The 72,089-nt window shown below is 37.4% G+C and overlaps 2 protein-coding genes across 15 annotated transcripts; both read left to right on the forward strand.

Moving 5' to 3' along the window:
- Positions 1-29,248: 29,248 nt before the first annotated feature.
- On the forward strand, positions 29,249-47,641 carry LOC131149675 (14-3-3-like protein D). Of its 12 annotated transcripts, XM_058100322.1 has the most exons (9): positions 29,270-29,367; positions 29,454-29,619; positions 29,761-30,067; positions 30,162-30,249; positions 31,303-31,412; positions 31,520-31,668; positions 46,962-47,017; positions 47,102-47,149; positions 47,310-47,641. In XM_058100322.1, the coding sequence occupies exons 2-8, from the start codon at positions 29,550-29,552 to the stop codon at positions 47,102-47,104; spliced, it is 783 nt and encodes a 260-aa protein (XP_057956305.1). In that variant the 5' UTR covers positions 29,270-29,367; positions 29,454-29,549; the 3' UTR covers positions 47,105-47,149; positions 47,310-47,641. The 12 variants fall into 12 exon arrangements, with proteins under 12 accessions (XP_057956304.1, XP_057956305.1, XP_057956310.1 ...); XM_058100321.1 differs by having other exon boundaries at positions 29,249-29,367; positions 47,102-47,641; XM_058100327.1 differs by having other exon boundaries at positions 46,965-47,017; positions 47,102-47,641.
- Positions 47,642-50,837: 3,196 nt separating this feature from the next.
- Positions 50,838-69,225, forward strand: LOC131149677 (bifunctional riboflavin kinase/FMN phosphatase-like). Of its 3 annotated transcripts, XR_009135279.1 has the most exons (12): positions 50,878-51,248; positions 51,324-51,510; positions 59,639-59,769; positions 60,508-60,577; positions 62,167-62,232; positions 62,784-62,938; positions 63,027-63,104; positions 63,430-63,566; positions 64,381-64,473; positions 64,584-64,634; positions 64,771-64,862; positions 68,914-69,011. XR_009135279.1 is itself a non-coding variant. In XM_058100331.1 (11 exons), exons 1-11 carry the CDS (start codon positions 51,104-51,106, stop codon positions 69,070-69,072), a joined length of 1,272 nt encoding a protein of 423 aa, XP_057956314.1. In that variant the 5' UTR covers positions 50,849-51,103; the 3' UTR covers positions 69,073-69,225. The 3 variants fall into 3 exon arrangements, 2 of the variants coding, with proteins under 2 accessions (XP_057956316.1, XP_057956314.1); XM_058100331.1 differs by lacking the exon at positions 64,771-64,862 and having other exon boundaries at positions 50,849-51,248; positions 68,914-69,225; XM_058100333.1 differs by lacking the exons at positions 64,584-64,634; positions 64,771-64,862 and having other exon boundaries at positions 50,838-51,248; positions 68,914-69,225.
- Positions 69,226-72,089: the final 2,864 nt, after the last annotated feature.

Raw genomic sequence — 72,089 nt, forward strand, 5'->3', positions numbered from 1 at the left:
GAAATCCAATTTCGTTTCACCAACGATTCGCTCTGGCAGACTTGCAAAGAATTTCGCCAGGAGCATCGTGGTGGCTTCAGATCGTCGATCCAGCAACTGGCGCAGCCAAAATCGAAGAGAGAAGGGAGAGGGACCGTAGGAGAGAGAGAAAGGCACTGAAATATGATAAAAATATGAGTTTTCACTATTTATAGGGTCAGATTCGTTGACGAGACACGTCACCTCGTCAACGAGTCCTTCAGTAAATTCGTCGATGAAATTTAGAGTAGCTCAAATCCCTCTCTCGGTATTTTCTTGTCGATGAAATAGGACCTCGTCGACGAGTTCCTAAAGACATTCGTCGACGAATCCCTGTATTCGTCGACGAACCCTGGCAATTCTTGAAATTATATTCTCCAAAATGCAATGTCATCGACGAACGCTCCGCATTCGTCGACAAAGTCTATGGCCTCCTTCTGTTTCTGTTTCCATTCTCTCCCTCTAATTATTAAAATACTATTATTCTTTAGGTCACTACAACATCCATGCCCCCACAATAAATAAAATGAAAAAATACAGCAACCATTGGATCTCTCCAACAAAACAGACGGTCTGAATTTCTTCAAGCCTTGACACTCCAACAATTCTCCACCTTGGCAAGCTTGTGACCTTTGCACCTCCTTAGCATCTCCTATGACGGTTCCTGCAAAACAAATACTAACAGCTTCTAAGGTTAATCAAGTTCGAACAATGTTCAAACTAGGATTATCCTCCGTTGGAATTTTCCTTACTTCTTTTTCTCCACTAGAAATAATATCCCTCACAAAATGCTGCCTAACATCTATATGTTTGGACCTATCATGATAAACATGATTCGTAACCAAATGAATAGTGCTTTGATTGTCACAATAAATTGTAATGGTTTCACTATACATTCCTAACTCTAGGCACAGTCATTTTATCCATATAGCCTCCTTAAAGGCTTCAGTCATGGCAATATATTTAGCCTCCATGGTAGACAAGGCTACCATTGACTGCATGTGAGATTTCCAACTAATAGGACTACCTAAAAAAGAAAAGACCATACCAGAAAAAGACTTCTTGGTATCTAGATTTCCAGCATAGTCAGAATCTACATATCCTTTTAATCCTATTTCACAATGCATATCCTTTTTACCAAATATTAATCCTTGCTGTTTTGTTCCAGACAAGTACTAAAAAATTTGTTTCAAAGCATGCCAATGTGGTTTTCAAAGTTTGCTCATAAATCTACTCACTTGATTTACAACATAAGATAGATCAGGTCTAGAACATACCATAGCATACATTACACTACCAACCATACTAGCATAAGGTATTCTATTCATAAATAGTGACTCATTTTCAGTTTCAGGACACTGTTTTCTAGAAAATTTAACATGCTGTGCAATAGGAATAGAAGTAAATATAACATGACTCATTCCAAATCTTTTTAATACCTTTGAAATGTAAGACTTTTAAGACAAGTAGAGAAGCTTTTTATTCCTTTCTAAAGTTATTTCCATACCAAGTATTCTTTTAACAGGTCCTAAGTCTTTCATTTCAAATTCAGATTTAAGCATGCACTTAACTTGATGTAACATATCCATGTCCCCACAAGCAACCAACATGTCATCAACATATAATAGCAAATATATATGACATTTATCACATGATTTAAAATAAACACAGCCATCGTAATTGCTTCTACAGAAATCAGTTTGAATCATGTAAGAATCAAATCGTTTATACCGTTGTCTAGGTGATTGTTTCAACCCATATAAAGATTTCTTTAATAAACATACATGATTTTTATTCATTTCCGTATCAAAGCCCTCGAGAGGTTGTGTTAGCTTTACCGTGATCCCAAGAGCGGGGGTGAATTGGTATTTTTAAATTTTACCTCCTAGGTATTCCTTTCTAACAATAGAATGTTCATAAGCCTAGGGTCAATCTAATGCAATTAATGTAAATATACCTGAAATTAAATAAGGCAGTTTAAACAATCATATAAGCACTAGAAAGCAGTAAAGAGAGGATGACACAGAGATATGTTATCGAGGTTCGGCCAACTGCCTACGTCCCCGCCTTGGCTAACCAGCACAAGGATTATCACAATACCTTGCTCACTTAAACGGGTGGAGCGGCACCTATACAAACCAGGTCAAATTAACACAGGGCTGACCTCAACCTTTACACGAATCCTTACCGGGTTGGATTACTGCCCCCTCAGGCCACGCCTGAAATCACTTAGATATACAATCAAAGATACAATACAAGAGTGCTTTCACGTAAAGCAGATTTATACCACAAATGCGCACAAACACAAACACCACAGATGATTTAAAATGTAAGCTCTGTGTGGTCTAAATATGTCAACTCTCAACAATGTTTTCTATCTGTGTAGCAAGTACGTGAGAGAGTGTCAATAATAATCTGTGTACTTCGTAATATTCAGTCAAGAGTGTTCACACAGAATATCAAACAAGCCTCAATATTATCAATCAATAGAATGCGTATATGCTTGGATTGCAAAAAGGATAATCTTTGTTTTCGGCAAATGATATATATACTTGTATAAATAATACCACAAAGATTGATATATCACACACACGAATATCTTTTCACAAATATATCAATATGAGCACCACAAGATATTCGGTAATGTTTGAAAGTATTTTTGCAATCTCCAAACAAAAACGAACTTCCTAAGATATTGCAACGAGAATGCAATACTTGGGATGTCACAACAAGTCTTTCTTAGGGCAGGCTTATTGGCAAAGCCTCCTAAGAAAACTTAGGTTATGCTCTCAAAAATCGATTCAAATATGCAACAATATGGAGAACTAACCTTTAAGTAAAAGTACTCAATACACTTACAAATGATTTAGATGAATGAAGAGTGTAAGCTTGAGTAGGTTTCAAAAGAAGTGTGAGTAATGAGAGGCAAAAATGAGTATTTTGGCTTGAGAGAAATTTTGTTAATCTTTTTGCTAATCTGTGCTTAAATCACCAAATGAAGGAGTATATATAGACATACTAAAAATTTTGACCGTTGGGGACTTATTAGGGATTTTTGGAAAAGATTAATGACATTTAAGATAATTTAACCCTGTTTAAAAAATTATTAACCGCGGTAAAAATAGGAGCAACCCGAGAGGTCCGGTCGACCAAAAGTGTTTCGATCGACCGGGACTCAAGTAGCTCGGTCGACCGGGGGCATTTTGAACTGAGTGGTCGGTCGACCGGGAAAGGGTGATTTTCAAAAATACCGACGTTCGGTCGACCGGGGCCTTTTTGAACTACAGGACTCGGTCGACCAGGTTGTTAGGAATTCTCCCAAGACCCCTTGGTCGACCAGGTAGATGTAGTACAAATATGATCGGTCGACCGGGAGGTCAAAAAGTTGACTCCCAGGAGGTTCGGTCGACCGAGGTTAAATGACCTATAAGGGCTCGGTCGACCGGGCCTGGGTCAAACAGTTGACCCGGACCGGTTTCGATCGACCGGGCCAAATTGAACTGAGTTGGCCGGTCGACCGAAAGTGCACCAAATGTGCATTTCGGTCCCTTCTTCCAACATTCAAACCCTATTCAAGTGCCTATTACATACAAGTGCAAAAGTGAGTGTCCTAAGGTCACTTGGGTCCAATTTGGAAACACCGAAAAACTCCGATGTCGGTCGACCGAACCCTAAGGTCTTTCTATGGTTCGGTTTGAGCTTGCAAATTAAATCATGCATGTGATGTGTGTGAGCTTATTACAAACCGAAAACCCTTATTACAGACAAATTTCATTTAAAAACTATTACAATTAAGAGTATGAAATTGTCTTCAAGTCTTTAAGATTTTCACGTGCCACTGAAGATATGCTAATATGAACCTGCACATGAACTAGATATTTATTAAATACAATTGTATTTGTCATTATCAAAACCAGGGCGTGACCTATAAGATCAACATTCTCCCCCTTTTTGATGATGACAAACCCAATTGGCAAAACTATAGGGGTTAAGCTCTAAGAAGGCTCCCCCTCACAAGATGCATCCAATTTGCCTCTCTTTCCATCTCCCCCTTTTGGCAACAGCAAAAAGGGTCATCGAAATTAAAGGTTTAGGCAGTGGGTTGTTAAGTACATTTATACAAGAGTAATTTTGGAAAGGGATTTTGAAAAATTTCGGCAGAGTGCCGTTTGTAAATAGGACTTTCCAAAAAATAAACCTGTATAAGTGTAACCTATTTGAGTTTATATTTCCTAACGGTTTATCCAAAACTACTCAAACAGTTCAGTATGGTCCAACACAACAAGTAAACTATAAAAATGACCATGAATTTGAATAAATGATGCAATCATAGATAACAGTCAATATGGACATGCAATAACTGAACGTATGACACAAGTATACAATCAACAACCAACTTTCACAATATCTCAAGCAAAAAGATAAGTCAACAATGGAACTAGTTGCTTAGATTTGCAAAATTTTCATAAAGGAGCTCCCCCTAAATTTATGCAAGTTATTAAATATTTTAGTTTATGAAGCTTCTCTACTATGCATTAAGCCTAACTCACGTCTAATTTGTATGAATCTATCCTCAGGTAGTGGCTTAGTGAATATATCGGCCCACTGTTCATTTGTACATACAAATTCAAAAGCCACATCTCCTTTTTGCACATGATCACGAAGAAAATGATGTCTAATCTCAATGTGTTTAGTTCGTGAATGTGAGATAGGATTTTTAGAGATGTTGATTGCACTAGTATTATCACATTTAATAGGTATTATTTCATAGTGCAATCCAAAATCCACAAGTTGTTGTTTCATATAAAGAGTTTGGGCACAACAACTTCCAGCTGCAATATATTCAGTTTCGGCAGTGGATAAGGCAACTGAGTTTTGTTTCTTAGAGAACCAAGAAACAAGAGATTGTCCTAAGTAATGACAAGTGCCGCTAGTGCTTTTTCGATCAACCTTACTACCGGCAAAGTCAGCATCAGTGTAACTAACAATCCCAAAGGTAGTGTGCTTAGGGTACTAGAGACCTAGCTCTATAGTTCCAACTAGATACCTAAGAATTCGTTTAACAACTTTCAAATGGGATTCCTTAGGGTCAGCCTGAAATCTAGCACACATGCACACACTAAACATAATATCAGACCTACTAGCAGTGAGATATAGGAGACTTCCAATCATGCCACGATATAATTTTACATTAACAGGGATTCCTTGCTCATCTTTATCAAGCTTTATGGAAGAGTTCATAGGTGTGCCAAGAATTTTGCAATCTTCCATATTAAATTTCTTTAGCAAGTCCCTAATGTATTTAGATTGGCATATGAAAGTTCCATGATTAGCTTGCTTAATTTGTAGACCTAAGAAGAAACTAAGTTCACCCATCATGCTCATTTCAAACTCACTTTGCATGCATTTGGCAAACTCATTACACAACTCATCATTGGTTGCTCCAAAAATGATGTCATCCACATAAATCTGAACGAGGAGCATATCATCATTTTTGGACTTGATGAAAAGTGTAGTGTCAATCTTGCCACAGGTAAACTCATTTTCTAATAGAAAACCACTAAGCCTCTCATACCAAGCTCTAGGAGCTTGTTTCAATCCATACAGGGCTTTAGACAACCGGTAAACATGATCGGGATATTTATGATTCTCAAAACCGGGTGGTTGTTCTACATATACCTCTTCATTGATGTAGCCATTTAGAAATGCGCTTTTAACATCCATTTGAAACAATTTAAAATTTTTAAAAGTGGCAAAGGCAAGTAGCATACGAATGGCTTCTAATCTAGCAACAGGAGCATATGTTTCATCAAAATCGATCCCTTCCTGTTGGTTATACCCTTGGGCAACTAGTCTGGCTTTATTCCTTGTTACTACCCCATTTTCATCTTTCTTATTTCTATATACCCATTTAGTTCCAATGATGGTGTGCTCATTAGGCCTAGGAACTAAGGTCCACACTTTGCTTCTTTCAAATTGATTAAGTTCTTCTTGCATGGACATTACCCAAGATTCATCTTCTATGGCTTCTTTAATATTTTTAGGTTCTTCTTGGGATAAGAAAGCGGAGTGATTTACTATATTTCTCAATGATGATCTTGTGGCTACTCCATGGGTTGGTTCGCCTATGATTTGATCTTTAGGATGACTTCTAATGTATTTCCAATCTCTAGGCAGCTCTTGATTTCCATTTTCATTATCTTCAAGTGATTTTTCGTTTGCTTCTTGATTTTCACTTGCATTATTTTCAATGGACATTTTGTCTAAGCACTTTCTAACATCAATATCATCTTCATCATCTTTATTAGAAAATGGATTAGATTCATCAAATACAACATGAATAGATTCAATCACAGTAAAAGTTCTTTTATTGAAAACTCTTTATGCTTTACTATTAAGTGCATAACCTAGGAAGATGCCTTCATCAGATTTAGAGTCAAATTTTCCTAGATGCTCATTATCTCTAAGCACAAAGCATTTACAACCAAACACATGAAAATTGGAAATATTAGGCTTATGGTTGTTCCACAATTCGTAAGGGGTTTTATTAATTGATGGTCTAATTAACACCCTATTCATAACATAGCATGCAGTATTAATAGCCTCGGCCCAAAAATATTTAGGTAAGTTATGCTCATTCAACATAGTTCTTCCCATTTCTTGTAGTGACCTATTCTTTCTTTCAACTACACCATTTTGTTGAGGTGTCCTAGGTGCAGAAAAATTATGAGATATACCTTCTAAGTCACAATATTTTTCTATGCTTTCATTTTTGAATTCCGTGCCTCTATCACTTCTTATGTGAGTGATTTTATATCCTTTTTCATTCTGAATTCTCCTGCAAAGTTTGGTGAAATGTTCACATGATTCATTTTTATGTGCAAGAAATAACACCCAGGTGAATCTAGAAAAATCATCCACAATTACAAAAGCATAAGATTTACCACCAAGATTTTGCACAGAATTAGGCCCAAATAAATCTAGGTGAAGCAACTCCAATGGTCTAGTAGTAGATATGAATTTCTTTTTCTTAAAACTAGACTTTGTTTGCTTACCCATTTGACATGCATCACAAATTTTGTCCTTTACAAAAGACATTTTAGGCAAACCTTTAACCAATTCTTTTCTAACAAGTTTAGACAACAAGTTCATGCTAGCATGCCCCAAACGCCTATGCCACAACCAACTAGCTTCATTTATAGCAGAAAAACACGTTACTTGTTGTGAAGCTAAATTATCAAGAGATGTAGTATAAACATTTTCATGTCTCTCAGCAGTAAAAAGTACTTTGTGGTCTGTTTTATTTTCTACTATGCATTTGTCATTTTCAAATGATACTTTATATCCTATATCACACAGTTGACTTATGCTAAGTAGATTATGTTTCAATCCATCAACCAACAGAACATTATCAATAGTAGGAGAGGAATCCTTACCAACCTTACCTACCCCGATGATGCGTCCTTTGGCATTGTCGCCAAATGTCACGTAGCCTCCATCCTTGGGAACAATTGAAGTGAATTTTCCCTTGTCACCGGTCATGTGTCGTGAGCACCCACTATCTAAGTACCACCGGTCTTTGGATGAGGATGATCTTAGGCATACCTCATCCCCGTGTGCCATTAAGCACAGATTAGCGACCTCCGTGTCACTATGATCTGAATCCGAGTCACTGCTGCTGAATTGGTCCCATGACGTCCCAGCCTTCATGGCTCTCTTCTTTTTCTTAGCCTCCTTTTTCAGTAGAGGGCAGTCAGGTTTGATGTGCCCCACTTTGTTGCAGTTGTAGCATGTAGGAGCATTTGATTTTTCCTTTCTTTTACTGGACTCTCCCTTCTCATTAGTGGAGTCTCTATACTTTTTAAAAGGCTTCCTGTTCTTCCTGAAAAATCTACTAAACCTTTTGGTTAGCATTGCCATTTCCTCGTCAGTGTCAGACTCACTATCTTCACTAGATGTGTCATTAGATGCTTTTAGTGCAGTCACCTTCTTAGCCCTGTTATACTCATTAAGTCTTTCATTTATGGACAGTTCATAAGTAATCAAGGAACCTATCAGTTCATCTAGGCTCATGGCCTTAAGTTCTCCACCCTCAGCAATGGCCGTAGCCTTAGCTTCCCAAACAGGAGGTAAGCCTCTAAGGATTTTTCTGATCATCTCATATGTGGGATAGGTCTTTCCTAATGCATGTAGTGAGTTTATGATGTGTGTGAATCTAGTGTACATGCTTTGAATGGACTCACCTACATTCATCCTAAAGGCCTCATACTCACTGGTCAACATATCTATTCTACGGTCTTTCACATCTCTAGTACCCTCATATGTGACCTCTAACTTATCCCATATTTCTTTTGCAGTTGAACATGCCATAATCCTGTTAAATTCATTTACATCAAGACTACAATATAAAATATTCATAGCAGTGGCATTAAGACTAACAGCTTTCATATCATCATCATCATATTCATCCTCAGTCTTAGGAACCCTAGCTGCACCCTCAATTCTTATAGGGACATAGTTTCCCTTAGAGACAATCCTCCACACCTTCCAATCAGTATTCTGAAGGTAGATGCGCATCCTCTGTTTCCAGAAGGTGTAATTAACACCGCTGAAAACAGGAGGTCATGTGGAAGATGGTCCCTCAGGGAAAGGGGTCACGGAGCTATGAGTCATATGTGATCTTTGTGCAAAATAACAATTAGTCTATGCTATGTGGCTCTGATACCAATTGTTAGCTTTACCGTGATCCCAAGAGGGGGGGTGAATTGGTATTTTTAAATTTTACCTCCTTGGTATTCCTTTCTAACAACAGTATGTTCACAAGCCTAGGGTCAATCTAATGCAATTAATGTAAATATACCTGAAATTAAATAAGGCAGTTTAAACAATCATATAAGCACTAGAAAGCAGTAAAGAGAGGATGACACAGAGATATGTTATCGAGGTTCGGCCAACTGCCTACGTCCCCGCCTTGGCTAACCAGCACAAGGATTATCACAATACCTTGCTCACTTAAACGGGTGGAGCGGCACCTATACAAACCAGGTCAAATTAACACAGGGCTGACCTCAACCTTTACACGAATCCTTACCGAATTGGATTACTGCCCCCTCAGGCCACGCCTGAAATCACTCAGATATACAATCAAAGATACAATACAAGAGTGCTTTCACGTAAAGCAGATTTGTACCACAAATGCGCACAAACACAAACACCACAGATGATTTAAAATGTAAGCTCTGTGTGGTCTAAATATGTCAACTCTCAACAATGTTTTCTATCTGTGTAGCAAGTACGTGAGAGAGTGTCAATAATAATCTGTGTACTTCGTAATATTCAGTCAAGAGTGTTCACACAGAATATCAAACAAGCCTTAATATTATCAATCAATAGAATGCGTATATGCTTGGATTGCAAAAAGGATAATCTTTTTTTTCGGCAAATGATATATATACTTGTATAAATAATACCACAAAGATTGATATATCACACACACGAATATCTTTTCACAAATATATCAATATGAGCACCACAAGATATTCGGTAATGTTTGAAAGTATTTTTGCAATCTCCAAACAAAAACGAACTTCCTAAGATATTGCAACGAGAATGCAATACTTGGGATGTCAGAACAAGTCTTTCTTAGGGCAGGCTTATTGGCAAAGCCTCCTAAGAAAACTTAGGTTATGCTCTCAAAAATCGATTCAAATATGCAACAATATGGAGAGCTAACCTTTAAGTAAAAGTACTCAATACACTTACAAATGATTTAGATGAATGAAGAGTGTAAGCTTGAGTAGGTTTCAAAAGAAGTGTGAGTAATGAGAGGCAAAAATGAGTATTTTGGTTTGAGAGAAATTTTGTTAATCTTTTTGCTAATCTGTGCTTAAATCACCAAATGAAGGAGTATATATAGACATACTAAAAATTTTGACCGTTGGGGACTTATTAGGGATTTTTGGAAAAGATTAATGACATTTAAGATAATTTAACCCTGTTTAAAAAATTATTAACCGCGGTAAAAATAGGAGCAACCCGAGAGGTCCGGTCGACCAAAAGTGTTTCGGTCGACCGGGACTCAAGTAGCTCGGTCGACCGGGGGCATTTTGAACTGAGTGGTCGGTCGACCGGGAAAGGGCGATTTTCAAAAATACCGACGTTCGGTCGACCGGGGCCTTTTTGAACTACAGGGCTCGGTCGACCAGGTTGTTAGGAATTCTCCCAAGACCCCTTGGTCGACCAGGTAGATGTAGTACAAATATGGTCGGTCGACCGGGAGGTCCAAAAGTTGACTCTCAGGAGGTTCGGTCGACCGAGGTTAAATGACCTATACGGGCTCGGTCGACCGAGCCAAATTGAACTGAGTTGGCTGGTCGACCGAAAGTGCACCAAATGTGCATTTCGATCCCTTCTTGCAACATTCAAACCCTATTCAAGTGCCTATTACATACAAGTGCAAAAGTGAGTGTCCTAAGGTCACTTGGGTCCAATTTGGAAACACCGAAAAACTCTGGTGTCGGTCGACCGAACCCTAAGGTCTTTTTATGGTTCGGTTTGAGCTTGCAAATTAAATCATGCATGTGATGTGTGTGAGCTTATTACAAACCGAAAACCCTTATTACAGACAAATTTCATTTAAAAACTATTACAATTAAGAGTATGAAATTGTCTTCAAGTCTTTAAGATTTTCACGTGCCACTGAAGATATGCTAATATGAACCTGCACATGAACTAGATATTTATTAAATACAATTGTATTTGTCATTATCAAAACCAGGGTGTGACCTAAAAGGTCAACAAGTTGCATATAAACTGTTTCTTCTAAAGTATCATGCAAGAAAGCAGTTTTAACATCAAGTTGATCCAAATGCAAGTCATGTACAGCAACAAAAGATAATAGAATTCTAATTGAACTATGCCTCACAACAAGGGAAAATATTTCAATATAGTCTACCCCTTCCCTTTGTGTAAATCCCTTAGCCACTAACCTAGCTTTATACCTAGGTGGTTCAACTCCAGGGATTCCTTCTTTCCTCTTAAAGCTCCACTTGGATCCTATGAGTTTCTGTTTTTCCGGTCTAGGTACCATCACCCATGTCTCATTCTTGTTTAGAGACTCCATTTCTTTTTGCATTGCAAGAATCCATTTTTCAGCCTCTTTACTATCCATGGCCTCTCTAAAAGTCCTAGGCTTTTCAGCAATAGAAGGAGCAAAAGTTGTCATATCAGCTTCCCCATACCTTTGAGGAGGTCTTATGACCCTCCTCTCCCTATCTTGTGCTAGAAGGTAAGTTTTACTTAATTCAGAGGTTTCTGTTTCTGAGTTTTACTCCTCAAAATCAGCAGCAACTGTTTCTAAATGGCTATGAGAAGTGGAGGGTTGCTCCACCTCAAGCTGCAGGTCACTAGTATCAGAGTGCCTAATACTTTCATATGAATTTTCTAGTTTTCCCTTCATTTTAGTTTCATTAAAAACTACATCCCTACTAATAATACATTTTTGTTTTTTAGGTTCTACAACCTAGAGCTTATGGCCTTTAACCCCCTCTGGGTATCTCACAAAAATGCATTTAATAGCCCTAGGCTCTAATTTATCAGTTCTAATGTGGGCATAGGCTACGCACCCAAAAACTTTTAAATCCTGATAATCAGCAGGCTTACCTGACCATATTTCTTGAGGGGTTTTATAATTTAGAGCTGTGGAAGGACACCTATTAATAAGGTATACAGTAGTGGTCACCACCTCTGCCTAAAAGGTCTTGGGCAGACCTGAAGTGGCTAACATACATCTTACCCTTTCCAAAATAGTCATATTCATCCTTTCAGCTAATCCATTTTGTTGGGGAGTATCCCTAACAATCCTATGTCTAGCTATGCCCTCAGCTTTACAAAATTCAGAAAATTCATTTGACAAGTATTCTAATCCATTGTCTGTTCTCAGTGTTTTAACTTTTCTGCCAACTTGATTTTCAACTAAGGTTTTCCATTCTTTAAACTTTTCAAAAGTAACACTTTTATGTTTTAGAATATAAACATATACTTTCCTAGAAAAGTCATCTATAATTGACAGAAAATACCTAGAACCACCATGAGAACTAACCATAGCAAGTCCCCATAAGTCTGAATGTATGTAATCAAGAGTTTGTTTTGTGGTGTGAGTGGACTTCTTAAAACTAACCCTAGTAGACTTACCCAAGACACACTCCTCACAGAATGACAATTCCTCAAGTTTCCTATCTCCAAGGAGCCCTTGTTTCTCCAGCTCCTTTAGGCCCTGCTGGCTAACATGTCCTAACCTCTTATGCCACAAGGAAACCTGATTTTCTACCCTGTGATTGATAGGTGAAACCTCACCAATCACTGTCTTTCCTACCAAGGTGTACAACCCATTCTTTAGCACCCCTTTCATCACTACCAGTGAACCTCTACAAACTCTTAAGCTACCTCCTACAGACTTAAACGTGTACCCTTTCTTATCTAAGCTACCAAAAGAAATCAAGTTTCTCTTCAACTCAGGTATGTACCTCACATCTCTTAGCACTATTTCAATCTCATCATGCATTAGAAGTCTCACAGTCCCAATACCCTGTATTTTACATGACTTACTGTTTCCTAGGATAACATGACCTCCTTCTAAGCATGTAAAGGACTCAAACCAGTTTTTCAATGGACACATGTGGAAGGAACATCCTAAATCTAATATCCATTCTTTTCCCGAATCTCTATCAAAGACATTCAACACTTCCGCACTATCACACCCATCTAAAACTACAGTTGTCTTACCCTTTGATTCAGAGGTGATGGCATTTGCACCATTTTTCCTCTCAAGGCAGTCCCTCTTAAAATGTCCTTCCTTGTGACATGCAAAACAATTTAGTGCTTTGCTTTTAGATTTTGATCTAGACCTCTTGTCTTTTCCTTTCTTGTTCCTCTTTTCAGACCTACCTCTCACATTTAACCCTTCCTTTGACCCTGATTTAGACTCAAACTTAGTGTGCAATTCCCTAGAGTGCAAAACGGCTTGCACATCTTCTAAAGTCAGCCTCTCTCTCATATGTGGAGTCAAGAGAACTCAATAAAAGAATTGCCTGGTCTTCTTCATCTATACTAATATCAACATTAGCAAGATCCAAAAGAATTTTATTAAATTCATTTTAATGTTTATGAATCGATGTTCCAGGGGTCATTCTAAAGGTGTAGAGTCTAGTCTTCTTATGGAGTCTATTTGCTAGGGATTTTGTCATGTACAAACTTTCTAGTTTTGATCACACTCCAGCTGCCGTATCCTCATTGGCAACTTCCCTAAGCACTTTGTCTCCTAAGGACAAGATAATGGCACTATATGCCTTTTGGAGGATTTCGGGCTTCACTTTGTCCGCGAAGGGTAAACCTAGTTTCCTATCTTGTGAAGTGGAGGCTCCCTTCTTTTCTCCAAAAAGAGCCTCCTCAAGCCCCTACTGTACCAAGATGGCATGCATCTTAATCCTCCATAAACCAAAGTCATTTTTTCCGGTGAATTTTTCTATTTCAAACCTAGCGTTCCCCATCACATAGCCAGGCTCTGATACCACTTGTTGTGTTTAATTCAGTTGATTGCTAATTCTATTTTCAGATTTTAATTAATTCCAAACAAACCACAATAACAATCTGATTTTGTCCAAGCATCAACCACAATCACACCTAAACTTAGACCTGTTTATTTTGACGTGTGTGTGTTTGTGTTAAGCCTGATCAAGAAAAATATATGTTCACCAATCCAATATTTAGCAAAGCCTCAATAAATCCATCAAAATATAAACATGCCAATCACACAATCACAAGAATACATTTATGTGGTTCGACCCAAAAATTGGCCTACATCCACGGCAGAAACTCACCTCCAGAGACACTATATTAAATCGGTGGAAATAAATTTAAGTACACACATATTTACCCTTTCTTGTCTTACCAATCGACTCTGGAAATCAACCCAAGAATAATCCAAGAAATCCCCCCTTCGTACCTACGAAGAACCCTAGGTTTCTCCCTATATTCCTCCCTGATTTCCTTAAAAGAAACCCTCCCCAAGAAACTAAATCTGAGCTTTTACCTTGCCTTACCCTTGTGCAAACCTCCATTGGAGATACCCAATGCCGCACCCACCTGCTGCCGTCTCCCTCTCCCGTGCGCTATGGCTGAAGGATCTCTTGGCGGTGATGGCTTCCTCATTGCAGGTCTCCTCTCTCGGCTGGGAAGTCTTTTGCGGCTGGTGAAGCAAAAGTCTCGCGACTATATATCTACGCTGCAAATAGAAAGTGAAGAGCCACCCCCCCCGCCCCCTGTTGTTCTGTTTTTTTATTTACAATTGATGATAGCAAATTACATCTATGCCCCCATAATAAATAAAATGAAAAAATACAGCAACCATTGGATCTCTCCAACAAAACAGACGGTCTGGATTTCTTCAAGCCTTAACACTCCAATAGAAATTGTTAGTGATACTTCGGGTCATGAAAGTGTACTCTCTCACCGCAATGGCTGCATGTAAACTCAAGTGAACTTAGGAGTAGGGACAAATTGTCCATTTATTTGAAGATAATTTGATTTAATGTTTGTACACATGGCGTTTCCTTTAAATTTATTTCCAAGTATCATATTATATGAAGGTTGTTTACACCACAACAGATTGGATCCTGACAAGATCTAGCCATGACTTTGAAATATTGTCACTAAAAGGTTACTTTTTTCTTGCAACGAGCATCATTGTGCCTGAGGTCGAGCAAAAAGTGAAAAAATTTTCATGGGCCAATGAAACTTATAAGTGATGCACTTAGTATATTAGGTGACCACCAAGTGTCATTGCCAAAGAATGCATAGAAAATCAAGCCAAAATGTTGTCATTTTGATTTATTTTGTAAAACCAAAATGACATCATTTTTAATTCAAATTTAAGATTTTCAAATATCATGCATAATGAGATTATAGTTAGCTATTCTTACATAATATAATTTTCTACTTTTGTCCGAATATGGTTAAGAAAGAATGACTTTTTCGTAAATGTATTATCGGTACTAAACATCCACTATCGATCTATGTATCCATACAAGTTATATTTATTAGATTCTTTTGAGCATATTATTATGTTGATGTGCATATTGCTTTTGTTAGTATAGTGAAATTAGTTTTATTATTACATACTTTTTTTTTCTTTAATTAAGTTTTGATGTTCATGCATTTATGTTCAAAGATTGGTATATTAATGGTCCTTGTCACTAGAGGAAAAATGATTTTAGGGGACAACCAAAGTCGTCCCCTTAAGACCATCCAGGATGACAAAAGTTGTCCCCGAAGTCATTCTTATAAACACCAACCCCAAATATATAAGAGACCACATCGGATAAGTTGTCCCCATATTAGGGGCGACAGGTTGTCCTTAAAAGTATTAAAATGATACGATAAACTCTGAATTTGGGGACAGAGATCGTCCCTGATAATAATTTATGGGCACAAATAGTCATCTCCTATATTTTATTTTTAAGATGAATGTCGTCCCCTGTACAAGGATTTGTGAACAAAATGTCATCCCTTACTAGTATTTTGGGACCAAAGTTGTCCCCTATGGCAGTTTATGTGGACAAGCAGTTGTCCCCTATATCTGATTTCAAGGACAACCTCCCCCCACCCTAATGTCTGCTTTTCCCCAACAATAACTTAGTAGGAACATCTTTAGTTTTATTATAACAATGCAATCCCTGTGCTTATCATGAATAATATGATTTTATATCAGAAAATCTATCATCAATTCCAAACATCATCTCACAATAATAAAAGAAACTAATGAAAACAAAACCATCTTACTTAAAATGAAAATCTCAATTGCTCCAATTCAAGTTTTTAATATATCATTCAAAGTAGAAACAATATGATTCTCTTATCATTCAAAATATAAACCCATGAGTGCTGAATTTCCTTGTTCATAAGTGGAATTGCTAACAAAAACTGATCACAAAAAATTCCCCAATATTGCTCCATATGCTCCATTCTTTCAAACTATGCACCACTACCATCGTACAAAAATCGAGGGAAAAAAAAAAAAGCATGAGTGCATACAACTTCCAAAGTAGCATATTAGGTGAAGCAAAGAGAGTAAGTGCCAAATATATCTCAAAATACATAATAGAGTATGTGTGAAATTTTAGCTACTTGAAATCCTCAAGGTTGTGACACAAAGCATGGCGTTGGTATCTAGGTCAGCCATTGATGAATTCTAGGTAGAAAGTGGATTAAAAGTTGGCTTTCCGTGGTCACTTTTGAAGTGATATTTAATGATGAGCCAAAATAAGAAAGTACTGCTTTTCAATTCACTTTTGTACTAGATGTTCTTAGTAGGATGATTAGCTATGGTGTAGAGACTGGAGAGGGCGTAGTGCAGGGTTTTAGGATTTGCTAAGAGGATTTGATTGTTTCTCTTTTCCTATTCACCTATGGTGTGAGCTTTGTCAAAGTTTCGCAAGACTGGAGAAATCTGTTGGTTTATTTGAGGATTGTGGTTTTGTTTATTTTCTATTCTTTCTTTTGTTCTTAGATTTTCCTTTTGGTTTGTTCCAAATTAGACAAATAATTGGTGTTGATTTTTTCAAGTATCACTATCCAAATAAAAGCTTCTATTTTTGAGCTTTAGCTGTATAATCAAAGAATACAAGTCATTCCCCAAGTAAACCGAAAAAAAATCAAACAAACTGGTCCAAAGACCCAACAATCTGACTACTTTAGCTTTTAAGAATGTAGGAAAATTAGTAACGACCATTCTAGAGAACGTTAAGATGTGTGAAAAATAGTTTACTACTAGTTTTTATGAATTATGTTCAGATATTTAAGGTGGAAATTCAGAGAAATTTGGCTGAGCTGTTGATAACAATAAAAAAAACTGTGATTTGCCTATGAAAAATACCTTATAATCATTTTTCCATAAGTTGATGACAAACTAATGGAGAGATAAATCAGGGGAAGAAAAGAAAATAAGGATACCCAATGATATTACACGAGCCAATTTGTATGGATACTAAACAAATGAGAACTATTATAATCATTTCAATTGGATAAGAAAAGGAACTATTATAATCATTTCAATTTGAAAGACTGCAGTGATGGATTTATTGGGTACATGCTCATGCCTTTCAACAATTACATGCTCAAGTTCATGCTTTCTTGGAGAATAGTTTATTTTTAGACACACTTTACATGCTAATAACAGTAGCCTATTTCTTAATTAGTAAAATGCCAAGCAATCCCTGAGTAGTACCCACAAGCTACAGAAAATCAAGCTCAATCAATTTTATTAAATGTTGAAACGAACTTTAAATTCTTATGAAGATAACTATCGCAACATTTGGGGTGGCTCCATGCATATAAAAAATTGACCAAAACATACTATAAATTTCGGATGTTACTTTAAAGTCATAATTTTCCTTTAAAAGAAAGAAAACAAAATCAAAAGAGCATGCACATATTGTAAGGGTGGTAAGGGGATGAATCCAGTAACAAACACAAACACACAAAACACACAGAACACAAGGAGATTACGTGGTTCGGCCAAACTCGGCCTAAATCCACGGGAGAGTGGGAGTCACACTATATTATCAAGAAAAATACAGTGGAGGAGGAGAACACACTCGCTCACTCAACTCTAACTCAAACCCCTCTGCCACATGCACACAGCACTCTTTATTCTGTTCTGCTATATATTTTCTTTGCACACTCCCTCATTGCTTTACAAAGAATTTCACATATATATATAGCAGAGAGAAGAGCGTTGTGATGGAGCAGCATTGAAAATGGAATGCATGCTCTAGGCTGCGTTGTGTGCCTTCCCAAGAAACAATAAATGCACCCGCATGGGTGGGTCAACACATATAACAACAATGGATACATAAATTAACCTTTTTGTAGTGGCACTACCCAACCAAAATTATGATTACAATCCTTTACAAAGTGAAAACTAAAAGTGTAATTAATAGATGCATGGCTGGATACAAATCAAGTTGTGTAGAAATAAGGATTTATTTAGCATGCCTAATTAGTTGGGATGAGCACTTAGTTGCGGCAGCTGCTGTTGCTGTTGTACAACAGAATACAAAGAATTTTCTTATTGTAAGGTTTTTATATCAATATATAGGTTCATACAATAGAGGTTGTGCCTTGGTGCGATGGCAAGTGCCTCCGCCTCGGTACGGGTGGTCTTGGGTTCGAGACTTGGGAGCGGCCTCTCCAAAAATGGGGTTAAGGCTTGCCAACATCCACCTCTCCCAAACCCCACTCAAAGTGGGAGCCTTGTGCACTAGGTACACCCTTTTTTTAAGTTCATACAAATTTTAGGTGTACCCTAAGTGCACTCATATATGTTGAGTCCTTGAAATTTAAAACATGCAGTTGGATCAAATTTTATTTCTAGGCAATCGCGCCAAATCAATTAGCCCTAGGAAGCAACCAGTATTATAAAGACCAAAAATAATCTTTGTAACAATATAGAAGCACTTCGCAGGAAAATTAGAACACATGTTTCATTGAAAAAATAATTTCTTTACAATTTATAACCTGTGATAATTGTGCATAAACTTAATAAGAAGTAATAAAAGTGGCTATTCCAGAAGATATTAATGCAGTGCTATTCCATTGTTGGATAGATCTCACACCTCCATTGTCAGATAGAGCTGGGACCCTATAAGCTGAATTTTATATGCATCAACTATGAACCTCATTCTGCTTTAAACCCATGAAATATTTCAATCAGTAGATTCAAAATGTCAATCTAGGTGTTCGAGGAATTGAATACATCCTCTTTGATCCTTTTCTGCTTTTTCTTTCTAAGTTATTTCCCCCCTCTTTCGATTAGGATGAAGGCAAAGGTTTGTCGATCATCATTTTTAATTTTGATCGGTTTTAGGATCTAACTTTTTTTGAGAATAGTTTTTTCTTTTGGCAGTAAAATGTAAATCAAACCTGAAATGGAAAACAAAAACAAAAAACAAAATTTATAAAAAAATGGAGCAACACAAGGCATGTATTTTCCAGCGCCGCCATCTCCGCCGCATCGAAGAACACATCCGACATCAGAACCACGTTGCCCTAGAGATACACGACTGTGCCCTGGCTTGCTCTGTGGCCGGCTGTTGTTGTGGAGATCTTCCTAGTCACGAGGCAAGTGCTGGGAACCACTTTCGCTCGCAACCGCTTTCTAGATAGCTTGGTTTTCTGGTGTCCGACGAGCAAAGGGCAGACCGTCGTCGTTCTTGCTCCGACTTAACGGTGTCGGGGGATTCCTCGTCACGACTTGGGCTGGTCCTAAGGGCCGCTATTGCCGCACCAACGCACTAGTAGTGCCCAGCTGCCTCATCAGCAGGGCAGAAGGGCCAAGAGCAACAGCGATGTTCCGCGTCTCGTCTCCGACTTTCTAGCAGCGGCGTTCGTCTCAGGCGTGGCAACAACGTTCTTCGTCTCCGGTATGGCTTTTTGAGTCTGATCTCCATTTTGATGCTGACAAACACAAGCGGTTCTTATGTGTGCTTTTAAGTGCATGAACATGTATAATTCAGGTCACACATAAGATCAAGAGGACATGGAAGTCATGACACGATTCAAAGCTCATATCTGACGTATTCCATAGAGTTAAAGAGCAAAGAAGAAAGAAGAAGACATTTGAATTTTATTTGTAATTGCATTTAATTCTTTATATATCTATGGCCTGTAATAATGCATGCATCTGCATGATATGTTTCAAATGCTCAGATGACCATAAAATGATCATAGGGATCGAATGACCTTAGGGCTCCCTTTAGTCGACCGATGCTGAATTTTTAGGGTTGTTTTCCAAAGGCTTTAAACTAACCTTAGGTCCCTGAATATTTCATAAAAACATGCTCTATAGGTTTAACATTAATCATTATATGAATAAGGAAAATTTTATAAGAGAAAAAGGACCAAAATGCCCAAGGATAACTGAGCTCGGTCGACCGAACTCCCACTGGATCAACAGGTTGACATCTCGGTCAGCCGACCAGATATATATATATATAGGTAGACCTGGTCGACCGAACCTCCTCCGGTCAACAAGTTGACATCCCGATCGATCGACCAAATTTATACGAGTAACGTCCTAGTCGACCGAACCCACACGTGGGAATTGCCAACCTCCCGGTAGACCGAACTACCTAGTTTAAATTGACCTGATCAATCGAATCGCGTGGGAATTGAAAATCACCCTTAGGACTGGGGGTGTACACAGTTCGGTTCGGTTCGGTTTTTACCAAAACCGCCAACCAAACCGAACTCCTCGATTTTCAAAATGACTGAACCGAAACCGAACCGTATACCGTCAGTTTATAAACAAACCAAACCGTGAACTCTACCGTTCGGTTCGATTATTTTTGGTTTTACCAAACTTTGAACTATCAAAACAAAATATTACTTGAGCTGGTCTGCATCAACAGGCCACAACCCATTGTGAAATTATAAAATTCCTAGGCTAAGGCTTCAATAGCAAAGCCCAAAACGTAAGACATGTTGAAAGGAGGATCCACATAAAATATATAGGGTGGGATACTAGTTCTCTTCCCATTTCCAACCGATGTGGGATGGGCCGATGGCTAGCATGTGGTTCCTAGTTTCCTACATATGCTTTGGCAAATCTGTACTTCCCCAGTTGCCCTCTTTGCAGTTTGCCAGTGGCCTCTCTCTCTCGCAAACACACACACACACACACAAATGGGGCATGTGCACACCAAGACGGTGAAGAAATCTTCTCGGCAGGTGATCGAGAAGTACTACTCTTGCATTCGCATGACCCTGGATTTCCACACCAACAAGAAGATCATCCAAGCTCCAAGAAGGGTTCTGTGACTATCTGAGACTCTAAGGCATCTGTCTGAGGGTTCTGTTTCTATCCGAGACTTCGAGGCATCTCTCTCAAGTCTCAAGCTCCAAGAAAAGGAGTGCGAGCGTCGCAGACTCGCATGGACTTCATCCTAGAAATCTCCGCCATCCAGACCGACTAGAGGTGGATTCGGAGGTGGTTTCTGGCCGGTGGCTGGCGATCCAACACCAAGGCAACAGGTAGCACCGTAGTAGCCATAGGCCCGTAGCACCATAGCATCTCTTGTATAAAATTATACAATTATTATTTATTAATTTGGTTTTGGTTTTTCGGTTCAGTTTTGGTCCAAAACCGAAACCGAAACCGCAAACTGAAAAACCAAATCGAAATGTGTTTCGGTTCGATTTTTAGTTTTTCGATAAATTTTGTACACCCCTACTTAGGACACTAAGTCTGGTTGACCGAACTCTCAGTTCAATTTATGCCCGGTCGACCTAACTCAGCACAACTCGGTCAACCGAACTTCCTTCGATCCACCAATGCTCTCGGGTTGAAATTTTTTAAAAGCTTTAAAACATCATTAAAATTTAATTAATCTTTTCTAAAATACCGAGTGTCTCCCTCAACGGTCAGATTTGTTGAAAATCTATCAATACCCCCTTTATAACTCAGATTAGCAACTTAGATTAGCCAAATTTATCTCTCTAATCTTTTGGACTAATTTTTATCAAAGTTCCCCCAAACTAATTTTTCATTGCAAAAAAAACTTTCTTTGGGGTAAAATATTTTTAATCTCTTATACTCTCTTTCACTCTCTACATTTGAAAAATAATTTTTGAAAGAGAGCACTTATCTTGTTTTAAACTCTTCAACTCTCGTTCCATCCATTCATTTCAAAATCATTTTGTATGAGAGTATATTTATTTTGGGCAAATTATTTTTGTATTCACATGCTATACTCTCATATGCTATTTATTTTTGAAAATCATTTTCGAGAATATTGTTTGGTTTTCTCCTAGATTATCTCTTTGATAAATATCTTTTGGGAGAAAATTATTCATTGCACAAATACTTCCTTGAACATAAACTCTAGATTCTCCAAACACTCTTGTTTGTAAAAATCTTTGTTGGAGAACATATTTCTCATTTATATATATATTCATATATATTATTTGTGCAAAAATTATTGAAAGAGAAAAACCCTAGGTTCTCCTATATTATTATTGAAATATCTTTTTGGAGAAAACTTTTTGTTAGGGTTTAAATATAGTTAAGCACCCTTACTCTACTGAGCATTATTGCATATCATATTAGAGTGCATTTATTTGAGCTTAAACGTGTACATCTCAGCTTGTATTTTCAGAAGTATTTTCATGTACAAAAATAGTTTTCATGTATGGTTGGGTTCAACTCGTTAATTAAACTAGGGAGTCTTGGCCCTGTAAGTGAGACCGGTTCAGTTCAGCCTGGAATTGAACTGGGGAGTCTCAGCCCTGTAAGTGAGGCTAGTTCAGCTCTACCTAGTAATTGAGTTGGGGTTTTCCTCGCCCCGTAAGGAGAGGATGTAAAAGGTTTTTGCTCCGCCCGGTTAAGTGGGCAGGTATAGTAGAATCCTTGGGGGTATGCCCAAGGTGGGGACGTAGGCAGTATTGGCCGAACCTCATTAACAAATCTGTGTGTCATTATCTCTCTATCTTATTTAAATTCCCGCACTTAAATTTCAGCATGTGTATGTTCGTTCATGTTTTGTTATAACCATCTTGCATGCACACAGAACTAATTTAAACGAGATATGCAGCACACGTGTATGTATGCACACACTGATAACTTAATCATTGTACGTACACGTTTTCATTATTGAATGGGATATGGGCTGTGATGAATCGGCGTAATTGTTTAAATTAGAGAAAAAAATTTTAAAACTCAATTCATTCCCCCTCTTGGGATCACACCAATTCCAACATCCGACATTGCAGCGGTTCTCGTCGGAGAGCAACAGCGGCATTTCGTCTCCAGCATTGGCAGCAACATTCATCTCTGTCATTGCAGCAAGGAGGGTTAGGGCTATGAGAAACTGATACGGCGACAACGACGAAGTGGTGACAGCGAACTTGTGATGGCGACATACTGTGATGACAGATATAGGTTTACGGGAAGGGACACCACATGTTGGTTTCTTATTTTTTATTTTTTGGTGTTCAATATGGAAAACAGGTAGCCGCTACCCATGACCGCGTTGTCTACGGTTGTTGTTATCGGAGGGTTGAGGGGAGGTGTTGACGCTAGTTTACAGGTTGCGGGGAGTGGTTTGGGGGATGATAAGGTCGAAAAGAGGTAAGGTTTCACTGAGGGAAAATCGTTTGCGAAAGCCTTGAAGATGCCAATTTCATCTTCAAAATTTAAAATCCTGTTAAGGAAACTGGAACTGATTAATGGGGAATTAGGTTTTGTTTTCTCGAATGTGGAGATGAAAAAGACTGCCGAGGATCTGAAGTTTGCGTTGGTGCTTAAATTTCTTTCTGTAAGGTCGTCTATCAATGTCCTTCAAAGGCATATTATCCAATCCTGGGGTCTCTCTGAAGTTTCAATGATAAGTTTTATGGACAACTATCATGTTCTGTTGCATTTGGTAAATGAAACGGACTACATTCATGCATAGGCACGTGAAGGAATATGGGTGGTAGGGTGCCAATTTCGGCTATTTAACTGGTATGTGAATTTTGATGTCAACAAGGAGCCATCGATTGCACCTCAGTGAATTTTCTTACCAAGTCTGCCTTTACATTTATATAGAATGGACTATTTATAGAGTTTGACCACTAGATTTGGTAGATTTTTTGGGACGGATAATGCCACATTATATAGAACACGAGCCACTGGTGCAAGATTATGTGTTGAAGTGGGTTTGCAAAAGGATCCTGTGGAGGGTTTTTTATTGGTGGTAGGACAAAAGCAGAATTGACAAAGGGTAATATATAAGAAGAGGGGTTTTTATTATAATAAATGTTGTAGGCAATGTTACACTGATGTAGTATGCCGGTTTGGAGTTAAGCCTAGGGATAAAAGGAAGGTAGGTATGAGGAAGGAGGGAGATGGGATGATTTGGAAAGAAGTGGGTAGAAATGAGAATATGATAGTTGAAGAGGAAGGTCCTGTTTTGAAGATTCAGGATCAGAGGGCGGAGGAGAAGAATGATGGAAGCGTGAGTGGTCCTTCGAATGTGATTAAGAAAAATAAAGAAGTTGTGAAAGAGGTTAATAATGTGGGTACTCAAAAAGTGGATGAAGTTAATTTGGTAGAGAAGAATAGTGGAGAGAAAGCTGAACGTTGTCAAGATTAGAAGTCAGGGGTGGTAGGGGTGCAGGTTGAACTGGGAGGTTGTTCTAGGACTGCCTAGGAAATCGGAGTTGTTTATGAAGGGGGGAGGGGAAAAGTTGAAAAGGATAATGATAGGCAGGTGTTTTTGGTGGAGGAGGTGGATAAGAGAGAGGGGGAAGTGGAGGATGTAGTGTGTAGGGATAATTATGATGTGTTATCCAAGGAAGATATGGAGATTTGCATTGATATTAAAAAAGAATATTACTTTGATCTAGGTAATGTGACAGTGGGTGGATCGGAAGGAAGAAATAAAGATGATGGGCAAGTGAGAAAGGTGGGAGGTCGACCTTGCTTGGGTTCATCTATGGCTGAATTCAATGGTTGTATTAATAGTTGTGGATTATTGGACCTTAGATTCGAAGGAAGTCAATTTTTATGGTGTAACGGCCAACAAGGATTAATGAGAAGTTGGGCGAAACTTGACATGGTGCTGATTAATAATGTTTTTTCTATAAAATACGGTGAAGTTAAGACATCTTTGTTGAAAAGAAATACTTCAGATCATTCTCCTATCATATTACAACTATGTGCGAGTATGGAGAGGTATGGGCCAGCGCCTTTTAGATTTTAGAACATGCGGAAGTCGCATGGGGATTTTTTGAAAATGTTTGAATCACCTCGGAGAGAACACATTATGGCGAATTCAGGATTGTGTAAATTGGTGGGTAAATTGAAAAGACTAAAACAAAGGCATAGGGTGTGGAATAAACAGACTTTCGGTTGTGTTGGGGGTTTTATTCAAGAGTTTGAGGAAAAGGTGGAAAAATATGAGAATTTACTATAGACAGAGTACTTAGAATCAGTTGAAGAAGAGTTCCTTGTTTATAATGCTGGATTGGAGGTATGGTATAGAAGGGAAGAGGTTAGGTTGGCGCAGCAAGTAAAGATGAAATGGTTGACTGATGGTGATCAGAATTCAAAGTTTTTCCATGCCGTGATTACGCAAAGAAAGCGTAACTCTTGTGTGAACTCAATGGTGCTTCCTGATGGTTCGGTGTTGGAAAATATGCACATGGTCTATGATGAGGCTGTGAATTATTTTGAGCAATTCTTGAGGCAAAATAGTTCAGTGCAAAGGTCAAATTTGGACAGTATTATCCATTTGGTGGTTTTTAAGGAGTCTATAGGTTAGCTGAAGGAAGAATCGACTGAGGAAGAGGTTTATGTAGCTATTTCTTCTATTTCTGTGAATAGTAGCTCGAGACCGGATGGGTTTGGGTCTTCTTTCTATATTACCCGTTGGAAGATTATTAAAAATGATGTGATGGATGCGGTAAGAGAGTTCTTCAAAGGTAATATGTTGCCTCGGTATTTTTGTTCCTCTTACATAGTGCTTATTCCCAAAGTAAAGGATCCTCAGTCTTTTGATAAATTTCAGCTGATAAGCCTTTGTAACATAATCTATAAAATTTTCTACAAAATCCGTGTTGGTAAGTTTTCGTTGGTGATGAGTGATTTAATATTTTTAGAACAAGGTGTTTTTGTGAAGAGGAGAAGTATTTTTGAAAATATAATGCTTGCTAAAGAGATGACAAAATTATTACATAGGCGAGTGAGAGGAGGTAATATAATGCTAAAGTTTGATATGAGCAAAGTGTATGATCGAGTGGAGTGGTAGGTGGTAGATCAGATTTTCCATGCTATTGGTTTTCCAGATTGGTTTTGTAAGTTGATTCAGAATTGTATTTCTACTCCTTGATTTTCTGTCATGATGCATGAATATAGGTTTTTTCAAGTCAAAAAGGGGCTTGAGGCAAGGGGATTCTTTGTCGCCGTATATTTTCATCATCATGGAAGAAGTTCTTTATAAATTAATCCAAAAAAAGTTGACTAAGAAGTGGATTTTACCGTTTGCGCATCCAAGTGGTGCACCTATTATATCACATTTAATGTACACGGATGATGTTGTTATATTTGCTAATGCTGGAAAAAAAATCTGTTAGACAGTTAATGGAGGTGATTAAGGAGTATGAAAACTGGACTGGCCAAAGGGTGGATAAAGATAAATCAGTTATTTTTTTCTCAAAGAAGTTGGGTGTTTAGAGAAAGGGAGAAATTCTTTAAAAGACTGGTTTTATTGAAGGTATATTTCCTTTTATGTATTTGGGTGTGCCAATAGTGGATGGAAAATTGAAGGGCTGTCATTTTGACCCTTTAATTCAAAAAATTAGTAAAAGAGTTAAGGGCTAGAAAAGTAGACTGTTGTCTCAAGGAGGTCGTCTAGTTTTGTTAAGACATGTGCTTTCGAGCATGTCATTGCATCTATTAGTTGTTTAAAATGTCCCGAAACTGGTGATAAAAAAGATACAGGGTTTGTTTGCTTCTTTTTTCTGGGGATTTTAAGATGGAAAAGAAAAAATGAAATGGAGGGCTTGGAAGAAATTGTGTGTTCCTGTGGAGGAGGGGGGCATAGGAGTAAGAGACATTTCAGAAGTGCAGCGGTCTTTGTTCATAAAGTTTGGTTGGCAGTTATTAACACAAAATTCTTTATGGGCTAGATTTTTTAAAGCTAAATATGTGAAAGGAGGACATATTGCTCTTTGCAGACCACATGGATCAAATTCTTCTTTTTGGAGGAAAGTTCTGCAGGGTATGTCTGAACTGTTAAGTAAATCTAAGTGGAATGTTAGAGAAGGAGATGTAAAATTGTGGTATGATAAGTTTCTAGATTCGGGACCTTTGTTTTTAGAATGTCCAGATGGTGCACATTTACATATCAGATTAAAAGATTTGGTTATCAATAATGCGTGGGATGTGGAAAATTTGCAGAGGATTCGGGGGTTTAATAAAGGGGAAAAAGTGATGGAAAAAGTGGGAAAACTTAGAAACTCTTCGGACATATTGCTATGGCTCCCGGAAAAGGATGGTTTCTTTAATACAAAGTCCGCATGAGATGTTATTAGAGTTAGAGCTCCAAAATTTGATTAGGTAAAGTGGGTTTGGAATAAATAGTTACCAAAGAAAATTGCTATATGTATGTGAAAGACTGCTTTTGAGTGCTTAAGCGTTGATGAAAAGGTGAGAAGGGTGGGGGTATCACTTGATTCGGCATGTAATTGTTGTGAGATGAGGGAACCAGAAGATATGGAGGATGTGTGAAATAAGGGAGACCTTGCTGCTGATGTATGGAGGAAAGTTTCGGTGGAGGTAGGTGTACCTTTCCTTAGGCAACAAAGTTGAAAAAGAAAGAATCTAAATGTGGTTTAATAGGGCTTCTAGATACTCTCAATTAGGATCATTGATGGGTTTGATTCTTTTTTTTAGTAGTTTGGAGGGTGTGGAGAAGGAGATGTGCGGCTAGAATGAAGGGGAAATTCGAGAGTAGTACAGACGTGTGGCTGTCCATTAAGTATTGGGTGGGGATTTTGAGCAAGAACATGACATGAATGACTCAGTTAAAGGATGCTGATGTTCGGATATTGCAGAATCTAAAAATGCAAATTGTGAATAAAAGAAATAAAACAATGCAATGTGTGAGATGGCTAAAACCGAGGTAAGGGAGGTTGAAACTAAATTTGGATGGGAGCAGCTTGGGGAACCGAGGCCCGACGGGTGGTGGTGGCATCCTTAGAGACCATACAGGTTCTTTTATTTTTGGTTTTTCAAAATATTTTGGTTCTTGTTCAAATAATGAAGCTGAATTGAGAACTATGATGGAAGGAATACAAATTTAAAAACATTTGGGCTATACCAGTATTTATATTGAATGTGATTCGAATATTGTAGTAAATTGGATAAGATCCAGTAAGTGCTCCTTGTGGTATTTGTGGGATTTTTGGGAGCTGCTTATTGGTTTATTGGAGGGAGTAGACTTTTCGATAAATCATTAGTATAGAGAAGGGAACAAAGTGGCAGATGCTTTGACTCGACAAGGTACTATGGGGAGGAATAATTTGTTTACAAATAGTAGTCAACTTCCTAGAGTTATCAATGGTTTGTATAAACTGGAAAAGATGGATACGACTTATATGACGTATGTTTAACTGTTTTCTTGTTGGTACTGGTTTATGCTTTTATGAGGTTTTTTTCTTTTGTTTGTTTTGTCGCATGGGGTGTTTTATTGATTTTTTAGGTCCTTATTTTGTTTTATTTGGACTTGTAGTCCTGTTTTGGTTGGATGTTGGTGTTGCTTTTGGGAAGCCTTTAAAGTTTTTTTTTTCTATTATAATCACCCATTGCCTGTCTTGTAACCATGGTATTCCTCCGCTAAAAGTGAGGGTATTATCAATAAATAAATGGAGGTGCCACCTTTCTTTGAAAAAAAAGAAAAAAAGAAAAAAAAAGTATTTGTCAATCAGAGCCGAATAGGAGAACGAAAATTAAAAGACCAAGTATTCAAACCAAAGCAAACCAAAAAACAGACTGCAGCAAGGCTTCTTGCAATAAACCAAAACACAGACAAAAACACCAAAATGCAAAAATAGAAATAGAACGTAGCAAGTTGTATATACTTATCTGCAATAATTGTGGAAAGCCGAGTATCCCTTCTTCAAAATCTCTTTCAAACAGCGTGTTTCCACTAGAGGAAATACTAAACGTATAATTGTTGAAGAAACCCCAACTCTCAATTTAGTAGCCAAGGGTTGAAAAAATCAAGGAGCAGAGTTAATAAAATTAAAGAAAGATCAAAGTTTGCATTATAAGCTTTGATTATGTTTAGTGCATTATTGAATGCTTTGAAACTCTTGTTTGATGTTAATTTTAAACTTTACAAATTTATTTGTCTTTTTATTAAAAAAATAAAATATTAATTTAATTAACGGTTAAAATGGAATAGTTATTTCCTAAAACAAAGAGGAAACAGTTTGCACTACAAGCGAGCGATTTGGTCAAGGTGCGGGGCTGGCGTGCCGTGGCCCATGGACCCTTCCCGGCCATCTGGACCGTCTGGTTCAATAAAACCAACCCAACATATTCCTCCTTAACCGATCATCACGTGGCATTGTTCTATTGGTTGAATAACTGAATAATGCTCAGTCCTTCTGCTTTGGTACGCCGCGGTTTCACATCCTCTACAGTCGTTCTTTGCTTCACTGGATTGTACACATTAGTCAAAATCAAGGTTCTGTTTCACGCAGCGCCCCAAAAGTCAAACGTACAATTCACAAATGCGTCGATTTTAGGTAGTGGTCAAGCACCGCAGCTCTAGATTCCTTGTCACTATCAATTTTCAGCTACTAAAATATATCCTTAAATTACCCTCGAGCAGGAATCCAAGAGATCTTTCCAAGGCGCGCTGTGGGTGGGAGAGAGTGGACGAAACCTCGAAGCACTCTCTGCAAAACCCTAGTCTTTGAGATCTCTCATGGCTTCCAAAGATAGAGAGAGCTTCGTCTACATTGCCAAGCTCGCCGAACAAGCCGAACGCTATGATGGTCTCTCTCTCTCTCTCTCTCTCTCTCTCTCTCTCTCTCTCAGAATGTTAATTTCAATTGTTATGCGTATAGATCTCGTACGTACAACCTAGGGTTTTTTATTCTGGGTGAAAGATTGAGTTGTGCCCTCAATTTTTGCAGAAATGGTGGAGTCGATGAAGAACGTGGCGAAGCTGGACGTGGAGCTGACCGTAGAGGAGCGGAACCTCCTCTCTGTTGGGTATAAGAATGTGATCGGAGCTCGGCGAGCGTCCTGGAGGATCCTCTCGTCTATTGAGCAGAAGGAAGAAGCGAGAGGGAACGAGCATAACGCGAAGCGGATCAAAGAGTACAGACAAAAGGTTGAGTTGGAGCTCTCGACTATTTGTACCGATATCATGACTGTGATCGACGAGCACCTCATTCCTTCATCATCAGCCGGTGAATCAACCGTCTTTTACTATAAAATGTGAGATTTTGATGCTATTGAATGTTATTTCTCTCTGTTTTTATTTTGTTTAGATTTGGGGGTTTTGAGTTTTTATGGTTTTTGTTGGATGCAGGAAAGGGGACTATTATCGGTATCTTGCTGAGTTTAAAAGTGGCAATGAGAAAAAAGAGGCAGCTGATCTTTCACTAAAAGCCTATGAGGTACATTACCATATTGTAAAATGATGTAGAACTTTAACTGTTGTGGCTAGGTTCTAGGATTTTTCTGCTTGTCATTTAGGGTTCATTTAGGTATCCAAGCTTAGTGAACTTCTCAGACAGTGCATGCTTAATTAGATTATCTTTTACACTCCAATAATTAAATTATGTGTCAAGTCAATAGATGCGAAAGAAAATATAGTAGTTGTTATGGTCATTTGGTTTGATGTATTTATTATCGTTGAAAAAATATGGTGGCTGTCTTGATTGAGGCCGTAACCCAGTACTTCAAATCTTTATATAATAAATGTCTCTAGTGCCCGGGTTCTTTGTTGGAATTGTTTAGTTCTGCGTAATGATGTACTGAATTGATTAGTACTGATAATAACTACTAAACTCAATAACAGCTAATTGAAAAGTATTACTTGGTTGTAGCAGAAAATAACTAGAGTGTTTAGATGTGCTTCCAAAATAGGTGGTATTTGGCTACTCACTATTAGAATATGTACTAAAATTTTAAATAATTGTTAATATTTCATCCTTCAATGGCAAGAAGAAGGAACACTGTACATTATTTTTTTTTTTTGGAAAGAAACCCTGTGCATACTTTTTTAGAAGGACACTGTACAAACTTTTATTAGGGGATATCTGCTTTAATCAAAGCAATATAAATTGTTTTAAATTTGTAAAAAACCAGGGGACACGTGCTAGAGGCATTATATGTTGAAAGAGGCCATATCTTTAGCTTTACATAGCAGCAAAAAACAGTATTTAAGCTCTTCTCATAGTTGGCCATTCAGTTTTTATCCACTTATTTCACATTCCATTTCCATTTTTTGTCATTCGCTACTACTACTGACAGAATTGGAGAAGATATTTCCAATTTAAAGAATAATGCAACCTGTATTTTGCCCACGACCTTGACTTTTTCAAAGATAAAAGAGTAAAATGTGCAATTGATTTATTTAGCATATTGGGTTTTGATGTTGATAACCTAAAGAAATCGCAGAGTTCTATGAATCTCTCTCTCTCATTTTTATTTTTTACATGTTGCAGACTGCCACAAGTACAGCGGTGGCTGAATTGGCCCCTACACATCCCATCCGATTGGGTTTGGCTTTGAATTTCTCAGTGTTTTATTATGAGATTATGAATTCACCCGAGAGGTTTGGACTATGCCATTTTTAGCTTTGGCTTATAGAATATAGTGTTCAGCATTATTTAGTTGCAAACTTAGTTATAACCCATCTGATTTGGCACCTGATTCTTTCAGGGCATGTCACCTTGCAAAGCAAGCTTTTGATGAAGCAATCTCAGAGCTTGATTCCTTAAATGAAGATTCATACAAAGATAGCACCTTAATTATGCAACTTCTTAGGGACAACCTCACCTTGTGGACTTCTGATATCCCAGAGGATGGAGGTGATTTCATTAATTCTCATAAACCTGATAATCCATCCTAACTCTTCATGCTTTTATATTTTTATATGTTTGGCTTCTTTGTTGTTTTTGTATGGGTTGCTAAGCAACTACGACCTTATATCCTAGAGGATGGAGGTGTTTTTGTATGTTTGTCACATTGAGCATTTGTTCCTTTTTTTATTGGATTTGCATGCTACTTTATGCAATTTGAAAAGGTCAATTCAGTTGGTTCATGGACTATCATGCAGCATTGTGATGGGGCTTATTTGTTTCACATTACATTATGCATATGGAGACTAGTGATCCTATAGCTCTTATTTTGTTTTGTTTTGTTTTGTTTTTTTTTTTTTGTTTTTTTTCAGTTGTTAACAGTCCTTTCTTGCCAATTATTTCACAAATAGTTGAATGGCATTTATGCAGATTCATTAAAGAGAGCAGTATGTATGATGCATGTACTTATAATTGATATGATTTTTATTTTTAAAGATGGAAAAAATGTTAAGCTTCTGTGCTGAAGCATTTTAGCAATGAAATATGCTTGTGTTGAGTTTTGGTTGTTGCGTTTAAAAAACTCTTTTAACTCGTACAAGGCTCAACATCCCAAATCTATTAACTCTTTGGCTTGTTAAAATTGCTTATATAATGATGGAGACTACTCATGGAAATTTATGGTAGTGAATTAGTCCCATTTCCCCTAGCACTTCAGGGAAATTGAGTCATTATAGAATGCTAGTTAGGGGGAATGTGCAACAGTTTGCTTGTTTATTGGGGCTAGTCATGTAATTTTGATAAATTTGAGAAAAGATTATCTTGCAATAATAGTGAAAAAATTACAAGGTGAAGAAGCCTTGAAGATAACATGATCTCAAGAACAAATTTGTAATCCCTGCATACCTTTAAAATGTGAGTTAGGCTCCTATCAAGAAATGTAGAATGTAACTTAAGTGTTCATCAGTGCTCATTGAGTGGATGCTTAAAACTACTTATTAATAATCTAAGTTCACCCTGGAATGCATTATATCACCATGATCATAAAATTACTGCAAAGAATTTTTGTGAGATGCACTAAAATATACTAAATCTTTGGATTAATATGTTCTCAATGGAGAACCGTGCGTTAAAAGAATTGGAATGAACAACTATAAAATCAGATGTTGTAATATGTAGAATGATTATGTTGTAATATGCGACTCATATATTGAGTGGAACACATGTACAAAGAAAATATGGTGAGAAAAACAGAGAAGTTGATTTGAAGAGGAAACCGTCGACAGTTTTGCAGAGTTGCATCGACAGAGTCAGACTCAAGAAGAAACTGTCGACGTTTTGGTAGAGACCATCGACGGTTTGGTCTTGAGGCTCAGGAAGAAACTGTCAACGGTTTGGTCTCGGGAATGAACCGTTGACGGTATGTCTGAAACCGTCGACGATTTTGCTCGGTTACTCAGTGTTATTTTTCGAATTTTGAATTGGGAAGTTGAATAGGTTGGGATTTCAGGAAGAAAACCTCCGAGAGGTTGAAGAGGGTTAGCATATATACAATGTTGTATGTTGTACCTCTAGTCCTTGACACAAGATAGTGAAAAAATAGCCGTTTGCTCCCGTGGACGTAGGCATTGCCGAACCATATAAATCCTTTGTGTCATTGTTTTATTGCTTTCATATAATTTTTGTGATTGTGTTTCTATATAATTCATCGTTGGTTGCTGCATTGTACGATCGGTTTTCGTATGCAGCGCATTGATTTGCACAACAAATTGGTATAAGAGCAATTGGTTACATTGGCTTTTGAGATTTCTTCTACAAAACTTGACGTTATCAAGTTCGACGGATTGGGAAATTTCGGACTATGACAAAGGAGGGTTAAGGATCTGTTAGTGCATTAGGATATGGTGAAAGCATTATACGGAAGTCAATCGGAAGGCATGGACAAAATAAGTTGGAAGGAATTGGAAGCAAAGACTGTGGTGACTATCAGACTTTGTCTGGCTGATGATGTGTTGTATCATGTCATGGATGAGGAATTTCCGACGGCTGTTTGGCAGAAATTAGAAAGCCGGTATATGTCTAAGTCTTTGACGAACAAGTTGTATCTTAAGCAGAATTTGTATTGGCTTAAGATGATAAAGGGTTTGGATTTGAATCAACACATCAATATATTCAATCATATTATCAGTGATTTGATGCGGGTTGATGTGAAGTTCGAGGAAGAATACAAGACGTTGATGCTACTAAATTCCCCACCTGTGTATCATACGTATGAAAATTTGGTTACAACTCTTACGTGGGGAAAAGATACTCTGAATTTGGAGGGGGTCACAAGCGCTTTGTGAGGTTTTCATTAAAGGAAGAAAGCTAGCGATGAGATTTTACAAGGTGAAGGGTTTGTGGTGAAGGGTAACTGAATGTGGGAGAAGTAAGTTCCAGAGTGGATCGAGTAATAATAAATCTCGGTCGTAGTTCAGGAAGAAGAAGGACATTCGATGTTTTAAGTGCGGAAAAAAGGGGCACATGAAACCAGATTGTCTAGAGAAGAAGGGGAATGCAAAAATTCAAGAGGGTTCATCAAAATTTGCGAATGTAGTGGAAGAAGGAGACTTAGAAAGTGGTGATGGTGGTATCCTTTCTGCGTCATTGGGTTCAGATTGCCTCACGGATTCTTGGATCCTAGATTCGGCGTGTCCTTATCACATGACATCAAATGAAGATTGGTTTAGCACCTATAGGTTAGTAAATTCTAGTTCCATTCTAATGGGAAATGATGCTTTATGCAAAATTGTTGGAATAGGGAATATCAGAATTAAAATGTTTGGTGTTGTGAGAACATAATGTGATGTTAGGCACATACCGGATCTACAAAATAATGTGATTTCATTGGGCACTTTAGATTGTAATGGGTTTAGTTACAAGTCTGAAAGTTGGGTAATGAAGGTGTGTAAAGGCATCTTAATGGTGATGAAGGGACATAAATTAGCAGAAAATATCTACGCACTACTGGGTACCACAGTTGTAGGGGGACTTGCAGTTGTAGAATCAGAGTCAGATAATACTGCCTTGTGGCATATGCGGTTAGGGCATATGGGTGAGCGTGGGATGATGGAGCTTTATAAGAGAAATCTCTTGAAAGGTGTCAAAACATGCAAGCTGAATTTCTGCAGGTATTGTATTCTTGGACAATAGAATAGGGGTGTAGTTCAAAAAACCCACACACAAGGCGGAGAGGATTTTCAACTACATTTATTCAGATGTTTGGGGGTCGGTAAGAGTAGGCGAGGAGGACATATGTACTTTGTGAGCTTTATCAATGATTACTCACGAAAGGTCTGGGTGTAATTCATGCAGCACAAGTTAAAGATGTTTGCCAGGTTAAAATTGTGGAAAGCTGAAGTGGAAAACCAGATCGGGAGGAAGATTAAATGCCTCAGGTCAGAAAGTGGAACTGAGTGCGTTGATTCGAGGTTCATGGAGTTGTGCAAGCAGCATGACATAAGGAGACATTTCATAGTACGCAAGACACCACAACATAATGGTGTGGCGGAAAAAATGAGCCGAACTATAGTTGAAAGAGTTAGATGTCTTAGGTTGAATGTAGCGCTAGTAAAGAATTTCTGGGCAGAGGCAGTAAATCTAGCGTGTTTCTTAATTAACCGATTACCACGGGCATCACTAGATGCGAAAGTTGCAGAGGAGGTGTGGACAGGCAGCGCAGTAGACTACTCTGGTTTGAGAGTGTTTGGATGTCTAACCTTTGAGCACGTTTGTAGTGAGGAGAGATCAAAGCTTGATGTAAAGTCTGGATAGTGCATTTTTTTAGGGTATCATAAGTGTGAAATTGTTCTAGTTGTGGGATCCAAAGGCAACAAGGTGATGATCAGTAGTGACGTGATTTGTGATGAGAAAGCCATGTTACCATGTACTCAGGAGGAAGAAAAAGAGAAACAAGTGCCAGAAAACTGCAGCAGCAATGAGCATGTGGTGTAGGTGGAGTTAGAGACTCAGGACAGAGATGACAATGTTCAGAATGCAATGAGTTCTAGCTCGGGAGACTAGTTGCATCACAGTATAGCTATACATAGATCTAGACGCGCTATCAGGCCACTGCCCAGGTATGGATTTGATGATATGGTGTCTTATGCACTCATTGCTAATAGCAAGGATCCTACTACTTTTGAAGAGGTGGTACACAACCAAGAGAAAAGTAGATGAATGGGTGCTATGGTGGAGGAGATGGAGTCATTGCATAAGAACTAGACGTGGGAGTTGGTGGAGCTTCTAGAAGGGAAGAGAGCGATAGAATGCAAATCAGTGTATAGGAAGAAAGAAGCGGTATCAAAAAGAGAAGGAGAAAAGTTCAAGGCTCGGTTAGTAGTAAAGGGTTACTCATAGAGAAAAGGGGTTATTTATGATTAGATCTTCTCCCCTGTGCTCAAACACACTTCCATCAGGGTAGTGTGGGGATTGGTAACACATTTTTATAAGCATTTGGAGCAGATGGACGTAAAGACGATGTTTTTCCATGGTGATTTGGAGAAGTTGATTTACATGGTATAGTCAGAAGGGTTTAGTTAACCTAGGCAGAAGCACTTATTTTGTAAACTGAGGAAATCACTTTACGGGCTAAAGCAGTCTCTGAGGCAGTGGTACAAACATTTTGACTCCTACATGATCCGGATTGGCTACAGGAGGTGTGAGTATAATTTCTGCGTTTATGTGAAGAGTCTTGATGATGGTTCACGTATTTTTCTTTTGCTTTATGTGGATGACATGCTGATTGCTGCGAAAAGTATGACTGAGGTTAATCAGTTGAAAACTCTGTTGAGCAAAGAGTTTGACGTGAAGGATTTGGGTGCGACCAAGAAGATTCTTGGGATGAAGATTCTCAGGGACAAAGCTGGAGGGAGATTGTGGTTATCTCAGGGTAGCTATGTTGAGAGAGTGTTGGAGAGGTTTAGCATGGATAATGCAAAATCAGTGAGTATACTTGGTGGTGAATCATTTTAAATTATTTACCGCTCAGTGCCCAATGACGGATGATGATGTTCCTGACATGTCAAAGGTCCCATATGCCAATACAGTGGGGTGCTTGATGTATGATGGTATGTACAAGATCATATTTGGCCCAAGTTGTCAGTGTGGTGAGTAAATTTTCTTCAAATTCGGGTGGAGAGCATTGGGATGCAATTAAGTGGATTTTCAAATACTTAAGGGCTACTACAAACTATGACATCATGTTCGGCAGGCAACGGAGTGACCTTTCAGTTGTGGGATGTGGATGTAGACTATGTAGGGGACTTGGATGAAGGGAGGTCTACAACAAGGTATGTGTTCACCTTTGTGGGAGGGCCTATTTGTTGGAGGTCCATGGTACAATCTCTAGTTGCACCATCTACAATTGAGTTGGGAGTATATGACAGTGACCGAATCTGCCAAGGAAGCATTGGGGCTTACAGGATTGGTCAAGGAGCTGGGTATTCAACAAGGTGGAGTTCAGCTGTGTTGTGATAGTCAGAGTGCCATTTATTTGGCGAAGAACCAAGTGTATCATGCGAGGACCTAGCACATAGATGTGAAGTTTCACAGGATTCAGGAACTGGTTTCTTCTGGTGAACTCTTGCTTGAGAAAGTTCACACTTTAGAGAATGCAGTAGATGTGTTGACAAAGCCTGTTACTACGGATAAGTTCAAGCATTGCTTGGACTTGCTTAACGTCTCCAGATGCTAGATGGGAGGCATCCCAAGGTATGCTATGATATGTACAAGACCGGATCTGGCACAAGCTGTCAGTGTGGCGAGCAAGTTTCTTTCAAATTCAGGTCAAGAGCATTGGGATGCAGTCAAGTGGATTTTCAGATACTTAAGGGGTACTACAAACTATGACATCATGTTCAGCAGGCAACATAGTGATCTTTCAATTGTGGGATGTGGATGCTATGCAGGGGACTTGGATGAAGGGAGGTCTACAACAGAATATATGTTCACCCTTGTGGGAGTGCCTATTTGTTGGAGGTCCATGGTACAATCTCTAGTTGCACTATCTACAACTGAGTTGGAGTATGTGGTAGGGGCCGAATCTGCCAAGGAAGCATTGTGGCTTACAGGATTGGTCAAGGAGCTGGGTATTGAGTAAGGTGGAGTTCAGCTGTGTTGTGATAGTCAGAGTGCCATTTATTTGGCGAAGAACCAGGTGTATAATGCGAGGACCAAACACATAGATGTGAGGTTTCACAGGATTTGGGAATTGGTTTCTTCAGGTGAACTCTTGCTTGAGAAAGTTCACACTTTAGAGAATGCAGTAGACGTGTTGACAAAGCCTGTTACTACGGATAAGTTCAAGCATTGCTTGGACTTGCTTAAAGTCTCCAGATGCTAGATGGGAGGCATCCCAAGGTATGCTATGATATGTACAAGACCGGATCTGGCACAAGCTGTCAGTGTGGTGAGCAAGTTTCTTTCAAATTCGGGTCAAGAGCATTGGGATGCAGTCAAGTGGATTTTCAGATACTTAAGGGGTACTACAAACTATGACATCATGTTCAGCAAGCAACATAGTGATCTTTCAATTGTGGGATGTGGATGCAGACTATGCAGGGGACTTGGATGAAGGGAGGTCTACAATAGAATATATGTTCACCCTTGTGAGAGTGCCTATTTGTTGGAGGTCCATGGTACAATCTCTAGTTGCACTATCTACAACTGAGTTGGAGTATGTGGTAGTGGCCGAATCTGCCAAGGAAGCATTGTGGCTTACAGGATTGGTCAAGGAGTTGGGTATTCAGTAAGGTCGAGTTCAGCTGTGTTGTGATAGTTAGAGTGCCATTTATTTGGTGAAGAACCAGGTGTATCATTCGAGGACCAAACACATAGATGTGAGGTTTCACAAGATTCGGGAATTGGTTTCTTCTGGTGAACTCTTGCTTGAGAAAGTTCACACTTCTGAGAATGCAGTAGATGTGTTGACAAAGCCTGTTACTACGGATAAGTTCAAGCATTGCTTGGACTTGCTTAAAGTCTCCAGATGCTAGATGGGAGGCGTCCCAACCTATGCTATGGTATGTACAAGACCGGATTTGGCACAAGTTGTTAGTGTGGTGAACAAGTTTCTTACAAATCCGGGTCGAGAGTATTGGGATGCAGTCAAGTGGATTTTCAGATACTCGAGGGGTACTACAAACTATGGCATCTTGTTCGGCAGGCAACGGAGTGATCTTTCAGTTGTGGGATGTGGATGCATACTATGCATGGGACTTGGATGAAGGGAGGTCTACAATAGAATATGTGTTCACCCTTGTGCGAGGGTCTATTTGTTGGACGTTCTTGGTATAATATCTCTAGTTACACTATCTACAACTGAGTCGGAGTACATTGCAGTGGCTGAATCTGCCAAAGAAGCATTGTGGCTTATAGGATTGGTCAAGGAGCTGGGTATTTAGCAAGGTGGAGTTCAGCTGTGTTGTGATAGTCAGAGTGCCATTTATTTGGCGAATAATCAGTTATATCATGCGAGGACCAAGCACCTAGATGTGAGGTTTCACAGGATCCAGGAATTGGTTTCTTCTAGTGAACTCTTGCTTGAGAAAGTTCACACTTCTGAGAATGCAATAGACGTGTTGACAAAGCCTGTTGCAATGGATAAGTTCAAGAATTGCTTGGACTTGCTTAACGTTTCTAGATGCTAGATGAGAGGCGTCCCAACCTATTGTCCCAGGTGGAGTTTCGGGTTATGTTTTCGGTTTTCTCCTAAGGAGTGTATACTTGCCAAGGTGGAGATTGTTATAATATGTGGCTCATATATTGAGTGGAACGCATGTACAAAGAAAACATGGTGAGAAAAACATAGAAGCTGATTTGAAGAGGAAACCGTCAACGGTTTGGCAGAGAACATCGACGGTTTGGTCTCGGGAATAAACTGTCGATGGTATGTCTGTGAAACCATCGATGGTTTTGCTCGGTTACTCAGCGCTGTTTTTCAAATTTTGAATTGGGAAGTTGAATAGGTTGAGATTTTGGGGGGTCGAAGAGGGTTGGCATATATACAATGTTGTATGTTGTAACACGGTCTTTGACGCAAGATTGTGAAAATTATAGCCGTTTGCTCCCGTGGATGTAGGCATTGCCGAACCATGTGAATCCTTTTTGTTATTATTTTATTTCTTTCATATAATATATGTGATTGTGTTTTTGTATAATTCATCGTTGGTTGTTGCATTGTACGATCGGTTTCCGCACGCAGCACATTGATTTGCACAACAGATTATCATTTCTTGTAGTTTCTAATCATTCAAACTTACAAAATGATCAATAATGTCGGTATTTCGAAATAATAGCTTCTCATAGTACAAGATGCTATTTAATGGCATTACATTTATAGAATATTATTTCATGAATTCAAATATCATTCATAGTCTTGTATTATGTAGACAAACAATGCGATGATATGTATCCAGCTGCCCATATTTGCTCTCTTGGAAAATCTTTTACAGGCAATGGAATTAAGTGTGCAGAAAAGCCCCAAATTTGAATTCCAAAGAAAATGAATGATTGTAAGCACATGAAAGAATGCATCATCTCTGCAAATTTCACTGAAGAATGAGATTGCTCCAGCCTTCAAAAGTGCAGGAAGATGGTGAAACAAGCAGAAGATATCATTAATAAACAGTAAAGGGGAAAAATCAAATAAACAAGCAAAATATGTCTTAAGAAAAAAAATCTAATCTATTTGTTAGTAAATTTACAATGTGGATCAACAAAACGTATGGCCAACCAGAAAATTGTGATGGAAAAGCACTTCTTCAAAAATAAGCAAAGTCAGTCCAACATAAACACTGCTGAATCTGAAAACATAGATCTACTGGAGAAAAAAATAACCAGTAAAATTTGATATATGAGTTTCTGAAGAACACATAGCACAAATTTCTGTTTTGTCTTAACATTTTACTTGGGGGAAGTGGCCAGCCATGATTAGGGTATGTCCACAGATACCCAATCTACCTCTACCCTGCAAATTTATTATGGGAGCCCTGGCATGATGATGTAGGGACAAGTATTAGATTTTATATAGAGAGAATTGAGAGATTAGAAGAAGAAAAAGAAGAATAAGAAGAGAAGCAGCAGCAACAGGAATACAGAACATAGAGAAGAACAGAGAAGGGGAGTGAACAGAACAGAGGTAAGAGACAGAATTAGAAGGGAGATGAGAGAAGAATGAAGAAGAAGAAGAAGATGGAAGGAGGAAGAGGAAAACAGCAGAATCTGCAGGAGAGAGACAGAGAGGGAAACTGCAATCTGATTCAAACCATAACTTACATGGCCAGCACTTATATCACTACTACTACTACTAACACGTATTTACATAAAGCCCCAATGAAACAAGGAATTACAAAATAAACCTATAGTACTTAAATACACAAAATAGACCTAAATTAATCATATTTCTATAATAAAAATAGTTCTTCCAAACTAAAATATGGAAATCAAGATAAAAATGAACTTCTAAATTTCTCCATTGGAGGTTCTCCATCAAGCTTCCCTTGTTAGAGAAAAATCAACCTCGAGTTTTCTAATGGGATAGTAGCTTTAGCTTCATGTGTGGGAACGAAGTCATACATGGAGGCAAATCAAGAGGAGGCATGATCTGCATTGCATCATCAATCGCCAGTGGAAAATATGTAAAAGACTGTCCAACTGCAAGTAGTGTAGAACGCTGCAATGTCCTATGACAAAATAGCAGATCCTCTAAACAAGAAATCAATTTAATATTCAAATCTATTGGCAGCTGAAGCAAATATGCATTCGGCCCATGTTCTAAGATGTTGGACAATGTTTCACTAGATTTGATTAAGGAAAATGTAGAGGGAGAAGATGGAAGGGAGGCGATAGTTTACTGGATTGAGGAGAATGATCACGAGGATTTTCAACGATAGGTTCCATGATTGAAGAATCTTCAACAAACTCTATAGCAGCCAATTGTTCCTTGCTCTTTGGGTGAGGAATGGAAAAATGTAGTTGAAGAGCAAGGTCATTGACAAACATATCTGTGCTAGTAGTTGGCAACTCATCTTGCTGTTCATTGCAAGTCTCAACAACCAAGATTGGTGACAAATCAAGGTTCATCTTTGGCCTAGGGGTTCCACCAGTTCTAAGGGTCACTAAAGACAAGGCTATGACCTCATTAGGACAAGGTTCATGAGTCATGTCCATTGAAGAACAAAAAAATTGTGCACTAGTATTATGTAATCATTTATGTAGTCATGATATTCTATTATGCAGCAATTTTGATGGGCACTTTTAATATCCTCAACAAGTTGAGTTTTCTCTTGAACATCTTGGGTGGGCTAAGGGCTTAGGACTACCTTGTGACCATTGAGAAGATTATGAATCACGTCCACTGAAGAATCAAAAAATTGTGGACTAGTAATATGCAAATCATTTACGTAGTCATGATACTCATGGCACAAGAATTTGCATTGTCACTTTTGATATTTTATTGTTTATCCTAAAAAAATTCAGTTTTTTATTGAACATCATGTGAGGATCTAGGAATACCATGTCACCATGGAGAAATTGATCTTGAATGATGAAATTCTTTAAGATGGGAAGTTGTGTTATGGGTTGGTGGCTGGAGAAATCTCTCAGCTTCCAAAGCCATGTGGTAAGCCTTAAGAGTAGTGGGACTTTTATTGAACGTCCAAATCTCTCAGCTTCCAAATCTCTCAGTGTTTTATTGAACATCATGTGAGGATCTAGGAATACCATGTCACCATGGAGAAATTAATCTTGAATGATGAAATTCTTTAAGATGGGAAGTTGTGTTATGGGTTGGTGGCTGGAGAAATCTCTCAGCTTCCAAAGCCATGTGGTAAGCCTTAGAGTAGTGGGACCTTTTTGAAATTGTACATTCATAGACATTCTGATTTCATCCCTCAACCCTTGAACAAAATTATTATTCTAGGTTCCTTACTAAGAGCATACTAATAAATGAGGTTTCTAAATTTAAGGTAATAATAGAAAAGAATTGTTTAAGGCTGCACAGTTGGTCCAGTAATTGTTGAGAATTGCCAACTATGATGGAACCGCATATAAGGAGGTGATTTTTTTTTTGGAAATGGAGAGTTAATATGGACCTTTGCAAATTCAGACGAGTACCAAATAGTTAAGCAACATTAAATCAATTTCTATAGAGTCCAAGTAGTGCAAGTTCATACAATGTGACCAAAAGGTCCTTGCTCTGAATTTGTAGTCTCAAGATCATCATCAAATATTTCACTTCTATTTCTTGCAGATGCTCCAAGAAAACTCCACTTGTATACTTGGAAAATGATGTTGACACACTGAATTTATCCTACAAAAATATGTACTAAACAATTGAAGAGGAGTTTCTTCAAATTAACACCAAAATCTCGCGGAAGAAAACAATTTTGTTGCAGTAAAATACAGCAGCTAGGCCTCAATCTGGATGCTGACTGACCTTTAAAACACTGAAATTTGCTCCAGCAGCCTAAGATTAGGTTGATTTGACCTTAGGAATGCAAACCAAGCTTGATTCTTCAATATTCACTCAGAAAGCTTACATCAAGGAAAAATCAAAATTCTTGAAGTTAGACGCAATTTTGCGCGAGACTGGGCAAAACAAGGGAAGTCCGGCAACTTCACCATGCGTGTGGCTGGTGCGTGGGGTGCTTGAGATGCCAGTGATGGCCCTCTGGCGATGGGGTTCTGGATGGTAGATCAAGGGGAGGGGATTCCAGTGAGGGTGGAAGTGTAACAAAAAAAATGCAGAAAATGGGGAATTTAGAGGGGCTGCTGGCTGGGGTAGCTTCTGGTCGTGCATGTGGGCCACCCCCTTGTCAAATGGAGATGATTTTGAAGGGGACAGGGTTTCGATGGTGTCTGTCTGCGATGGTAAAGGAGGTGCTGTGAAGTGCTGCCTGGAATTTAGGGTTTTGAAACCAGTGGCATGACTGTAAATTCCTGGAAAAGTTGCAGGCTGATAAATGCTTCAGTTTTTTGGGATTTTCATGCAACTTTTAACTTTTTATTGCATCAATGAGGCCTGTTAGAGTAGAATGCAGTTGTGTGGTGGATGTGGTTTTAGCTGTTGGATGAACCGTAGTGGAGATTGTTGTATTAGTTACAAATCTGCTGGAAGAAACAGCCACAGGAAAGTCTGGAACTGAATCGATTAGGCTTTGATACCAATTTGATGGAGGCCAAATATTAGAATTTATATTTAGAGAAGAAGAAGAAGAAGAAAAGCAGCAGTAGGAATACTGAACAAAGAGGACAGAGAAGGGGGAGGAACAGAACAGAGTTGAGAGGCAGGATTATATGAGAGATGAGAGAAGAAGGGAGAAGAAGATGGAAGGAGGAGGAAGAAGAACAGCAGAACCTGTGTGGCAAGGTTTTTTGGGGGGGGGGGAGAGAGAGGGAAGCTGCAATCCGATTTAAACAATAACTGTACTATAACTTACATGTCCAGCACTTATACCACTACTACTAACACATATTTACATAAAAGCCCCAATAAAACAAGGAATTACAAAATGACCCGAAAGTACTTAAATACACAAAATAGACCTAAATTAACCATACTTCTTTTTAATAACAAGAGTTTTCCCAAACTAAAATAAAAACCAAGATAAAAAATGAACATCTAAAATTCTCCGTTGGTGTTTCCCCATCACATGATTATCTCTCAACTCTTGTTGGGACTAACCAGTTCAGTTCTATCCTCTCAATTTGTTCCCATTTGTATATTTATGTGATTCTAGCCCAAAAGATCGTGCCCTCTACGAACTGAGCCAGATTTTATTTCTGGTTAAACACGTGTATTACAAGGTGGAGTATAATAATACTAAATTCAGTTTCTTGTCAACAACAATTCAATTTCAATATTACTCTCTCTCTCTCTCTCTCTCTGAAGGATAGATGTCCGTTTTACTTGGCAACTGGAAGTCATGCAGATCATGATAATCCATTGCCACAAAATGGATCAACTTAATGAGCCACATATTCCATGCACTAAAATAGTCCCTTCACGCTTGGGGAAATTGCTAACGTGCATTTTTTTTCCCCAGTGTTAAAAAATGCCACATTTTATGAGGTTTCAAGAAATTTAGTTGCCCTTATCTTAAATTAAATAAAGCAACCTTTTTGACTGTTTAATTGGATCTTATGCAATGTTTGGTACACTGGAATGGGATGATGAATTAGAAGTGGAATGAAAAAAAAATTGTATTAATAATGTTTTAGTTGCCCTTTCATTTTCTCTTGAATTAAATAAAATGAAATAAAGTAGCTTTTTGAATATTTGATGGATCTTATGCAATGTTTGGTACACTGCAGCCTAGATGGGTGCACGGGTTAATTTTATAACTAGGGTCCATTGACCCAGTGCATAACTTGATTTATCAACTTTTTTTTGTTTTCTAGGAAGTCTAAAGGTGCACAAACATTCCAACACACACAATTTAACGAACACCTTGTCTAATAACCTTGCATGCTCTGCATGCATGCACACATGTTCAAGTTGTTCAACCATTGCATGCATGCAAGTTCAACCAAAGAAACTAACACAGAAAAACAATCAAATAGAGCCAGGGGAGGAGGAAAGGGAGATGTATTTTGAAGTCTGTAAAAAGTGAGTGGGGTTGGGTGGTGGCGGCGGTGACAGTGGGAGGTGGCACGCGAGAGGATAATATTAACCAGTGAAAGGGTGGTTGGTCCAAGGCAAGATGAGAGGAATTAACCAGCAAAACAAGGGTTAATATTGGACATTGCTTATCAAAAACACAATTCAGTTCCAGCATTTTGTTTCTCTTATATGCTGAAGGATGGTGCATCTGCTCTCAGTAGTAGGGATGAGCAAACGGTCGGTTCGGTCAAATTCAGTTAATTAATCGAATTAACCGAAAATTTCGGTTAAAGAATACTGTTAATCGAACCGACCGAACCATTGGGCCTCACCGAACCGAACTCGACCGAATTTCTTTTTCGGTAATTTGGTTCACCGAATTTAACCGAGAAATAAGGGAAGGGGGGAAGCCGAGAAGGTGTATCCAGATTCTAGATTGATGTGGAGGAGAGGTGGTTAGGGAGACGATTGAACTTGGGTGAGCTTGACGCCGATGAGGAGTCAGGCGTGGTTCTCGGTGAACTGGTCTATGCACGAGAGAAGAAAAATGAGAATGAGAGGGAGCTTGTGTGCTGGTGATGATGGCTGGCGACGACGATGGCAATGGGTGCAGGCGATGGCATTGCGTGAAGATGGTGGTGCGGAGCAGTGAGCTTGGGTGAGCGAGAGAGAAGCAGTGACTCAGTGAGGGCCTTCTGACTTCAGAGAGCAGTGACTGTGTTGGTGATGATGGCCGGCGACGGCAACGGCGATGGCGATGGACACAGACGAAGGCATCGCGTGAAGATGGTGCTTGGTGGTGCAGAGGATTGAGCTCGGGTGAGCGAGAGAAAGGCAGTGAGGGCCTTCTAAGTTCTGACTTCTGAGAGTAGTGAGAGTGTGAGACTGAGAGTATGAGAGGGAATGAGTGAATAATTGGATTTTAATTTACTAATTTATATTTAAAATTTAATTAATTCGTAAATCGGTTAATCGGTTAATCGAATTAATATTCTCTATTCACCGAACCGAAACCCGATTCACCACAATATTGGAAAGCATAACCGAACCGACTGAATTGAATTTTTTAACTGAACCAAACCGACCAATTTCGGTCGGTTAATTCGGTTTTTCCCGAATTATGCTCACCCCTACTCAGTAGTGGTGAGCATGAAACATTATTTCATGAAAAATTAGGCATTGAGGATGCAGTGAAGAAAACATCAGGGGGAGAATGTCTTTGTATATGTATATATCAGTTCATTGAGTCAACCATCCTTTAATATCATCTTCAACATAATATTGAATGGACTAGTTTAGAACAACTCTTTGAAACATATTTACTTGTGTTGAATGTTATCCGAGGATCAAAATAATTTCATTTTCACAATGCAATGATTGTCTTGGATTTTCTTTGGCCACAAATAATATTATGTAATTTATTATATTAGTTTAAAACTCGATAAAATGTTGAGAGAAATATTCATAATTTATTCCTTTTGCTGTGATATACTTGTGGCTAAGTTGAATTTGTCATCTATTTTAGAATCTAAACTATGCATATCCTTATCAATGGTGCTCAATCATTTTCAAGTGGACTATTTTATTTGCAAATCTTTATCTGGGAGACTAATTCTATCTACCAAGAATCCTTTCTGTTTTAATTCCCCCTTTTCTGCAACAGAAGATGCCCAGAGGACAGAGGTCACAAGCAAACCCCGAACAGGCGAGGATGCAGAGGTTAGTTAAATCATTTTTTGGGCAGTTAGTTTGCTTGTTGCAAAATTGGACCCACCCCTCATTTAAACCATTATTTTTATTCAGTGAAGGATAGGCCATACAAGACAGGATGAGGCTTGATGCTCTGGGAATGTTAGTGTTTTTTTTCAGAGTATAAAAATTTACCTTATTTTATTTCATTTTATTATTTGGGTTCCATAATATTGTGTGGCTTATTGTAATCTTTTCGAAGTCTGGACATGTTCAGTCCTCCCATGAACTCCCCGAAGCTTTCTCCTCATGGTCTTTGCAGGCAATATTTAGAAGTTGGCCTGGTTGCTTTAGGTGGTTTCTGCGTCTTTAGGAAGCACCCTGAGTTCAGATGAAGGATTTCTACTGTCTGCTTTTGGTCACAAGCATTAAATATTTCATGTTCTTTATATCAAAATCTTGATTTAATTGCATGTATCTTCAATGTATTGTTCACCTTTGGTACTCATGTTGCATCGGCTATTACTTGTGATTCTGTGCAAGTCGTAATGGTCAGCAGATCTCAGCCCAAATGATGATATAACAATTGCAACATTTTTGACAGGGCTTTTGAAGGTCACTAATAATGGAGAATCAAAATGAGGGTGCGAAAAATGAATTGTCTCCTTACTTTCTATGTTTTGATTGTTTCTTCCCAAAAATTTGGGGGTCATATGAAATAGCGAGGTAGTATTTGGAAGTATGAATTTAGGCCCTTCAATTGATACTTGTAGGGCTGGATGAAATTTAGTATAATTTTGTAATGTCTTTCTGCAAATCTACATGAATTCAAATTCAAAGGCCTGAATGTTAAGCTCCCAAACATGGGTTTCTGGCTCTGGTACTTTTATTTGACAGAACAGTGGAAAATGATATTCAGGTTGGAGGTAGAGGGATGTGGTTAGACTTGGGAAAAAAAATTGGTCTGAATGCCATTTTTTGTGAAGTGGAGACAGCCTATTACTGACAAAGCCCAAGAATTTAAATTGATTAGGGTTTGGAGTTACTGTTTGGGATTATAATGGTGAATGGGATTCCTCAATGGCATATCCGGCCTTTGAAAGTTTCTCTGAAGTCACCAGCGGCAGGCACGAGGATGGTGCGCTTTTCTGAACTGGAATCATCAAAAAGTAAAAATTCCGCCAACATGTCGCCAACGAATGCGTTAAAAGTATACTCTGAATTATTGATTTTGGAGTAGCTCGTTGCCCTAAACATTTTATTGGTATTCTGTTTCAAGCTAATCGATCTAATAGATAATATGCGATGTTTGGACTAATAATTCAGCATCATGTGGACGCTGTTTTGGCCATGTGCAGTTCATCCTTAACATTATCTCAACAACTCTATGATGAGAAACATGTTGGTTGAGTTATCTTACATCGGTTGTGAAAGGGGCGGGTGGTCAATTATTTAGTGTGAGGGAAAATTTTATTTCATGAGTTAACTTTTGGGATTGAGAAGGTTTTATAGATCACCCAATATTGGTATCAAAGTTTGGTTCACTAACATACTCCTTGGTGACCTCGATGCTTTGTCGGGAGAGATCTCGAGTGTGTGAGGTGGAGATTGTTGGATTATCCCACATCAATTGTGGAAAAAGTTAGTGGTTAGTTATTAAATATGAGTAAAAATTTCACTTCATAAGTTAGCTTTTGGGATTGAAAAGATCCTAACCACTTAACAATGGCTGGTACCAGTTGCAGGGGGGGAGGTGCTGGGCGGTAGTATTGTGGTCTTGTATTTAGTGATCTATACTGCACCAATTCAGCATAAGCAACTTTTTGAGTGAGAAGATTGGGGTTTATCATAATCATGTGTATGATTTATATTTATTAAAATATTTTAGAAGTTACAGTTTTATTTTTAATAGAAATATGTAGAGAGGGGGATATTTTTAAAACATAATGAACAGGGAAAATTGAGTGAAAAGTGCCGTATTTTTTAATTAATAATAATATACATTAGAAATATATTTAAACTCTTTAATTTGTAATAGGCGTTGCTAATGCAATAGTGCAATATTAATGACTTAAAAAAGGTTGGGATATTTTAAAAATAAGTATTCATCATAAAAATTATTTAAATTATCTGCTTTTGTTAATAATATTATTTGATATGTACTTAAAAATAAATATTCATTTGAAAAAAAAAAATATTTTTCAAGCCACTTTATTTTAGGAAATAAATATTTCTTTAAGAAACTAATTTTTTTTTTAAAAAAATATATATATTTGGAAAAGTATTTATAATAAGTGATCTTAGATCACTTTTAAATAAATATTTTCTCTTTCAAATAAATACTTTTTAAGAAACTCTAATTGGCCTCAATTCATAAATTTGGAATGGTTGGTCCCAATTTTGAGAGAGAGTGAGAGAGAGAGAGGGAATATCCAACTTGAGAAAGGGCATATCCACGACAAGTGTTATAATTTCATTCCCATTCTACATTGATGGTGATTGGAAAAAAAAAAAAAAAAAAAAAAAGAGGTATATCCAGTACAAATGTTATAATCCCATTCCCATTGAGGTGATTGAAAAAAAAAAAAAAAAAAATGTAGTCCCCCAGCTTCCACATCTCCTTCAAGGATGGCCTTTGAACTTTGAACTTAACAAAAATTAAGAAAAAAATAGATGTGTTTATAATATTGTCTCCCATACTTCGAACTTATTTACATATGGTACCTCCCTAAGACAATGTTCTCAATTGCCAAAGGCATGCATAAGAACTCATACATGAGTAGTTGACTTCGAGATGCCAGTGATATGTTGTATGTGGAACACTTACATACTACTTATCTTATTTTGCATTGTGCAAATAAAAAAAGTTAGGTTGTGCTTTAGCTTATTTTATTATAGCTTGTTAGTATTTCTCAGTTTATTAAGGATCATTCAAAATTTTTAAAATGATAATTGACAAGTACAAGGAAAAGTTGAATATAAGTTTATTCTCTTATTAAATTTACGCGCTGATTATGTATTCAACACACCTAAATCAATAAAAAATAAGAATGCGATTTTTATAAAATCGAAACTATGTGTCACTCGGAAAGATGTTTTAAGGGTTAATGCTTTTGACTATTGTGTTAATAGTTTAAAACTCTTTCGATTCTAACCTTAAGACAGAGTAGGAAGAAGAATGAGATAGAAGATTGGTTGCCTCTCTCATTGAGTCTAATGAGCTTCCATTGAATATACATATAAAAAATGGAATTTAAATACATTTCATGATAAGGGAAATAAAATTAAATATGTATATCAACAAATTAATTATTGTCTCATGTATTATCTCGATATAAAAATCATAAAAAAATTCTTTAAATATAAAAAAGAGGATTTAACTCTTAATTTTTAAACTTATTTTTAGGAATCTTGCAATTGATGTGTGAACCTCACCATTTATTTTTTAAATGTTAAAAGACTCAAAAAGAAGAAAAATTAATGATTGAAGAATGAGTTTCAATGAATATTTACAGAAATTTGAATAAAAAAAATGTTAATGATGGACCCTTCCGGCCATAACTATAATGGTCTTTCTTGTCTCATAAATTTTGACTTGAAGATATGATGATCTGAATATTATTTTAAAGAGAGGTCGGGTGAAATAAACATGTTTATGAAAATACGGATTCCTATGTTTCTTGGATTGGTCTTAGGAAAGAAAATTAAATAGTTGACTTGGAAAGTTAATTTATATTTCTGATTTGAGGGATGTTAAATTTAATTTGGGAAAAAGTTATTTTTGATGGGGTGTATATAGTAAGTTATATAGTAAATTTTGTATCTAATATATATATATATATATATATATATATATATATTATTCACTTATTTTTACAATTGTCGTGGTTATGGATCGTAACAAAAAGAGGGAAGGAATTTCAAGCGAGAACAAGAATGGTTTATGCTGTTATTGGCGTGTTGACATTTGATTTCTGAAAAATTTCAAGCGTGCTCCTGCGAGCAACTATACGCTACCAAGAACACAGCATTGTGCCGTTACAATTCCCCGCATCTTCCCTGCATGGGAATCGATCCCTCTGCAGCTGCCTTCTTCTTAAACCCTTCGAGGATAAAATGCCATCATTCGCAATTCACTCTACCCCTCAGTCCTCTTTCTCTCTCTGCTCTGCCATGAGGTGCGCCAAGTGTAAATCTTGCTATGCAGAAACCAAGATTTTGGCGGTTATTCTGGATTTAGATGGCACCCTTCTGAACACAGGTTTTCAGTTCTTCCCCATTATTGATTGGTGTTCATTCTCATTATCAACTGATTTGCTGTTGCTATTTGTGTCAGAGCAAGTTACGAAGGACGTTTTGAAGGATTTCTTATTGAGGCATGGGAAGGTTCTGGACAGGAAGAAGGAAGATGACAGGTTGGGGATGACTCAGAAAGAGTCAGCAATTGCTGTTGTGAAGGATTATGAACTTCCTCTCTCACCTGATCAATTTATCAGAGAAATTACGCCCATGTATCAGGAGAAGTAAGTACCCTAACACCCTCTTGGTCTTTGATCGACTAAGAATTTGTGTAGCCTTTGTCCTATTTTCAGAGTCAAGAACCCTTAAGCCCAAAAAATATTATGGAGAGGAAAGGAAGATGGGAAGGAATTTGCTTTTTTCCATGTCCGGTTATCAAAGGAAATGGAAAGAAAATACAATATGTGACAAATCAATGAACAAAAAATTAAATTTATATATCATTAACATTTGATCTTCCATAACTTTTAATCATATTAGAATATTTTTTTTGATAAATATTTAACTGAAGACATAAAGAGAACATAACAGAAAAAAAATATTTGCCTTTTCCTTTTCTTTCCTCAAACAAAATCCTTGGTTTATGAACCTTAATATTTTTATGTTTTCTTCGATTTCATCAAATTTTTAAAGAAAAACAGTGACCCTGTGTTTGGGAGCTTGGATTTTAAGCTCTCGATTTGGGTTTGTGTGGATATGGATAAAACACGATATAAAATTGCATTGAGTTTCATCCAATTTCACACAAATCCAAATCCAAGCCCCGAAATCCATGCTCGCAAATAGTATTTGAGCGTGACTGAAATCATGACTTGTCTATGGCTTAAGTTTGCTTATTTGGTGTTTTATTCTTGTGGCTAGGATTTTTGATACTATCCATTTCACGGTTATGCTTAAAATGTCATATAGTGTTTAATATTGCTATTGCAAATCTTCAATTTTCAAGATTTCATAGGTAATGACTCTGCCCTGAGGTTAACTAGGTCCTCCATGTTTCCATGAATCCACAATTTCTGTAATTCATGCGTGATATAGAGTCAGGTGTGATAATAACATTATTAAGTAGTGGTTTGGCTTTGCCAATTGAATTAAAAATAGTATGATTTCTCATCTCCTTGCAATGATGGAACCTGGGATCACTGGTTTCCCTTGCTAGTTGAATATCAGCAGCATAAAGTATTAAAAGATGATATTTTTCTCCTCTTCTTTCCACCGGCATTTTGGTTTCTGATCTCTAGTACTAAGTTCTTTTGCCTTTGTTATGCCCTTATTAAAAGAAGAGATGACCTTCTTCTGTGACTTTCCTGGGGAACTTCTATAGTAAATGGAATATGCATACCTGATTAATGCAAAGCCCTGTCATTATGGTGAATTGGTGACCAATATTGTGATTTTGGGGTATGGGCAAGGGAAATTTTCTGAAACAAATCTACATTTTTAGGACTGAAATGCAGCTTGTGGGTTTGATCTTCAGTAAGTCATAAAAAAAAATTATACATTGTTCAAAACAGCATTGATTTACCCCTTTCTTTGTTCAGTATCTGTAGAATTTTGCTGTTGCTTGGTTGTAGTTGCTTTTACGTGAAGTTACTACCTTTTTGTAAATTACCCACCCTTATCTTCTTTGTTGTTCTTTTCTTGTTTAGTAAATGGAGGTTTACTCCTGCCCTTACATTGTTAGTAAAAGTTATGTATCTGTGTTCAAGTGTGCATGCATGCGCATGAGAGAGAGAAGGCAAAATATATTAAGAAAAAATTGATTTTATACATCATTAACTTTTGGTTTTTCTTAATTTTTAATCATATTAAAAGAATTTTTTAGTTTTAGTAGCATTTGATATTGAGAGGAAATGTAAGGGAAATAATTTTCCTTCTTATTTGGCTTTCCTTACATTTCTGCAAAAAATCCTTAGATCCAAGCAGAGCCTTAATATTTGTATATGTTCTTCAACTGCTTCAATATTTTAAAGAAAAATAGCAAGGGCGATTGAAACCATGACTTTTCTATGGCAAAAAGCTTGCTTGTTTGGTGTTTTTTGCTTGTAGCTAGGATCTTGGACGCTACTCATTTCCATGGTTATGCTTAAAATGTCATGTAGTATTTAATATTGACATTGTGATTCTTAAATTTTCAAGATTTCATAGGCAATGGCTCTGTCCTGAGGGTTAACTAGGTCCTCGCATGTTTCTACGAATTCACAACTTTTGTAACTCATGCATGATTTAGAGTGAGGTGTTTTACAGTAGGATGTTTTTAATTGTGGAAAGCTCATGGTTCTTTGTGATACCAACATTTTTAAGTAATGGTTTGGCTTTGCCAATTGAACTGAGAAATCAAATAGTATGATTCTATCTCCTTCAAGTGATGATACCTGGCATCACTGGTTCCCCTTGCTGGTTGAACTTTAGCGCATAAAAACTAAAGGATGAGCATTTTCTCCTCTTCTCTCCTCTGGGCTATCTGGTTTCTAATCTCTAGTGCTATGTTCTTTGCCTTTGTTGTGGCCTTATTAATTAGAGGGAGGGCCTTCTTCTATAACTTTCCTTGAAAACTTCTATTGTAAATGGAATATGCAGTCCTGATTGTTGCGAGGCCTATCATTTTGGTGAATTGGTGACCAATATTGTGATTTTGGGGTATGTGCAATGAAAGTTTTCTGGAACAAATCAACATTTTTAGGACTTTGAAATGCAGCTTGTGGTTTTGACAGTAAGTCATAAAAAATTATGATTTTTTAAGGACAGTACCCTTTTCCTTTGTAAAGAATCAGTAGTATTCTGCCATTGCTTGATTGGAGTAGTTGCTCTCATGTGAAGATTGCTACCTTTTCGTTAATTACACAACCTTTTCTTCTTTGTTATTCCTTTCCTGTTTGGTAAATGGAGGTTCCCTCCTGTCCTAACATTGTTAGTAAAAATTATGTTTTTGTGCTCATGTGTGCGTGTATATCCATGAGAGAGAGAATGCAAACATATGAAGTGAGGGGCTTGGGGGCCATGAAAAGCTTTCAAGGACCTAATTACTTTAGTTTTCATAGCCCTATTTGTTAAGAATCAACCTCATTGTTGGGTTAGAAAATCTAAGAGCCCCTGTGCCTTAGGTTAACTGGATGTTTTGACTCAAATATTTTGTGAATGGCTGAATGAATTGGCCTTGAGTTCTGTATATTATATATAGACTTTACAAGAATGCTATACATGGAAATTAAATAAGGTCTAGCATGATTCTAGCCCTATACAAGTAAATTATAATCTATCAAACCCTATACATTACATGCTAACTGTACAAAATAGTGAATTGAAATATAAGGAAATAAATGTGGGCTGAAGTAAGGAAAGAAATGTTTTGCTTTGCTGTTTGCTGTTTTGTTGACAACCCCCCTTAAATTGATGCAGGTTGATCAACAAGCATCAATTTGCTACTTAGGGAGCAATGTCAATGACGAGTGAGGGCCTTGGTGAAGATATCCACAATTTGTAATTCAGTGGAAATGTGTGGAAGAGTGATAACATGAGCTTCAAATGCTTCACGGATAGAGTGACTATCGACTTCAATATGCTTTGTGCACTCATGATAAATAGGATTGGCCGTGATCTAAATAACACTCGTATTATCGGCATGTAGAGGTGTAGGATTGGTCTTAGAAAAATCTAGCTCAGAAAGCAAGCATCGAAGCCAAATAATTTCAAAACAAGCAAAAGACATCGCCCAGTATTCAGATTCCGTCGATGACCTAGAAACTCTATCTTGTTTCTTACTCCTCCAAGAGATCAATGCATCACCTAAGAACACACACCAACTAGTGATCGAGTGACGTGTATCCGCATAACCAGCCCAATCAGCATCGCTATAAGCAGCAAGGCGAGTAGAATTGCCTGCAGGAAAGAATAAACCACAGGCAGAAATGCCCTGAACATAGCGTATGATCCTATGGATAGTAGCCAAATGAAGATGATGAGGAGTCTGAAGAAACTAGCTGACTTGTTGTACAGCAAAAGAAATGCCTGGTCTACTAACGGTAAGATAGACAAGACTAGCCACCAACTTCCGGTATAAACTGGGATCAGCAAATAAGTCACCCTCCTCTTTGCGAAGCTTGAAATTTAATTTCATGGGAGTATCAACAGAATTACCCTTCTGAAGGTCAGTTGTGACCACCAAGTCACTAGCATACTTATGTTGATTGAGTGAAATACCTGAGGGACTACGATTCACCACATGACTAAGAAAATATGTGAGAGACCCAAGATCTTGAGCTGAGCAAGTAAAGCAGAATTGGAACCAGTAATCACAATATCATCAACATAAACCAAAAGAACAACAATACCCATGTTTGATTTTCGAAGAAACAATGAAGTGTCATACTTGTGCATTTTGAATGAAAATTGTAATAAAGTGGTGCAAAATTTATCAAACCAGGCCCTTGGAGCTTGTTTGAGACCATAAAGAGAACGACGAAGCTTACACACATGTGAAGTCGGAGAGGGAAACAAGCCCGGGGGTGGCTTCATATAAATACATTCTTTAAGATCCCCGTGAAGAAAAGCATTCTTGATATCCATTTGATGTAGTGGCCACTCACTGGAAGTAGCAATAGCCAGAATCGTACAAATAGTAGTCATCTTAGCCATAGGAGCAAAGGTATCTTCATAATTGACACCATATTCCTGATTATTACCAAGTGCAACAAGGCGAGCTTTGTAACAAGCCAGACTTCCATTAGATCGGACCTTGTCTGACAGTCTGAGTAAACCCATTTACAACTGAGAGGAACAATGGTGGGAGGACAAGGCTCAATGTCTTAGGTGTGATTGGCCTCTAGAGCGGCAATTTATTCTTGCATAGCTTGTTGCCAACAATCATGCTTGGCAGCGTGTGAGTAGGAAGTGGGAATATCTAAATTGGACAATGCAGCAATAAGATTTGAAACAGAGTTACCAGAACTTGAAGAGGGAAACCCATGCCTGTCCGGGGGGTACAGACTCTTGAAAAGAGCGACGTACCAAAGACTTTGGAGGTGCTGCAACTGACTGAATCTGGAGCATGGTAGGATCAGAAATCGGATGAGCTACCGGAAGAAATGCATGTACGATGTAATGTAGGATCATAGAAAACAAATCCCTTTTGACACACATTGTATCCCAAGAATGCACATCGAACATATTGAGCAGATAATTTATGTCACTTATGAGGAGGTAAATGAACAAAACATACACAACCAAAGGTACAGAGGTTATTGTAACTAGGTTGCTTAGAAAATAAACGGAAATAGGGAGACTCCATGAGTAGAACTTGAGAAGGTAAACGATTAATCAACTAAGTAGCAGTTTTCAGAGCCTCAACCCAAAACAAGGATGGAATAAAGGATTCCAGCAAGAGAGTACAAACCACATCTAAGGAGATGACGATTTTTCTGTTTGGCTACTCCATTCTGTTGGGGAGTAGCAGGACATGAACGTTGATGAAATATGCCTTTAGAAGCCAAAAATGCCTGAAACTCAGTAGACACATATTCACCACCAGAATATGTGCGTAATGTCTTAATAGAAGCAGAAAATTGATTGTCAACATACGCTAAAAACTCAGTGAAAGTACGAAAAACCTCATTTAGAGCGAAGAAAGTGGACTCAAGTAAATCTATTATGATCATCAATGAAAGTCACATAGTATTTAAATTTTTCATGTGAACTAACCAGGAAGGTCCCCAAACATCACCATGGATAAGCTCAAAACACTGAGAAGCTCTACTAACATGCAAAGGGAAGGGAAGAGTTTGCCTAAACGACGGTGCCACACCATACTAAGATCTGAAACATTATTACAAGCAAAAGATTTAATAGAAGAAACTGGAGAACGTGCTGGAACAGGCAAAAGTAGTGGAAACAAGCACACCCCACTTTAGGTCCCTTCGCGATTGGCTCCCCTATTACCTGGTCCTGCATAACACAACCATTGCCAGAAAAATTAACAGCACAATTTTTATCAACTAATTGACCAATAGAAATAAGATTCGTGGAAATTTGAGGAGCAAGAAACACATTAGTGAACTTAGAAGAGGCGTCTTCGACAGCAACTATTGGCAAAGAACTGCCATTGTCAGTCTGAATAGCAGATTGACTAGCTTTGGGCTTAACATGACACAAGGTAGTGGGATTATTTGTCATGTAATTAGAGGTACCTGAGTCCACATACCAAAAGATTAGCACAATTGTTACCTTGGAGCCCCATTGCTGATAATGCTAAAATTAGCATCTGTTGCACCATTTCGGGTGTGCAGTAATTTGCTGGAGGAGGTGCAGAATAGAGAAGTCACCTGAAGAAGAGCCAAGGGTCGCAAAAGTCATTGTGGGGGGTACACTAACAGAAGTATGGAATGCCTGGTCTTGACGATTCTGTGGGTGGATACGACATTCTTTGATAATTTGACCCTTCTTGCAATAAGAGCAGAATTTTTTGGAACAATTATCAACGATATGTCCAAATTATTTGTAGCAAAAACACTGCAAAGTGCTAGAATGCGTAGGTGGTCCTCGTCGTTGAGCAACATAAGCCACAGGGACAGACTCAGAACTACCATGAGATTGTGCTAGAGTAACTTGAGTACTTAGCCGTTGTTCTTCACGAAGTAACTCACCAAAACAAACATCTAGAGAAGGAACATGAGAGTGATTTAGCAGAGACGAGCGAACAGATTCATACTTGGGGCAGAGTTTCATAAGAAACTGATCACGACAACTAGTCTCGTGAAGATGTTGAATAATGGAAAGAGAAGCCACAGGAACATCTGTAGTAACCAGATCAGAATATTCATTCCAAAGAGTCATAAGCCTTGAGTAATAGTCTTGGATGGAACGATTGTCATGTTGAAACATGGCAATCGCATGCTCTAATTGAAAATGACGGGCACCGTTATCTTGATGATATACTATTTTTAAATAAGTCCACATGGATTGAGCGGTGCGATAAGGTTGCAAGTTGGGGACAATATGTGGCTCAACCGAGCCAAGAAGTCAAGACATAAACCGAGCATCAAGCACAGCCCATGAAGGACAAGCTGCGGACTCCTTGGATTTATCAGGATTGGGTGCACAATCCGTGCCATCAATATCACCCCAAAGTTCTTTTCCTTTCAGGAAAAGTGCAATCTGAAAAGCCCATGTAGAATAATTGTTGCTCGTAAACTTGGCACACACAAGTGCGGGGTTCATGCTAAATAATGGAGAAAATTGAGAAGCCCAAAAAAAAAAAAAACAGATTGTGCTGAAAGAAATAGGCCACCGGAAAATCTAGAAGCCCAAAATAAACAATGCAGGTACAAAGAAAAACCAAGAACAACCTCCCTGCACTAAAAAATTAAATCTTGAACCAAAAAACTGCACTAAAAATTAAATAATAAACCAAAAACCTGCTGTGCCAAGAAGATAAGTGCCAGAAACAGCAACAGAGAGCTGTTGCCTGCTTGTCGAGAGTTACAAACAGCAACAAAAACTGGAGAAGTGGCAAACCAGAAACCTGCTGTGCCTGCTTGCCGAAAGTCACAAGCCTGCTTGCCAAGAGTCACAAACAGCAACAGAAACTGGAGAAATAAGTGGCAAACCAGAAACCTGTTGTGCCTGCTTGCCAAAAGTCACAAACTGTAACAGAAAACTGTTGCCTGCTTGCCGAGAATCACAAGGACATAAACTGGAGGAATAAATGGCAACCCAGAAACCTGCTATGCCGAGGGCCACGCAGCCACAGAAGTACTGAAAGAACAGAGGAAAATTCCAGAAGAGAAAACAAAACCACAACTGCCATGAAACCGAGAAGACAAAAAACTCGAAGGGAAAAAAAAACCTAGCAGTCGGCTAGCTCTAATACCATGTCAAATATTTTGTGAATGGCCGAATGAATTGGCCTTGAGTTCTGTATATTATATATAGACTTACAAGAATGCTATACATGGAAAGTAAATAACGTCTAGCATGATTCTAGCCCTATACAAGTAAACTATAATTTGTCAAGCCCTATAAATGTAAACTAAATATATGCTAACTGTACAAAATAATGAATTGAAATATAAGAAAATAAATGTGGGCTGAAGTAAGGAAAGAAATCTTTTGCTTTGCTGTTTGCTGTTCTGTTGACATTGACATGCATAGTGGCATAAATATATCACAAATATGTTATATTGGCTTTTGGTAAATTAGCTTGTCTTGGTATGGCTTTTTCCTTGTATACACCAATATTGATAGTATTTTGTGAACAACCATACGCTTATGATTCTTTTTCTGTGGCAGCTTCAAAGTTCAAATGCGATTTATTTTATATATATATATATATATATATTTTTTTTAACTTTACCTTTTTAGGTGGGCAGAAGCCAAAGCTCTACCTGGTGCTAATCGCCTTATCATGCATCTCCATAAGCATGGTCTGCCATTTGCACTTGCTTCAAACTCCTTGCGCAAGAACATAGATGCAAAAATTTGTTACCAGCAAGGTAGTTCTTTTTTTGAGTTGTGAAGTAGATGTCAAAATAAATTTTTTTCTTCCTTGCATTGTTTCTTAGTACTATCTTAATTCTGTTTGGTCAAAGTGGCTAATTCACACTGATTACAGAAATGAATATGATGTTTGTTTTGGTAGTTTTCCAGCCAGTACTATCTTATCTATTTTGTTTAACTGTACTGAAAATTTGGGAGAAAATAAAAATAAGATGCACTGTGTGCCCAGGCAAGGTCATGTTCTTTCTAAACGTGGCAGATTCCCTTTCCTATGCATCAAGCATCTGGCTTCTTTTGTGGAAGGTTATACTGCATTCAAAGTGTCATTTTAAGCATGGGGACATAAATGATGTTGACTTCTTTCCTTATCCTTTTGAATGCAACCAAATTTCTCTCTGCTTGGGTTTTAGAGTAAGGATCAAATTAATTGATATTTAGACAATAATTAAAATTTTGGAAAGTTTTTCACTGGTACCATCCATTCGATAACATTTTTGCATGGTTGAACAAATTACCCGGTGAACTATGATATTTTCATAGTGATTGATCCCTCTTCTGTTGGGGTTATGGAAACTGTATCCTGTTTAATTCACATCAAAGGAGATCATTCCTCCCAATTGTTCACTTTGTCCTTTTCTAATTCATCAATTTTTTCCCCCTCTAATTAGTTTATTTATGTGCATTTGTTATGCAAATTTTCTATCTGATTCTGTTAAATAAAATTAACTGTGTAGGCTGGAAGGAATGCTTTTCAATTATTCTTGGGAGTGATCAGGTTAAATCAGGGAAGCCCTCTCCAGATATGTGAGTTATTCGATAATTTTTTTGCTTAGTTTGTGGTACAAAGGATGTGGAAGCCGCAGAGAAATAGATGGGTTTTTGTTAGGTGGTTCTATTGTTCGACTCCCAAATTAGAAGATTTTATATTCATGTCTTTGTAGCCACTCAGCCCCCATGAAAGAGTCACTGGAATTATTGTTAAGAACTGAAACAAGGTCCTCACACAATGTCTGTAGAAGAATTCAAGAATCCTTAATTTACAATGTGAATACTAATGGGCAGTGTTTTAGTAAGGGGAGGCGTTTTACTTTTACCCTGTTAAGGCAAGGCATAAGCCTTTTGATATTTTGATATTTTATTCTAAAAATATAAAATCAATTATATATACGAAAAATAATATAAAATTTATTAAGATAAATTATAAATTATTATTATTATTATTATTTTTTTTTTCTGAATTTTAAACTAAAAAAATCGTTTGTCAAAAATCAAAGCACATTAACCAAAGGTCCAAAGCCGTGTTTTGTTGCTTGCCCACATGAGCGTAATGCTACAGCCACATGGTCTTTCCACATGCTCAAGCTCTTTAGAGAATTGAGACAAGAGTCAGAGACGCTGGCAGACGACCCAATTATCTAGTCGCAGAGAGAGAACGAGAGAGGAAGAGAGACGAACAGCTAGATTGAGGTGGCAGCGCAGTCATCCAATCGGAGGAGCTCGCCGAAGAAGATGACAGTGGCTCTTTGTCCAAGTGATGGAGCACTCGTCAATGGGATGGGAGGAGTCTTCATTCGGTCGATTCTTCGTCCATTCTTTGATAGAAGCACGAACGAAAGGGCTTTTCTGCCCTATGTTGCAGTTTCTTTAATTCTTTTTATATTATTAAAGCAAGCTAAGGGCTGGTCCCAGAATTCGTGTGCCTTCGTCTTTGAGGCGTAGACGATGCGTTTTTTTACGCAGAAATCATACGCATAGCAGGATTTTCGCCTTTTAGCAGCAAAACGCCTCGAGGCGCGCCTCATGTAATAGTGGATACATCGCATATCTGATGCGTAAAGTTTTGCCAATCGCACTTCAATCCCTGATGTTTGAATTTTCGCAAATATGCGAAACTTTATGTGGCTGGCAAATACATGACCATAGTCTCTTAAATTGCTTTTTTTTTTTCTCCTCCAAGCTACAAAATGAGCCTTTATGCGACTCCAAGCTGAGGTGATGAAATTTAGAACAAGGTGGTCCTTGCGAGTATAGCAGCTTGATCTAGAGGTGTCTCGGATTTTTGAAACTAGAGGGGCAAGAAAAACTAGAGGCTCACATGTTTGTTATGTGGGCTAATGTCCCATTAAGCCAGTTTTATGGTTAGGGATGACATTAACTTAGTTGCTGAAACTAAACATTAGGGGTTGAAATGCAATCCAGTTTAACTTCAAGGACTAACTGCACAATATACCTAATGCTAATTTCAAATGCTGTCTAAACCATCACTGGAGTGTTTCCTTGTTCACAGTTTGCCCAGCATGCCCTGAATGTTCACCTGAATAGAGGCAATTCCAGTCCTTCAATTATTTTCCTTTCAAACTTTATATTCTTATGAAGTTCTCTATTTGCGCCAGATTTCTAGAAGCTGCAAATAGAATGGGAGTAGATGCAGGTTTCTGCCTTGTGATAGAAGACTCCTTGTAAGTTGGTCATCTCTTTTTTTCAAAAAAACGTAATTATATTAAGACATATATTCTAAAGATGCTTTATATTCAAATAGTTGGTAGATCAGTTGCCTGTCTCATTGGCTTTTGAAATGAGGCGGACATAGATGGGAGAAAAATTCTGAAATATCCTAACCATGTCTTTGCAGCCATGGATTTAGAGTTTTGGATTTGAAACTGTGTGGATCCGAACAAAATTCTGTATAGAATTGTGTTGTACTTTATGTGGATTCACATAAATCCAAATCCAAGGTTTCAAATATTTGTTCCTGAATGCAGCATAACATTTATTTTAAGACAATTCTAAAACTTCTCATTAGATGCCACCCACTTCTGATGAATTTGACCCAGTCATTCATTTCTCTGGATGCATACAGCTCCCAAAGTATGCCTTCTATGCACATGTACTGCAACAATTACAATTGTACCTGTTGTAGCTGCCAATGTTTTCTCCCTTTTTATGTTATGTGTGGTTCATGTTTCTGAATTAACTAGGAATACTTTTCTTACTCTCCATATTTCAACAGGGTTGGTGTTCAAGCAGCAAAGGCTGCTGGAATGAAGGTAGTAGCTGTTCCTTCCCTCCAAACTGAAGCAGACAGATATTTCACAGCAGATTCTGTGCTTCATTCACTTCTAGAATTTCATCCCGAGTTATGGGGTCTTCCACCATTTGAAGACTGTAAATATGTCTTTCCAATATTTATATATATTTTTAGATAATGTCCAATTTTTCCTAATTTAACATCCGCTAAATTTATGGATTACAGGGGTGGATCATGCATTGCCAATTGAACCTTTCAATCTTCAGGGTCTGTTTAGAAATGGAACGTTGAGTGAATTTGCAGGTTGACTTTTTCTCTTATGTTGATACCAGATATTTTTTATTAATATTAATGTTAGTCTAGGCGAATTTAGGAGCATTACTAGTCTGATTTTTAATTATGTATACTGCCACACTATGGATTGATAGTTTTTTATTTTTAAGTGCAAAACCACCCGTATTTTTCTCCAGCAGAATTGTTGTGAGACTACAGTGATAGGGAAACCTGATGCTTGCAGAAAAAAAAGTGATATAAATGCATTATGCGAATTTGTTAGTGAATGGGAGGCTATGGTTCTCTATTCTGCTCATCTGCATTCTATTTTGCTGAACAAGGGAATTGTGAACAGATGATGGACCATCTGCTTTTCCTGATCAAGTTTGGGGAGTTTACTTTGGTTGGGCTGAAGTTGACATGCACGAGATCTTCAAAGTTGTGGTTGGAATTGGATGGAAACATTGTTTCTGTACTGCTCAGAGGAAAATTGTGAGTAATCAACCCTTGAATTGTTAGTGTTTAACTTCCAAGTGATTCCTTTTTCCAAGGGGTTTTTCAGAATCCAATCATCAATTTTTGTTTTGTTTTGTTTTTGTTCTCATTTTTCATGATTGAAGGACAAACTGATGTCCTTTTATGTTCTATTTTTTAAATTTCCATTTCTCACTAACTTGTGTGCCCAAAGATATGGAGGTTCAATCATTTGATTGTGGTATTTTATACTGTAGACAGTACATGCAGTGGGAATCCACGCATTTCCTGTTCATGTTTCTATTTTCCCTTGACTACTTGGTCTCTTATTAGTTGATTGGAAGAAGCTACATGTACTGCTGTGGAGATTCAATCATTTGATGTTGGTATTTTATACTGTAGAGAGTACATGTAGTGGGAACCCACTCATTTCCTGTTCATGTTTCAATTTTCCCTTGACTACTTGGTCTCTTATTAGTTGATAGGAAGATGCTACGTGAGCTGCACATTTTTTTACAGAATCCTGGCTGGTGATACATTGAAATTAATAAGACTGCTTGTTAATTTTTTTTGTTTTTTTGGGGTGAAATAAAAATATATTTGGTAAACCTATAAAATAATTATGTTGAAAAAAATAAAAAAATATGTATGAGACTTCTTTAGGGGGCATCTTGGTGGAACTTCATGTTTGCTGTGCTAATCCTGCCTTATCATATATTCACTTGTTGCATACGCTAGCCTTGCCTTTGTAAAAATTGCTGGCCTATTCTTAATTATGTTATGGGTTTGTTGATTCAAACTATACATGATGCTTTTGTGTGCTCTTTTGCAGCAATTATGTTTGATTGATGGAAGCGATGACCTTGTATGCAATCAAAAAATGCAACTATTGCTGGTTGGGTACATCCGGGGATTTAGCAGTGAGGTAATTAAATTCTTTCTATAATCTATATAATTACTAACATAGAAGATGTAAAACAAGCACAAACGTAAATACATGCATATATGATACAATTTTTTTGATTTTTATATCAGTGTGCAGGCATGAAAAGGGGTAGGAGTAGACCTAAAATAACTTGGAATGAGGTACTGAGGAAGGATTTAATAGCCCTTAATCTAATAAAGAAAAATTCTCTTGATTGGTTGAATTGGTGGAAAAGGATTCATGTAGCGGGCCCCACCTAGTGGGACTTATGGTATGTTGTTGTTATTTGTTGTGCAGGGAGGTTTTAGCAGTGTCTCCTCTGAAACTTGGATGTTGTAGCAATGATCTCTAGGAGTGTAATCAGTTTGGTTCGGTCGTTTTTTGCGCAGGTTCAACACTTAAACCAATTTTGTCGGTTTGAAATTTTTATGAACCGAATTGAACCGAAATTGCCTAAAAATAGAACCAAACGAACTGCCTATTCTCGGTTCAGTTCAGTTCAGTTCAGTTTTGTTGGTCGTTTTGGGTCTCTTGGTCGCTTTTTATTGAGCCTTAATTATGCTTGTTAAAATTAAAAACTAACCTTCTTAAACTTATGTCAATTTAATAAAAAAATTTGCTCAATGAAATTTTTATTCAAACAACAACTAAATATGCCTCTTAATAATGAATTTTTGAATTGAATTTTTTGGAAAATGTTTTAGCTTCAAAACTTATTTGCAAATAAATCCTTGTTGTCACACTAGAAGCATTATGAACATTGAAATAACAAAATAGGAAGAAGATGTTCTCCTATCACAAAATTATGCTTCTTTTATAAACTAAGCTTATATAGGTTGTTTCTAGGGTAAAGCACACTAACCTCTCTTGAGATTGACAAAAAGGCGTAGACCTTCCTTGATGTTTCACAAATACTACAAACCTCTCTTGAGATTTGAGAAAAAGATGTGGAACTCCTCTTAGATTTTAGAAATCCCATGGACCTTCATTAAGATTTGATTCTCAGGACACTTATACTCTCTCCCTAGCTTGTCTTTTTGCCAAAAATTTTGGGAAATTTGCGTCTTTTTGCCAAACCTCAAGGCGGGTAGTGGGATTTTTGAAATGGTTTGCACTTGTTTGGCCGACATATAGATTGGTCTTGTATCTACACCTTGTTTCACGAGTGCTTGAGAGTTGACCTGCTAACTTGAAGCTAGTACAGCCTTGGACACTAATAGGTAAACATATCTCAATACTTCTGTAGATCAAGCACTTTTAGGCCAATTATGAATACACAATTTATCCTTATCCTTACCATTACAATTGCCAAGCACTAATAACCTTGTGATATATACAATTAAGTGCTTTAACAACTTCTTCATATGATGCACTCCACTGATTAAGATCAAGAGCTTTATATTGCAAGGGTTCAGTTTTCCTCATTGGTGGTTGGTAAAAGTGAGCATGAGATTCATCCGTTTCTATAGGGTTAATGACTAAGTACTTTGCAAGCCCTTTTGTATGATATTGCTGAATTTTGACAAGATCTTATGAAGTCTATTGTTATTGCTCTATCAGTTAGTAGTTACCTAGCAACAATATGTTTTAATCCTATATGTGTACATTTTGCATTATAGACTTTACTATAAGCTTTAGTCAAATTGGTTTTACTATGACAGTGTATTGGCAATAGTGCTGCCAGTTTTGGCCACATTGGAATTTCAGTTGATAAATTCTTTAAGTCATGCCACTTATTTATTCGAAGAAACTAAATCACAAACTCAGCTACTATAATTGAGTTAGTTGTCTAGGTTTGTGTCTTACAAATCCAATTAGATCATCTCTTGCACTCGTTGATATGACTTTTTTGTATGATACATCTCTCAAACTTGTTGTGTATGATCATCTTGATCTTTCACCCAATTAGATCTATAAATACTTCTAAAATTGAAGGATAACTACAAAAGTATAAACTGTAATTTACTATTTTTTTTAAATATTTTAATATTCTACTCATTGAGTGAATAAGATGTGGATTACTAGTATATTGACTAAGTTTACTAACAAAAAATGCAAGATTAGGTGTGGTAGTAGATATGACATATGTAAGACACCTAACTATAGCATGCTCCATAAGGTTACAACTTCATTGTATTTTTATAATCTTACACAAGAACCAAATGGATGATTAGAAAGGTTGAAATCCAATTGACAAACCATTTCGAGTTGAATCTATTTTCATAGTAGTTGCATCTCTAGATCCCAAAATTGAATTAATTTCTATTGACTCATTAGCAGGGGTGAGCACAATTTGGTGAAAACCGAATTACCCGAATTAATCGATCCAATTCGGTCGGTTCGGTCCAGTTAAAATATAATTCGATATGGTTTGATTTTAATTTTAGTTAAAAATAGGTTTTCGATTTTTAGTTCAGCTTGGGATAAATTTAATTTTGGTTAACCAAATTAACCAAATTATATAATAATAATTAATAATTATATATAATTTATATAAATTATCTAATACCTCTAACGAGTTATCATTTGGATTTTAGGGTTCCATAGTTGATAATTCCATTCCAATTTCTAGCCTCCAGCAGCCAGCCAAAGCCAGCCTCCAGGTTTCATGGTCCACTGCAGTCCCTGACTCTATAGTCCACACTCCAAATTAGCAAATCCGAACTTCCATGGCCACCATTTGACTAATTGACTTCGCGACTTCACTCGTTGTGGCTGCTGCCTCGCCCTTGGTCCCTTGCCGTCGCTGAAGTCCTCACTTAAGTTGATTCGCCCTTGTCGTCTCATCACCCTAGGACCTAGCCGCCTGAGTCACCTCGCCCTCATTGTGGTCGTCGTCTCTCACCGCTTAGCCTTCGATCAATCGATCCTCCCTCATCGTGGTCGCCATCTCGCTCTCATTGTTGCTGTCACCTCTTAGTTAGCCTTTGTTCAATCGATCCTCCCTCGCCGTGGCCGTCGCCTTGACCTTGCCATGGCCATCACCTTTTATCGGCTGACTTCCCCTTCGTTGATGGCTGACTTCTCCTTCCCTTACTCTTGTGAGTCTGTGACTTGTGAGTTGTGATCATGTATGATCTTATCTCTCAGCCTCAAAATCATCTTTTGGTCTCAAAATCAAAATTCTCAAAGTATATTTGGGAAAGGTCCGAAAGGGAGAGGTATGCAATTCTGGTTTGGTTGAATTTGGTTTACCGAATTAACTAAGAATTCGATTTGGTAAGTTAATAAGGCTAGTTCGGTCAGTTTGGTTTTGAAAAATTCTTAATCGATTTTTTTCGGTTAATTCGGTTAATTAACTGAATTGCTCGAACTGGCCGAATGCTCACCCCTAAAGGTTCTACAACCAAAAACCTATGAAGTCTTATTACATTCAACTGCTCTTGCTCATAATGATTTAATATTAGGTTGTGGAAGTTTAAATATGTCTCCGCAGCCTCAAACTCTAAGATCACTTAAATCATATTTCTATTGTAGATTTGCATCTAAAATTCATAAAGAGTAACATGAGTATTCTTGTGAGGGATTTTATTAAGAATATGGTATGCAGATAAGATAGATTCATGTTGAAAACATTTACAAATACTTAAATTATTAAACATTGCATTTACTATTTCTATTAGTTTCGTTTCACCCCCCACCCCTTTACTGCCACTTTATTTACTGCCCTATTTAGTATGTTAACATATTCACAACACAATGAAAAATGATATTAACATCATTTTCGGATCTAAGACATTTATTTTGTTACTTGATAAATTTTCTACTTCATTTTAATATTATTTTAAATTTATCTTACATTTTATCTTTACCATGTAGCATGTAAACATAGCAATATTTAGAAAAATCATCAATATAAATCCAAAATATTTCTTTCCTCATTTGATTGAATTGCAAAAGGAAAAAATTTAGTGGATTATTTATGATTGTTACTCATTATTTTTTTAACAAAATTTTGACAAAATTATAAAAAATACTATTAGTACTTAAGATGATAACCAAATTGACTCAACCATAAAATGAGGTAAGTTAGTATATCTTCATAGTTGTTGATTTTTTTTTTTGCTTCATAGTTGATGATTTTCTTTTGTATTGAATTAAGCTTCCTAGGTTCAGTTGTAACTGGAAAAAGTTAGTTGGTTTTTATGATTTTAACCTATTGTTTCTACAACAAAATTTTGACAAAAGGATTAATTTAATTGTGTTGGTTTTCAGTCTTCTAACACAGTTAAAATTAATAGACTTATTAGTAGCTAACAAAAAGTTTGTTGGTTTAATTGAGTTCGACTCCCCAAAAAAAGGTATCATTAAAAATCTAAAATCATAAGTTATTGTGATTAACTATATTATGTTACTCTATAATATTATGACATTGAAAGGATTGTTCTCTCTTTATTTGTCTAAGCTTTTTTATAATAAGTTATTTGTTTCCAAGTACAGGGGAAAACCATGGTTGATACAGAAATTCTTGAAGAAGATATGTCCATTGCAAATGCAGCTTTGAATTTGCCCATGTTTGCAGGTCTTAAGCATGTGCCTTCTTTCTCAGAAGCTTCTCTTGTAGGCTCTGCTGTCTGTGATGATAAAGAACAGGGGTGACTACCTATTTTATTTTTTTTTCTTGTTCCAAAGCACCCATTACAGTCCATTGTTTTGAGTGTTATTAGCTTTGTGCGCAAGAAATAAATTCTCCAGCTAAACAAATTCTGCTAGTTATTCCCTAATTAATAAAAAGAGGGCATGTTTCAATCAGGAAGGTTGGTTGCTTTACTTATTTTTTATTTTTGCTTGGGTGGTTAAATGAACTATCTTTTTTGGATGGAAAATACTGCAATTGTTCTTTCTCATATCCAGTCATTGCATATTTACACATTTTCATATGAAATAATGACTAGAGGAATTCGAATTGGAATTTTGGGCCTTGAGGTTGTGGTTTTTTTATCACTTTGCTCCCAAATGAGATGATGGGGGTTGGAATGGGGTGTTTAGTTGACTCATGCTAGGATGGCTGTTCAATTGGCCAACCTAGCTGTCCAAAAGAGAAAATGCTGCCATTCCAATCCTAACAATCTTAAACCACTGCTTGAGTTCCCTTTGGTAAGTTTTGTTTTGCAAGTATTACACTTAGACCTCCTTAATCTAATAGAGACAAAGTGTCGAACTTCCCACAACAATTTGAACATAGCCACATATTCTTAGCATGGGGAGCTTATGGTTAGGGCACAAAAGTACACCAATCATGAGAAAATGATGGCCAACTAAAAAGAATAGATGTGAGGAACACATGTTGTGATAGTAATAAGCTAGGAGCAAGCCAAGGGTCACCAAAAGGTGATTAGAGTTGCAATGTAGTAGCATTTTTATGGGGACTTGATATACATGATCAGGCAAGCCAAGGGACACCAAAAGGTGATTAGGGTTGCAATGTGGTAGCATCTTAATGGGGACTTGATATACATGATCGAGCATATTGGATCTTGGGGTCCAATCATATATATAAACACTTATTTTCTATTTTATTTTTTTTAATATAAGACAAACTCACAAGTGGAATTCTTAATAGGTATTATAACGACATCCATCGTAATATTTCTCACATTTATTTCTTAATGCAAATAAAAGATAAAGACATCATGTCGGCTGGTCCTTTAAAAGCCCTTGCACCATACAAGTTCTGCTAGTTCTATTGAGAATATTCGATATGATACAAATGAATACATATATTTGAAGAATAACATTGAAGAAAAATCACCTTGATAAGTTTTTGTATAATAGAAGGGATTGATTTTGATAATAATGAAACTTATGAGTCATGGTGTTAAATATGAAGCTTATGTATTTTATATTAAGAATGCTGAAGAATATTTATTGCAATTGATTTCATTGGTATTTTGATTATTATAAAATAATTCATGTTATGATTTATACTTCATATTAGTGTAACTTCAAATTTGTTTGTAATTTTTAAATGTAATTGGTTTTTTAAGGATAGGATGAGTTGACTTATAATATTGCAAACAATGCTTGAATGAAATTGCCGACAGAGGTTTTGTGGATGTAGGCACATTGCAAACATGATTTGTTGTGTGTGTGTGTACATAATCTTAGGGTGATTTCATAACAATTAGTATTAGGGCACTACAATCGTAATATGTTTTTTAGGATTTGCATTTGGATTGCAATAAGGATGAGCGAGGTGTAAGACTAGATTCAAAAAGCTAAATGGTAAAGGGAACTTCAGCTTATGGCAGGTACAGATAATGGATTTGTTGGTTCAACAGAAAGTTTACAAGACATTGACTGGAGAGAGATCAGAGAATATGGATGAAGATGATTGGATGAAACTATAACAAATCACCTTTAGTACTACTATCTGATCTTGTTTGGTAGATTTTATCATATTTGACATGATGGAGGATAAAACTACCACGGGGTGATAGAAGAAATTGGAGAGTCTATATATGTCGAAGAGCAATACTAACAAATTGTTTTTGAAGAAGTCATTGTTTTTTCTTTGTATGCCTAAGGGTGGGGGTCTAAATTAGCATATGAATCAATTCAATCAGATTCTCAATGATTTGCTCAAAGTGGATGCGAGGATTGAAGATAAAGATAAAACGTTGATGTTGTTATCTTCTCTTCTTTTTAATTTAAACTTTTGGCTACGACACTACTGTATGGGAAATCCACTTAGAACTATGAAGAGGTTTCTGGGGTTCGTATGTCAAACTAAGCTAGAAGGAAACTTAACAAAGACGGTTTGGTTGCCAAGGCCAAGCATAGAAGAGGGAGATCCAAGGAGAAATATAAGTAGAGAGGCATATTGAAGTCAATTATTTGGGATTGTCATGGCATGGTAAAAGCGGTTTTTTCAAGTTATTGTGACAATGATACGAATAATAGTGCGGAATTAAAAGCAATCAGGGAAGGAATTTGTTTGTGTAAACGTTTACATTATGTTAATGTGATTATTGAAAGTGACTTGCAAATTGTAGTTGATTGGTTTCAGAAAGGTAGATATACTTTGTGGTATCTTTGGGAATTTTGGGAGGAGCTCGTGGCAGAGTTAGAAGGAGTGAATGTCATGGTGATGCATCAATATAGGGAAGACAATAGTGTGACTGATTTTCTTGCTAAAGAAGGAGAAATGGAAAATAATGTAATCTACGAAGAACAACACCTTCTACCACGTTATCTGAAAAGTATCCTTCGGATGGATAGGTGGAGTCTTGTTTTCGTTCGTCGTTAGTTTAATTCTAGAGTTTCGTTTGGTGTATTTTGTTTTGATTTTGGTTGTTTTTATGTTTTTATCTCCTTTGTTAGTTATGTTTAATTTTGTTTGTTCTAATTTGGTTGGTTTATTTTAACTTGTAACTACGGTATTCCTCTGCCAAAAGTGAGGGTATATTAATAAATAAATGGAGGTGCAGCCCTCTTTTATTAAAAAAAAAAAAAGTCTAGATCAAGGGCCAAAAACGTTGAGTGCTTCAAATGTTAACAAAAGGGGCACTATACGTAAGATTGTCCTTTTGGAAGAAAAAGGAAGATAAGAAAAATTGACTTTGAAGCTTTGCAAGTGTGGTGGTTGTTGGAATTGGTGTGATCCCAAGAGGGGG

This window comes from Malania oleifera, chromosome 2, assembly GCF_029873635.1.
Source record: "Malania oleifera isolate guangnan ecotype guangnan chromosome 2, ASM2987363v1, whole genome shotgun sequence".
Lineage (NCBI taxonomy): Eukaryota > Viridiplantae > Streptophyta > Magnoliopsida > Santalales > Ximeniaceae > Malania > Malania oleifera.

Bases quoted from the DNA above. Each gene is read 5' to 3' on its own strand.
- LOC131149675 (XM_058100319.1), top strand. From the start codon at position 29,550: ATGGCTTCCAAAGATAGAGAGAGCTTCGTCTACATTGCCAAGCTCGCC. The intron at 30,068-30,161 runs GTGAGATTTTGA...TGTTGGATGCAG, and splicing joins ACCGTCTTTTACTATAAAAT to GAAAGGGGACTATTATCGGT. The intron at 31,413-31,519 runs GTTTGGACTATG...TGATTCTTTCAG, and splicing joins ATTATGAATTCACCCGAGAG to GGCATGTCACCTTGCAAAGC.
- LOC131149677 (XM_058100331.1), top strand. From the start codon at position 51,104: ATGCCATCATTCGCAATTCACTCTACCCCTCAGTCCTCTTTCTCTCTC. The intron at 51,249-51,323 runs GTTTTCAGTTCT...TATTTGTGTCAG, and splicing joins TGGCACCCTTCTGAACACAG to AGCAAGTTACGAAGGACGTT. The intron at 64,474-64,583 runs GTAATTAAATTC...TTTTTATATCAG, and splicing joins TCCGGGGATTTAGCAGTGAG to TGTGCAGGCATGAAAAGGGG.